This window comes from Dasypus novemcinctus, chromosome 18, assembly GCF_030445035.2.
Source record: "Dasypus novemcinctus isolate mDasNov1 chromosome 18, mDasNov1.1.hap2, whole genome shotgun sequence".
Lineage (NCBI taxonomy): Eukaryota > Metazoa > Chordata > Mammalia > Cingulata > Dasypodidae > Dasypus > Dasypus novemcinctus.
This window is the reverse complement of record NC_080690.1, coordinates 73,274,065-73,346,153: the sequence shown is the minus strand read 5'-3', so window position 1 is coordinate 73,346,153 and position 72,089 is coordinate 73,274,065. Positions and strand designations below refer to the sequence as shown.

General features: G+C 44.1%; 1 pseudogene; it reads left to right on the top strand.

The window, feature by feature from the left end:
- The first annotated feature begins 17,571 nt into the window (after window positions 1-17,571).
- LOC101411808 (sialic acid-binding Ig-like lectin 13) lies at window positions 17,572-54,107 on the top strand (annotated as a pseudogene).
- Window positions 54,108-72,089: the final 17,982 nt, after the last annotated feature.

Here is a 72,089-nt window from a genome sequence, read left to right as displayed (position 1 = left end):
CCCATTCAACCCCACTGCCCCCACCCCCCACTCCCCCCACAGCAACACCCTCTCCCATCATCATGACACATCCATTGCACCTGGTAAGTTCATCTCTGAGCATCACTGCACCCCATAGTCAATGGTCCACATCATAGCCCAGACTCTCTCACGTTCCATCCAGTGGGCCCTGGGGGGATCTACAATGTCCCATAATTGTCCGTGAAGCACTATCCAGGACAACTCCACGTCCCGAAAATGCCTCCACATCTCATCTCTTCCTCCCATTCCCCACACCCAGCAGCCACCATGGCTACCGTTCACACACCCATTCCACATTTTCTCTGTGGACAATGGATTGGTTGTGTCCATTGCACATCTATGTCAAGTGAGGGCTTAGATTCCATAGGGGTACTGGACGCACTCCTCCTGCTTCCAGTTGTAGACACTCTAGGCTCCATGTTGTGGTGGTTGACCTTCTTCAACTCCATGTTAGCTGAGTGGAGTAAGTCCAATAAATCAAAGTGTAGGAGCTGAAGTCTGTTAAGGCTCTGGGCCTGGGTGTCATATTATCAGTCCAGAGATTCAAATCCCCTACATATATCTTAAACCCAGCACCAACTACAATTCCAATAAAGTAGCATGCAAGTCTTGTGAAAAGAGATCCCCTCTGAGTCCAATTCCATCACACAGAAACACCAGCTCCAAAGAAGGGTTATCTGTCATGGCAGTGAACCCCTTCTGCCATGACCATAGAACCCGTGGGTCTCTTTATCCCTCAAAAGAACCAATACCTGGGGTTGTATCTACCTTATCTGTCTCTTAGACTCTGTTCAGTTGTACATAGGGGTATTCCTTCTGACAACCTCCAGACTCTTTTTTAGAGACTCACAGCCTTATAATCTCATTTCTCCTTTCCATTTCCCCCTTACATTAGGTCAAACAGCTTCCCGAAGTCATGTTATTATATGTAGACAGGTATATTCTGCTGTTCCGCATTGAATCTTTAATTCAAGGTCATTTTCTAGTTGCTTCTTCAGCTGGTATGTGGTAGTGATCCCTCGGTGCCAGAGAGGCTCATCCCCAGGTGTCGTGTCCCACGCTGGGGGGAATGCATCGCATCTACACGCTGAGTTTGGCTGTGAGAGTGGCCACATTTGAGTAACATGAAGGCTGTCAGGAGGAAACCCCCAGGCACAATGCTACTCTAGGCCTTGTTCTTATTGCAGGCGTATAGGCTCAAAAGTGTAACCATTAGTATCACGAGCCCACTGTTGGGCCCTCCTTCCTTCCTGGTTCTTGCCGTTGCACCTGGAGGATTGCCGCTGCTCTCCCAGGGCCCACAACAGTGACCCCCTGGCCAGGAGCCCAGTACCCCCCCAGCTGTTGTTTTTGTTTCCACTATGAGTATATATAGACATTACCATATACCTTGGGCATATGCCCTGTATAACTCCCTGTCAACCATATATATCCTGTCAATAACATACATTTGATATTTTTAATGTTATAAACTGAAGTAAATTTACTAAAATTTTGAAACCAAGTTTATCATCTCCAAAATAGAAGTATCGGCAAGATGGTGGCTGAGTGAGCAAAGCTGATAATATCCCCTGCAAAGAAGCAGTTGGGCAACGTTGGAGGTTCTTCGGGACCAGGCTGTTTCAGGATTTTTGCAGGGCAGGAGGTGTCTGGACATTGATTTGGTGGGAAGGTGCTGCAGGGAACACCTCACATTTGCTGGGTTTCCTCATCCTCCATTGCCTCATTTCTGTATGAATTGATTTTGGCTACCTACACTATCCCCTTTCCCCTACAACTTGATATCCCCCATCATCAACTGTCTCTCCTATACTCCACCTCCCTTTCTTTGATCCCCAAATTGTCTAAATCTTAATTTCTAATACCTTTGTTTTCTTTTCTGTCTTTTATCCACTCTTGAAACTATTGCCTGTCTTTTCTCTTTCCCTCTCTCACGAAAACAATAGTTTTTTAATTCATACCATATTCCTCCCATGTTCAGTCGAATACCTCATTATAGGTACTCTACTTACTGCTATAAATCTACACAACTTACATGAATCTAATATCCTCCTCCCAGATCTCATATTGTTGCTCTGTTAACATATATCACCTATACTACATTACACTTTTTCCTTGCTTACACAATTGCCTTTCCTCAGCCCTAATACTCTCCTTTAAAGTGAACTCAACCAGCAATAAGAAATTAGAATAAGAAGAACAAAGTGACAAAGAGAAGATATAACACTTACACAAAAACAACAGCTACTTAATCCCCAAGACTAGACAAAGAATCTAAGGAACTGATTAAACCCATCAAGATAAAATGATGACTAGACAGCAACAAAAATCTACAAACCAAACCAGTAATCAGGAAAACATGGCTGAATCCAATGAACAAACTAAAAACAGGAAGGGGAGCAGAACTTCACACAAGTAATTAAAGATCTCAGAACATTTATCACCAACAAATTTAATGAAGTAAAGGAAGAGGTTAACAACATGAAGACAACACTTGGAGGGGAAATTGCAGACATATGCAAAAACATAACAGATATGATGGGAATGAACACCACAGTTCAAGAAATCAAAAATACACTTGCAGCAAATATCAGCAGACTAGAAGAGGCAGAGCAGAGAATTAGTGATGTGGAAGACAGTACATCGGAAATCAAACAGATAGTAGAATTGGTCAATAAAAAGATAGAAAAAATCCAGCGAGGACTTAGGGACCTGGATGATAATGAAAAACGCTCAAACATATGTATTATAGGCATCCCAGAAGGAGAAGAGAAGGGAAAGGGGTCAGAAGGAGTGTTGCAGGAAATAATGGCTGACAACTTCCCAAATCTACTGAAGGAAACAGATGGACATATCTAAGAAGCACAGCACACTCCACTGGTCATGAACTCCAACAGGCCCACCTCAAGACATATACTTGTCAAATTATCCAATGCTCAAGACAAAGAGAAAATTCTAAAAGCAGCAAGAGAAAAGAAAATCATCACATACAAGGGAAGCTCCATAGGATTAAGTGCTGATTTCTCATCTGAAACCATGGAGGCAAGAAGGCAATGGTATGATATAGTCAAGGTACTAAAGGAAAAAAAATTTCCAACCAAGAATACTCTATCCAGCTAAACTAGCTTTCAAAAATGATGGAGACTTCAAAATATGCACAGATAAACAGACACTGAAAGATTTGCCAACAAGAAACCTCCCCTTCAAGAAATTCTAAAGGAGTTCTGCAGGAAGAAAGGAAAAAACAGGACAGGCAGAATTGGAGGAGAGTGTAAGAGCAAAAAAAAAAGACAGAAATAGAAGGAAAAAATGCAAACAAAATATGACAAAAACAAATCCAATCAAAATATGGCTAACACAAATAATTCCTTGAAAGTAATAACACTGAATGTCAACGGTTTAAGCTCACCTATCAAAAGATTCAGACTGGGACATTGGATAAGGAAATATGACACATCTATATTCTGTCTACAAGAGACACATCTTAGACCCAGAGACTCATGGAGGTTGAAAGTGAATTGTTGGAAAACAATCATACCAACAAACAATAACCAAAAAAAGGCAGGAGTAGCTATATTAATATCAGGCAAAATAGACTTTAAATGTGAAACAATTGTGAGAGACAAAGAAGGATACTACATTTTAGTGAAAGGGACAATCTGTCAAGAAGATTGAACAATCATAAATATTTATGATCCTAACAAGGGCACCTCTAAATACGTGAAGCAAACGCTGGAAAAACTAAGTGAAAAAATAGATGCATCTACAATTATAGTGGGGGATTTTAATACACCACTATCAACTCTGGACAGAACATCTCAAAAGAGAATCACTAAGAAACAAAATATTTGAACAATATATTAGAGGAGCTGGATCTAATAGACATATATAGATCATTACACCCAAACACAGCAGGATATACATTTTTCTCAAGCACACATGGATCATTCTCCAAGATAGACCATGTGCTAGGCCACAAAGAAAGGCTTAATGAATTCAGAAAGATTGAAATCATACAAAACAATATCTCTGGCCACAGTGGAGTGAAGCTGGAAATTTGCAAGGGACAGAGCCCCAGATTTCACACCATGATTTGGAAATTGAACAGCACACTCTTAGAAAACCAGTGTATCAAAGAGGAAATCTCAAAAGAAATCAATGACTACCTTGAAACAAATGATAATGATAACACAACATACCAAAATTTATGCAATGCAGCAAAAGCAGTACTGAGAGGGAAATTTATAGCCATAAATTCATACATCAAAAAAGAAGAAAGAGCAAAAATTGAAGAACTAACTGCACATGTGGAGGAATTACAAAAAAAACCAACAAAGTAATCCAACAGGAAGAAGAAAGAAGGAAATAACAAAGATAAGAGCAGAACTAAATGAATAGAAAATAAGAAAGCACTTGAAAAGATAAACAAGGCCAAGAGCTGGTTTTTTGAGAAGATCAACAAAATTGACAAACCTTTAGCGAGACTAACAAAGAAAAAAAGAGAGAAGATGCAAATACACAAAATAAGAAATGAGAAAGGAGATATCACCACTGACCCCACAGAAATAAAGACTATCACAAGTGGATAAGTGGAAAAACTATATTCCAACAAAAATGACAATTCAGAGGAAATAGACAAATTCCTAGAAACACATGAGCAGCCTATATTGACAAAAGAAGAAATTGATGATCTCAAGAAACCAATCACAAGTAAAGAGATAGAATCAGTCCTTAAAAACCTCCCAACTAAGAAGAGCCCTGGGCCAGACGGATTCGCAGGTGAATTCTACAAAACATTCCAGAAAAAACTAACACCAATCCTGCTGAAATTATTCCAAAATATTGAAACAGAAGGAACATTGCCTAACTCCTTCTATGATGCCAACATTACCCTAGTACCAAAGCCAAACAAAGACACCACAAGAAAGGAAAATTACAGACCAATTTCTCTAATAAACCTAGATGCAAAAATACTTAACAAAATACTTGCTAATCGTATTCAACAACACATTAAATGAATTATACACCACGACCAAGTGGGATTCATTCCAGGTATGCAAGGATGGCTCAACATAAGAAAATCAATCAATGTAATACATCATATAAAGAGATTGAAGGAAAAAATCACATGATTCTATCTATAGATGCAGAAAAAACATTTGACAAAATACAGCACCCTTTCTTGAAAGAAACACTCCAAAAGATAGGAATACAAGGAAATTTTTTGAACATGATATAGAGGATATATGAAAAACCTACAGCCAACATTGCTTACAATGGGGAAATCCTAAAATCCTTCCCTCTAAAGTGAGAAACAAGACAAGGATGCCCACTGTCTCCCCTTCTATTTAACATTGTCTTAGAAGTACTTGCTCGAGCACTGAGGCAAGAACCATATATAAAAGGCATTCAAATTGGAAAGGAAGAAGTCAAAATTTCATTATTTGCAGATGACATGATCCCATAGATAGAAAACCCTGAGAGGTCTATGACAAAGCTTGTAGAACTCATAAATGAGTTTATTAAAATTGCAAGTTATAAGATAAATGCGCAAAAATTGGTAGTATTTCTGTACACCAATAATGAGCAAGATCAGGAGGAAACCAAGAAACAAATACCATTAACAATTATAAATAAAAAAATCAAGTATTTAGGAATAAATTTCACTAAAGATGTAAAAAATGTATGCACCGAGAACTATACAAGACTGTTCAAGGAAATCAAAGAAGACCTAAATAAATGGAAAAATATTCCCTGTTCATGGATAGGAAGACTAAATATTATTAAGATGTCTATCCTACCAAAACTGATCTACACATTCAATGTAATTCCAATAAAAATCAAAACAGCCTTCTTTAAGGAACTAGAAAAACTAACTATGAAGTTTATTTGGAAAGGATACAGGCCCTGAAAGGCCAAAGACATATTGAAAGAGAAAAACAAAATTGGAGGAATCACACTACCTGACTTCAAAACATACTACAAAGCTACAAGAGTGAAAAGAGCATGGTATTGGCACAAAGAGAGACACACAGACCAATGGAACCGAATTGAAAGTCCTGATATAGAACCTCATATATATAGCCATGTAATATTTGATAAAGCCACCAAACCCTCTCAACTGGGAGAGAATGGCCTATTCAACAAATAGTGCCTGGAGAACTGTATATCCATATGTAGAAGAATGAAAGAGGATTACCATCTCACACTTTATATAAAAATCAACTCAAGGTGGATCAAAGACCTAAATATAAGAGCCAAGACCATAAAGACCTTGGAAAGCAGTGTAGGGAAACCTCTACAAGACCTTGTACTAGGAAATGGTTTCATGAACATCACACCAAAAGCACGAGCAGCAAAAGAACAAATAGATAAATGGGACTTCCTCAAAATTAAAGCCTTCTGCACCTTGAAGGAGTTTTTCAATAAAGAAAAAAGGGAGCCTACACAGTGGGAGAAAATATTTGGCAACCACATATCTGATAAGAGACTTATAACTTTCATATGAAAAGAACTCCTATATCTTGAAAATAAAAAGATAAACAACCCATTTAAAAAATGGGAAAAAGATTTAAACAGATACTTCTCCAAAGAAGAAATACAAAGGGCTAAAAAGCACATGGAAAAATGCTCCAAATCTCTAGCTATCAGGGAAATGCATATCAAAACTACAATGAGATACCGTCTTACTCCCATAAGATTGGCAGGTATGAAAAAAACAGAAGACTAAAAATGCTGGAGAGGATGTGAAGAAATGGGAACACTCATCCACTGCTGGTGGGAATGCAGAAGGATCCAACCGTTCTGGAGGACAGTTGGGCGGTTTCTCAAAAAACTAACCATAGATTTGCCATATGACCCAGCAATACCACTGTTGGGTATATACCCAGCAGAATTGAAAATAAGGACACAAACCGATATATGCACACCAATGTTCATAGCAGCATTGTTCACTATCGCCGAAAGTTGAAATCAACCCAAATGCCCATCAACAGACGAGTGGATCAATAAAATATGGTATATACATACAATGGTATACTACTTGGCTTTAAGAACAAATACACTGCAAACACACATGATAACATGGATGAATCTTGAGAACCTTATTTGAGTGAAGCAACCGGCATTGTAGGACAAATACTACATGACCTCAATGATATGAAATAAGCAAGTTGCCTCAGAGAGCTAGAGACTGGAAGATAGGCTTACAGGAAATCATGGGGTGGAGGAAGGATGTCAGCCAACGTCTGCAGGGGTGGAATCTATGATGAGCTGGAGGTAAGTATGAGCACAAAGAAGAGATAAAATGGGGGCATGGGGTTGCCTTTGGGTGGGGCTTTGCGGGTTAGAGGGGTGCTGGGGATGGGCAGATGGCTAATATTGCCCAAAAAATTGGGGGGAGAGAGGGGCAACATACGAACATAGGAGATTGTCAGGTGTTGGTTGAGAGTAAAATGCAGAGAAAACCGTATCAAAATATAATTAGGAGGGTTACCTGCTTAGGATGCTTGGAGGGGATGGTCTGACGCGGGACGGACTCCTGGGGAATGTCTGAATGCTCATTTTGCCAGGGTGGGTTGTACCATTGGGTAGAGACCCATGTAGTGAGAGTGAGGGTGGACCCACATCCTGGGGAGGACTAATGCCATCAAATAGAGAGAACTGTATCTCTCGAGAGAAAGGGTGGCTCCCAGGACATTAAGGCAGCTGAGGAAGTCAGGCCCTCAACACTGTTGCAGGTATCTTGGACGTGGCTCCTCAAGAAATGGAGATTGCCTGTTGCTGTGGGCCCCAAGGGGAGGAGGAAATGGATGTAGAATGGATGGAACCAAGGTAAATGTGGGGCAAGAGAGGAGTTTTGCGAGAGTACACAAGGATAGATATAAAAAATGTAATATTACACCAAAAACATATAGGGGATGACAGACTAATAATGTAAACCATAATGTAAAACATAGGATAACTAAAAAATTTAGAAAACTGTATAGCCTAAAGTATGGACCACAATGTAAGCACAGATGTCACCTTGTTTGAAAGCTATTGTCTCGGAGTCTGTTCATCAGTTTCAGTAAATATGATATGAATAAGTTATAAGAATATCGCTGTGGAAGGGAAAAGGTTTTATGGTGGATGTGTGGGAGTACTGTATATTGTGTATATGAATTACTGTGATCTAAGGCTCTTGTGAAGAGAAGCTCAATAATTAGGAAAAAAGAAAAGAAAAAGATAGGATGTAGAATTTTTCCAAATCAATATGTATTCTATATCTAACCTTTAAACTCATCCCTATATTCCATTTTACTAGTAAGGGAACCTGACATTATATTGGGCTTCACTTTTCAGGAAGTTTTGGATCATAGAGTGGTTCAACAATGGCAATGGAGGAATACTGGTATGGGATGTTATTGACAGGCAATATATGGTTGACAGGGAGTTACACAGGGCATGTGTCCAGGGTGCACGGAAATGTCTGGATATACTCATAGTGGAAACAGTTAAAAACAACAGCTGGGGGGGGTAGTGGGTTCCTGGCCGGGGGTGCTCTGTTGTGGTCCCTAGGGGAGCAGCAGCAGTCTCCCCCAGGTGCAATGGTAAGGACCAGGAAGGAACGAGGGTCCAACAGTGAGCCCCTAATACTAATGACTATGCTTTTGAGCCTATACACCTGAAATAAGAACAAGGCCTAGAGTAGCACTGTGCCTAAGAGCTCCCTCCTGACAGCCTCCGTGTTACTCAAATGTGGTCAGTTTCGAAGCCAAACTCAGCATGTAAATGCAATGCCTTCACCCCAGCGTGGGACATGACACCCGGGGATGAGTCTCCCTGGCACTGAGGAATCCTACCAAGTACCAGCTGATGATGTAACTAGAAAATGACCTTAAATTAAAGGTTCGACATGGACCAGCAAAATATCCCTGTCCACATACAATGACAGGAGTTAAAAATGCTGTTTGACCTAAAGTAAGGGGGAAATGAAAAGGACAAATGAGTTACACGGCTATGAGTTTCAAAAAAAAGTTCTGGCATCAAACTTATTGAATGTTCTTTGTGTCCATAGCTATAACATTGTCTCACTCAAACAGCCAAGTGAACCCTGATCCATTTGACAACTTCATGAACTAATTATATCCATTATCATTGATTAAGGACCAAAATTAATAAATTTAGCTGTCTGCCGTGATATTTTATTTTCCTTGGTTTCACATCCTTAGAATTCCTTTTCACATTTTTCTCAAGATTTCTGGCCCTATGGTGGCTGCTGGGTGCGGGGAATGGGAGGAAGAGAAGAGATGTGGAGGCATTCTCGGGACTTGGAGTTGTCCTGGGTGGTGCCCCAGGGACAACTGCCAGATGTTCTATGTCCTCCCATGGCCCACTGGATGGAACGTGGGAAAGTGTGGGCTATGGTGTGGAACATGGGACATGGGGTGCAGCAATGCCCGGATATGTACTCACCAGATGCAATGGATGTGACATGATGATGGGGGAGAGTGTTACTGTGGGGGGAGTGGTGGGGTGGGGGTGGTGGATGCGAATGGGGACCTCATATTTCTTTTAATGTAATATCTTTTTAAAAAAATGAATAAATTGAGTAGAATTTGGGAAAAAAAAGGTTTCTGGCCCTATAAATTTGCTAATATTACAATTATTTTAGAGTTTAAGATCTCCTGAGTCATCATCATTCTTATTTTGTAATGTCTTAGTCAGGGTTCTCTAGGGAAACAGAATTAACAGGGGATATCTTTTGATAGTATGAGATTTATCGGAGTCTCTCACCCAGCTGTGGGGATGCACAAGTCCAGTTTCACAGTCAGGCTGCAACCAGGAGCTCCTATGAAAGTCTAGTGAAGATTCTTGATGAGTTCTGGGACATGATGGCTGTCCCAAGTTGAGCTGGAAAAATTTCTCTCAATGCTGGAATCACTTCCCCTTTTAAGGGATTCAACTGATTGAGTTAAGTGTCACTCACTGCTTATGGTAATCTTCCTGATTGATGTAATTATAAACAGTATCTATGACTTACCACTGCAGTAAAATCATTGGTGACTATAGTCCATAAATGCCCTGGTATTAAAGTTAGCCCAGTGCTTGCTTGACCAAACAACTGGGCACAATTACCTGGCCAAGTTGACACAATAGCCTAACCATCACAGTCCACCCATTGTCAACTTGGCAACCATATATATATTTCCTTAAACCATACTTAGTCTCTAAGTAAATACAATAACACACATGCATATATCTATATTTCTGCCTAACAGTGTTCAACTGTCCTGTGTACAACCGGAAATGCATTAATTCCATACAGAATAGGGTGCAAGTTCTTGGAAAATATTCACTCTCAAACTTGACGTCATCCAATATTATGAAATGGATACAACTTGTTATAGGATAAGGGGAAAGTTTGGGGAGAAGACAAAGAAATTCATTTTGTGTACAAATACTATCATCATAATGAAACAAGGCAGAAAGGTTCATGACCATTATAGACCTCCTTTCTATAACTGGTTGTGTGGTCAAAGTTCATATTTATCACTACCTTCTTCTACTACCCATTTCATGTTTCCATTACCCTCAGAAGCACTTCAAATGGCCATGGTTCTTTGCCTGGTGGGATGATCCAAACTTTCATTCCTGAAGATTCTGGGCCATTGTTAGTCCTGCTTCAATTGTGTTGCAGCAACTTTCCATTGACTTTAATCATAGAACATGGCAGTATTAGGGGATGCCCTAGAGGATCTCCTGTAGTCCAGGCAAACACTTCTTTACCCCCATTATGAAGATGCAGTCTTATTTCCCCTAGATAGTCAGGATCCGGCACCCTAGCCAGCACAGTAATTCCCTTCTTTGATTGTTGATTCAGAGGTAAGAGGAACCCAAAATGACCAGGTGGCAGTTTTAACTTCCAGTTCAGTGGAAATACTGTTTTTCCTTGGAGACAGCACTCCTCCTTTTGGGACTAAGACCTGTAGACCAGCAGAGTTCACAGTTGCAAGGACAAAGCAAAAATTTTCCTTGTGGGTCACTAGGGATGATAGAGATTGGTGCCAATCCCATTTCCACCCCTTGATTCCTGGACCCATGAATCCTGGTTATGGGAGAAACAGCACCATAAAGTGGATGCTGATTTAAAGCACATGCAGCCCCCTGGAGAACATTGCCCCAGTCATGCAAGGTATTGCCACCTAGGTGGCACTGTAATTGAATAATCAAAAGGTCATTCTACTGTTCCATAAATTCAGCTGCTTCAGGGTGCTGAGGAACATGGTAAGACCAGTGAATTCCATAGGCATGTGCCCATTACCACACATCATTTGCTGTGAAATGGGTTCCTTGATGGGAAGCAATGCTGTGTGGAATGCCATGGTGTAGATAAGACAATCCATAAGAATATGGATGGTAGTTTTGGAAGAAGCATTGCATGCAAGAAATGTAAATCCATACACAGATTATGTGTCTATTTCAAGTAAAACAAATTGCTGCCCCTTCCATGGTGGAAGAGGTCCAATGTAGTCAACCTCCCACCGAGTACCAGGCTGTTTACCTCCAGGAATGATACGACATCAGGGGCTGAGTGTGGGTCTCTGCTGCTGGCAGATTAGGCACTCAGCAGTGGCTGTAGCCAATTCAGCCTTGGTAAGGGGAAGTCCCTGTTGCTCAGCCCATGCATAACCTCCATCCCTACCTCCATAGTCACTTTGTTCATGAGGCCACTGGGCAATAACAGCAGTGGCTAGAGAAAGAGGCTGAGATTCAGCCACAGAGCAGGACATCTTATCCACTTTATTATTAAAATCTTCCTCTGCTGAAGTTTCCTTCTGGTGAGCATTCATGTGGGACAGAAAAATTTTCACGTTTTTTGCCCACTCAAAAAGGTCAATCCGCTACTTTACTGGAATTGTAGTTGGTGCTGGGGTTTAACATATATCTAGGGGATTTGAATCTCTGGACTAACAATATGATAGCCAGGCCCTGAGCCTCAACAGACTTCAGCTCCTACACTCTGATTTATTGGACTTACTCCACTCAGCTAACATGGAGTGGAAGAATGTCAACCACCACACCATGGAGCCTAGAGTGCCTACAACTGAAAGCAGGAGGATTGCATCCAGTTTCCATGTGGAATCTAAACCCCCTCTTGACATAGATGTGGAATGGACACAACCAAGCCAAGGTCCACAGGAAGGAGGAATACAGTAAGGATCAGATTGGACTTAATGATATCCTATTCATGAACTATTGTGGTTAATAATAGAGAAAATGTGGCATTGATGTGGAAAAAGTGGCCATGGTGGCTGCTGGGTGTGGGGAATGGGAGGAAGAGAAGAGATGTGGAGGCATTCTCGGGACTTGGAGTTTGGGTGGTGCCCCAGGGACAATTGCCAGATGTTGTATGTCCTCCCATGGCCCACTGGATGGAATGTGGGAAAGTGTGGGCTATGGTGTGGAACACGGGACATGGGGTGCAGCGATGCCCTGAGATGTACTCACCAGACGCAATGGATGTGACATGATGATGGGGGAGAGTGTTACTGTGGGGGGAGTGGTGGGGTGGGGGCAGTGTGGGGGAATGGGGACCTCATATTTTTTTAATGTAATATCTTTTTTAAAAAATGAATAAATTGAGTAGAATTTGGAAAAAAAAAAAAAGGGTCAGTCCACATACCTCTTCCCCAGACCTCTTTGTCACCAATTTTCTAATTGTTCCTTCCAAGTGCCTGATCATTGAGCTAAACCATTGGCAACGACCCATGAATCAGTGTACAAATGCATTTCTGGCCATTTATTCTTCCAAGCAAAATGAACAACCAGGTACACTGGTGGTAGTTCTGCCCACTGGGAGGATTTGCCATCAGCACTATCCTTCAGGGATGTCCCAGAAAGAGGCCGCAGTTCTACAGTTGTCCACTTTTTGGTGGTACTGGCATATTGTGCAGAACCATCTGTAAGCCAGGCCTGAGTTTTCTCTTCCTCAGTCAACTGATTGTAAGGGACTCTGCAAAAGCCCAAAGCTGTGGGCTGGAAAAGAGAAGGTAACAGGGGAGGGGTGGTGGCCATGGGCTATTGGGCTACTGCTCATGTAACTTGCTTGTGCCTTTAGGACCTGCTCAAGCCCTATCTCATATATACCACTTCAACTTTACTATGGAGTGCTGCTGTGCACTCCCAACTTTATAGTTTGGTGGGTCAGACAATATCCAGCTCAAGATAATCAACTCAGGCCTCATGGTAACTTGATGGCCCATGATTAAGCATTCAGGCTCTACTAAGGCCCAGTAGCAGGCCAAAATCTGTTTCTCAAAAGGGGAGTAGTTATCTGCAGAGGATGGCAGGGCTTTGCTCCAAAATCCTAAGGTTCTGCATTGTGATTCTCCTATAGGCACCTGACAAAGGCTCCAGACAGTATCTCTATTTGCCACAGAAACTTACAGCACCAGTGTATCCACTGGATCATACAGCCTAAGGGGCATTGCAGCTTGCATAGCAGCTTGGACCTAATGCAGAACCTCTTCTTGTTCCAGTCCCCAATCCAAAGTAGCAGGTTTTCTGCTCCCTGGGCAAATGGGTCTGAGTAGCATACCCACATAGGGAAAATGTTGTCTCCAAAATACAAAGAGACCAACTAAGCATTATGCCTCTTTTTTTGGTCATAGTAGGAGACCGCTGCAACAGCTTATCCTTCACTTTAGAAGGAATATCTCGACATGCCCCACACCACTAGACACCAAGAATTACACAGAGGTGGAAGAACCTTGTATTTTGGATTTATCTCCCATCCCCCATCACACAAATGCCTTACTAATAAGTCTAGAGTCTTTGCTACTCCTTGCTCACTAAGTTCTATCAATATGACATCAATAATATAATGGACCAGTGTGATGTCTTGTGGGAGGGAGAGATGATCAAGATTCCTGCAGACAATATTATGACATAGGGCTGGAGAGCTGATATATCCCTGAGTCAGGACAATGAAAGTATACTGCTGACCTTGCTAGCTGAAAGCAAACTATTTCTGGTGGTTCTTACTAATATCAATTGAGAAAAAAGCATTTGCCTAATCAACACCTGCATACCAGGTACCAGGGATGTGTTGATTTGCTCAAGCAGTAATACCATATCTGGGACAGCAGCTGTAATTGGAGTCATCACCTGGTTAAATTTACAGTAATCTACTGTCATCCACCAAGATCCATCTGTTTCCTGTATAGGCTGAATAGGAGAATTGAATGGGGATGTGGTGGGAATCACCACCCCTGCATCCTTCAAATCCTTGATGCTGGCACTAATTTCTGCAAACCCTCCAGAAAGCCAGTATTGCTTTTGATTTATTATTTTTGCTATGTAGGGGCAGTTCTAGTGGCTTCCACTTGGCCTGTCCAACCATAATAGCCCTCACTCCACAAGTCAGGGATCCAATGTGGGGATTCTGCCTGTTACTTAGTAAGTCTATTCCAAATATGCATTCTTGAACTGGAGAAATAACTACAGAATGGGTCCAGGGACCGACTGGACCAACTGTTAGATGGACCTGAGCTAAAACTCCATTAATCAGCTAACCTCCATAAGCCCCTACTCTGACTGGTGAACCACAGTGACATGTTGGGTGTCCTGGAATTAATGTCATTTCTGAGCCAGTGTCTAATAATCCCTAAAATATCTGGTTATTTCCTTTTCCCCAGTGCACAGTAACACTGCACAGATGATGGCCTGGACAGGGCAGGCCATGGCAGGGTTATCTGGCAAAGTTTTAGCAGAATTCAAGGTTCCAATGTCTCCATCAATACCATCATCCTCCCATATGTCACCATCCTAATTCTCTGGATTCTACTCTTTTCCCATCAATGCCTTCACTTTAACTGCAGAAACCCTACAGGATTGAGATTTTAGTTTCCTTTGTAACTCCGCTACTTGAACGAGAGTCTGAGTTTGGTTCTCAGTTCTTTCAAGCCTGTGGCTACAGGAGATAAGGTTTTCTTTCAGAGCACAATTAGAAACTTCCACATCATCCATTTGGTGTTAAAGTTTCAAAATCAAAGCTTTTAAATAATCTCTTTCTTTGATAGCCTAACCATCACATGTAACAAGAGGCTGACTTTTGCTTCTTGGTTTAGAGGGAATAAGGGGTGATTAGGATGGTTTCTTTGAGAAATCTAAACACCTTCCTCTTAGGCAACTGCCCCAAGTGGAGCTATTACAGGATATTCTATCAAGAAAGACTAATCTATCAGGAAAATCAAGAATTCAAATTATATTGAAAATCCTCAACCAATACACTTAAACTTTGGATTTAACTTTCAGCAAGATTGTTACTATAGCCAAATGGGATGAACTAATTTTGGGGCCACAAGACAAAGTTTACCATCTTTCACAATGACTTGACCTGAGAGATAACACCTGACCTGGGAGCTTGCTTCTCGTCTGTTTCCCAGTGCATCTGGAAGCAAAGTGTCCAGCACCTGGTCTCTGTGGTCAATAGTGTCACCACAGCAGTGAGCAGCAGTAGCTGCTGGTCCTCAAGGCACTTGCACTGCAGGATCTTCATCAAAGTAAACCACAGGTGACAATTTCATGTATCATGACACCACAGCACGTAGGTCTAAGACCCATCTAAGGAAGAAGCAACATCAAAACTTTCCATGCTTTCTCAGGGGATGCAGACACACACACACACATTTGATGAAGCCAAATATTAGTCTGACACCATAACCTGACTAGTAAATTCCAGGAAAAGAAAATTAGAGACCAATATTCATCATGAGCATGGAAAATTATTTACGAAAAAAATGAGCAAAGGAAATGACCCAGAAATCAAAAGTATTCCTCAATAACAAAAGTCAATAAACAATTCTGCCAAATATTCAAGGTCTTACATAAACTCTTCTAAGGCAGATATGTGAAATCAGAACAAGGGACATCCTGCAATGATGTGTGAGTGTGCAATGACTTTCTCCAAGACTCTCATCCTCTCTTGACATCATTCTGTAGTGGAAGAAAGTGGGAATGGCTATTAAGGACCTCTGTTTATCTGAGGTTCTGAACATCTGTGGACTTCCCTGTTCATTCCTACAGATGGAGAGTTCACTTGTTTTCCCATCTATTTTTTAATCTAGTCTGAGGGAACCTGGGAACCCAACACCCCAGTGTATGGTACAGCATTGAAAATTCAAGAGATATTCCAGGATATTTTTCCAAAGAAGACATAAAAATGGGCAAGAAGCTTATGAAAGATCCTCAACATCATTTGCCATTTGGAACACACTAATCAAAACCACAGTGAGATACCATTTCACACTCATTCAATGCTATTATTTTAAAAAATGGGATATAGCAAGTGCTGGAGATGATGCAGAAAAATAAAAAATCCAGTGAATTGTTGTGGGAATGTAAAATGGTGCAGACACTGGAAAACAATGTGGGGGTTCCTCAGAAAGTTGAATATAAAATTCCCATATGATCCATCAATTCTCACTTCTAGGTATATATACCCCAATCTTCCACATATCCACAGCAGACTCTGCCTATCCCTCATCACAACCTTCCCAATTGACTCCAGGACAAAACCCCAGCCACAGACTCATCAGTACTGAAGCCTCCTTGGCCTCCCTCCAGTAACAGGTGCAGTTCTCCTCCCCTTCCAGTCTGGCTGAATGTCTTTGGGTGTCACTTTCCTCCACCTAAGTTGCCCTACCAACATGTGCTAAAAGGACAGCCTCCCCTCATCCTTCTAGTCCCAGCTCAGCCTTCCCTTCCTCCCTGAAGCCTTAACTTGACCTGAACCCAAGGTCATTTAGTCATTTTATCTCTTAATTGCCCACCCCTGAGCCTTGCCATATGGTCATGAGTGCCCTGTGCCTGTGGGTGGGGAAGGGAGACCTACTCCTCTCAGCTCTAGGAACCACTCTCTGCCTTTCCCCAGAACCAGAGGTCTGGAAATGGCACCTGACACCCCAGCCCAGATGACTGACCTCTGCACTTGGTTTTCTGCTGACCACAGTCCCCAAATTGTGCTTGACTCAGAGAGATTAAGTTCTGAGCCTATCTCAGCTCCTGGGTCCAAGGTCCTGGGTCAGGATGGAGGAGAATTCACCCGCCAAGCTCAGCATCAGAACATCTGGGCAGAGGCTCTTGGCGAGGGTGATGGAGCTAACCACATGAGGTGGTGCCCTTGTCCTGGGGGCCAAAGGTAGGAAGGGACACCTCCCACATCAGGTCCCTCCCACCCCTCATCCTCCCCCAGCAGGACTGACCTCACCATCTAGAACCTTTGACTCAGGGGTCTGCCCATGGGGACCCATTTTCGTTTTGAGAAAATAACCCAGAGCAGAAGGGTGCCGGGAGGGAAGGGGCCCAGGGGGTCTGGCAGGGGTGTGCATCGGGCCTCAGTAGTGGACATGGGGTGCTGATGATGGTGGCAGGCCTGAGATTCCTCTCTGATGGTCACTCTTCTCTCTGAGCCCATCTTCCTGTCGGTGCTTCCTCTATATCGTGCAGCTCTCAGTCCCTGAGACACGAGCCCTGAGACACGGACTTTCCCAGGCTGGGTCAGACATGCAGCTGCTGCTGCTGCTGCTGCAGCTCTGGGGAAGGGTGGGGGGGTGGGGGGGGAAGCAGGACTACAAGCTGCAAGTGCAGAGGATGGGGAGGTGCAGGAGGGCCTGTGCGTCCTCGTGCCCTGCAGAGTCTCCTACCCCTGAGAGGGCTGGACCGACTCCACCCAGCTCACGGCTCCTGGTTCTGTGATGAGGCCAATTTATAGGAGGACGCACCAGTGACCACGAATGATTTAAATTGAGAAGTGCAGGGGGAGACCCAGGGCCGATTCCACCTCCTCAGGGACCCCAGGACAGACAACTGCTCCCTGGACATCAGAGACGCAAGGAGGGGGTACACGGGGGCGTACATTTTTAGGGTGGAGAGAGGACCTGAGGTGAAATATAATTACAAAGAGAACCAGCTGTCGGTGCATGTGACAGGTAAGGAGTGGGCCCAGGAGAGGACACAGGGGCTGGACCCTGAGTGGCCCCGGGGCAGGGCTGACCTGGACCCCTGCTCCTCGTCCTGTGGAGGGGCTGGGGGTAAAGTAAGGCTGGGCTCAGGGGAGCAGCTGGAGCAAGCCTGAGGCTCCTCTGGGGCTCACCTCAGCACTTCCTCCTCCTGGTCCTGCGCCACCCCTCTCCTCACCAGCCCTGACCCACCCACCCAATGTCCAGATCCCAGGGACCCTCGAGATTGGCCACCCCAGCATCCTGACCTGCTCCGTGCCCTGGGCCTGTTAGCCGGGGACAGTCCCCACCTTCTCCTGGACTCCAGCCACCCTCATGGCCCTGGGCGCCAGTACCCGCCTCTCCTCCATGCTCACCCTCATCTCACGTCCCCAGGACCACGGCGCCAGCCTCACCTGCCAGGTGGCCTTCCCTGGGGCTGGGGTGACCGTGGAGAGGAACGTCTGACTCCATGTCTCCTGTGGGTGCTGGGCCAGAATGCCAGGTCCCTGTGGGTGGAGGGTCAGGGCCTGGGCACTGGGTCCTGGGATCTGAGCTGGAGGGTGAGGGGTCGCCTGCCCCCGCCCTGCTCCCCTCGCTGGACCTGGGGTGGGGTGCTGTCTCCCAGCCCTCCCACTCACGCGGGTCTGCCCTTCTCTGCCCAGACGCCCCCCAGAACCTGACCGTGGCCGTCGTCCAGGGAAACGGCACAGGTAGGACAGGCCTCCCCTCTGGGGTCTCGGGGTGGGGGCTCTGCCGGCTCAGGCCCCTCCTCTGCCTGCCCTCACCTCAGACCCACTCGTCAGGGAACCCAGGGCCCCTCCACCCGCAGACCCCACAGCGCTGGGAACCTGCCCCTCAAGCCTCCCCCGTGGATTTCCCCCTCGGCTCCAGGAAGATAGGGCAGCGCTGGCCCCCGCGGCCCCTCCTCACCCGCCTCGGGACCCCTCGGCCTCCTCTGTGACCCCTCCCCACACAGCGTTTACTCAGGAGCTTTTGGAGACCTGGATACTCCTAGGGTCACAGCTCAGATGCTCCGCGGAGTCTCGCTCCAGCCCCGCCCCCAGGATCCACGGAGGGCCCCCGATGTGGGGCACCTGCTTGGTCCCGCCAAGCATGGGTTCCAGTTCTGCTCGGGCCACTGCAGCATGTTCCTGCCAGCACAGAGGCCACCCTGTGTCCAGTGACCTGCCCACATGGGTCTGTGGGTGATCCTCCAGAAGAGGGGCACACGGTCCTTTCAGTGAGGGTGGTGGCCAAACCGGGCCCCAGGGAGCTGGACACGTTTCCATTCACAGAGGAAACTGCCGGGCTCAGGCCCCGGGGTCCTGGAGCTACCTCGAGGGCAAGTTGGGCATGGGGGGAGGATTCACCTGCTCAGCTGAGAACTCACTGCGTGCCCAGCATGCCTCCTTTTGCCTTTCCCTATAGAGTGAGTGTCAGGGGTGCACACCTGATCCCATGCCAGCAACAACCTTGAGCTTTCCTGCCCATGGGTATGTAGACCTCAGGTTCAAGGCCAGCAGCCCAGAGCCCTCTGACTAACTACTGGACAGTCAGAGGTGGGGTGGGCTGAGTCCTGGAGCATGGTTGGTTCCTTGTTGGGTTGTAAAGGTTTTTTATATATACTGGAAATTATACCTTTATATATGTGATCTGCAATTTTTTTTCCTCCCATTCTGCGGGTTTCTTTTCACTCTTGATGGAGTCTTGTTAGGAACAGAAGCTTTTAATTTTGATCAAGTTCAAGTTGCCTATCTATTCTCTGTCCCCCTGCTGGACAGGCAGGGCATGGGTAGGGTGAAGCCTGGGTGGACATGATCCCACATCCAGTAATGCAGGGAAGGAGGGTGGAAGACGAAGAACAAAGTACAGGGTCCTGTTGGGAGAAGAAGGATACGGGGCTATGGTTTAGGACATTGTCCACTCTTCATCCTACTTGTCTGCAGGGACACCAGGGCCCATGGTGGACGTGGTCGTGGTGGCCATTGGGACAGCAGCTGTGAAGACCCTGCTGCTCTGCATCTGCCTTATTGCTGGCCTGTGAGTGCAGCCACAGGGGGTGGAGGGACCCAGGGCTTGGCGGGAGGATGTCATAGCTTTGAGAGTCCACACATGCCCATCGGAGTCTGGCACAAGTAGATGGGGGATGCACCCGCTCTAATCAAGTAGGTCTGGAGTAGACCTGCCCCTCTCCCTCAGTCTCCCGTGAGTCTAATAGGAGAGAATCCAGGGGCCACTCTTCCATGGTATGTGATTTCCAGCCTCAAAAGCCCTGGTGTCTTCACTCAGAGTGATGTCCAGCAGGAGGAAAGGAGCAAGTGGAAGATACATGTGAAAGGATGAAAGGCAGCCATGGGCTAGAACCTCAGGTGAGTGATGTGGCCTCCCACCACCTAGTATCCCACCTGATCATCTCACTGATGGACCCAGGGCTGCTGAGCCAAGCACAGCCAAGGCCAGGTGCCCATTCTCCCTGCCAGCCCTCTTCTCCTCTGAGTGCCCTGTCTCACTGGTGACACAGCCACCCCCATCTTCAGGGTAGAGCTCCTCATCTGCCTTCTCCTGTCAATGCTGACCTGCTCATTCCCATGGTCTCTCCTCTTCCAGGATCAAGGAATCCACCTCCCCTCCCTGAGTCCCCCTTTCTCCCCACACTGGCCTCTGGACTGCACTTCCAGAATCAACGTGTTCATGCCCTCCAAATTTGGACATTGATGTTTCCTCTCCACTCCCAGAGGATATGGAGCCATCGCCACAGCCTGGGCTCACACCTGACAAGGTGTTCTCTTCTGGGCTCTCCAGGCTGACCACCCCTCTCCCAACCCCACCCAGCCAAGCTCTCGGTGACTCTAACTTTGCATGTGTAGTTCCCTCTCTCCAAGTGGTACTCATGCCACAAGCTCCATCCTTCATGTCACCCTGTCACATGTGTGTGTGTAATTCAATGTATGTAACTATGCCCAGCCTTTTATGCAGTCTTATTCATCAACTCTTAGGTGCTGTGAAATGTCCTAGTCCTGGATGTGCATTAGTGAACACAACTTCAAAATCTCTGTCATGTATGAACTGATATTGCAGAGGCAAGAAGGGGAAGAATAAAGATAAATTAACAATAAATAAAACTAGAGCTGGCTGTTGATGCATGTTTGGAGAAAATCCTTCAGGGAAAATAGCATAAGACATTCAGGATGGTTGTCACCACTCTGTTGTGTGAGGAGGTGGTGTTTGAATCAACCTGGGAGGAAGCAGGCTCTGTGTTGACCTCAGGGGAAATATCCTGGGAAGAGGGAATGGAGGTAATGGTGAATGTGTTTCCAGAGATGGAAATATGTCCTGTGTGATGTGAAAACAGCAAGGAGGCCAATGTCTGAGAGCAAAGGGAGGCCAAAGTAGTTTGGAGTGACTTTTTGATGGAGCAGATCGACAGTGGCCTTGGAGGCCAATAAAGAATTGGAAACTTTTGTGGTGAGGGCAGGGATTACTGGATTTTTATTTGAATAGGATCCCATTGCTTCTCTGTTAAGAAATTGCCACACAAACTGCAGGTAAAAGGACAATGAGAAGAATATTTCAGGGTATGCCACGCAGGAGGTGATGATTATGTACAGGGAGGTGGTGCTGGCAGTGAGGATGAAGTTTTGAATGTCAAGCTAAAGGATTTCCCAGTGGAAGAGGAGTGAGGGAAAGAGAAGGGCAAGGATGTGGCCAGCATGTTTCCTAAAAGTCAGCAGGTGGATGGAGTTGTCTTGCACAGAGGATGTGAAAGAGCTGGGTTTAGAGGAGGAGCACTGATTAAAGGGACTACTTGATTTCCATGCAGGATGGCAGGTGGACATTGAGTCTAAATGTCTGGAAAGCAGGAGAGCATCCAGTCTGGAGGTGTTACAATGAGGAGCTGGAGGAGAGTGGTGACAGCGGATGATGTGAAACAGGACTGACTTAGAAGGCACAAAGACAAGCCCCAGGGCAGCAGAGTGAGGAAGAGCTGGCAAGGAGGAGCTGCAAGGCGCGAAGGGCAAAGCAGATGGGCACCCTTCTGGAGGCAAGACAAGAGGACACTTCCAGGAGAAGAGTGAGATATAAGTCTATGTTGTGGATGTGAGGTCTATTGGGTAAGGGCTGAGAAGGGTTTAAACCCAGAAACACATTTGTCATTGGGAATCTTAACAGCAGCATTTGCTTTTTAGGTTTCTTTTGTTTGAAGTCTATCATTCATACATGAGCATGCGTAAACAATAAGTATATAGTAAAATTTGTGAATTTTCAAAACAAACATACATTATCATCATACAAGGCTACCATACATCTCCCCTCCATTGAAAACTTCCATTCTTGTGAAACATTTGTTCCAAGCCATGAAAGAGCATCATTATAATATTTCTACTAACTGTAGCACATATCTTACATTTGGTGTATTTTCCCCCAACCCACTCAGTAATATTAATATTTTTAGTATTATGTATTTGTTATCATTCAGGAGAAAACATCCTCAGATTTGTCATGTTAACTACAGTCCATCTTCCACCACTGGGTTTCCTGTGATATACAATCCTGTGCTGTGTACAGTCCATTCAAAGTGTATGCTCAGTGGCTCTCATTTTTATCACAGAGTTGTGTTGTCATCACCTCAGTCAATTTTAGAATGTTTTCAATACTCCAAAAGGAAAAATCCCATACAAACTTAGGCAACAGCAGTTTAAAAGGTAAACCAATAATGGGAAAGGGGGTGAAGATGTGATTGGAGCATTTCAGAAGAGAATTGGAGGAGAGGAAATGGGAGAGTGAGTGGACACCAAAATTTGATGTGTTTTGCTCTGAAGGAGAACTGGGAAACAGGGTCAGTGCAGGGTGAACTGTGAAGCTTCACTGCCCCCTTAATCCTGTTGGGTACCTGCACTGTGGCTCAGTGCCCAATTCCCCAAAACACTGGGACCTCTTGGACCATGATATTCTCTTACATTCGGTTTCTGTCCATCACATAATAATTTACCATCACATATGTACTTGTTTGCATGTCGTCTGCCTTCTATACCAGAAAGTGAGTTGGATAAGGTCTGGGCTTGTGTTTGCTTTTGTGCACTGACCCCAGGGCCTGCCCTTAAGGAGGGCTTCAATCAGATATCATAATTTTTCACTCCTTTTTTGGATCCTGAATCCATCATTTCTATATGGAAAAATGGCCTGACTCTTTCAGTCTTACTTCTCTCTGAAATGAAGAAAATAATGGTGATTTTATACTTGGATTATCTGGAGGAGTCAATGAGATTAGTTACCACCCACATTAGTTTTCTGTTGCAGCCCTAACAAATTACCATATATTTTGTGGTTACAAAACAGACAAATTATTATTTTAGAGTTCTGGAGGTCAGAAGCCTGAAATGGGTCTTACTGGGCTTAAGTCAAACTATTCATTTACTCGATTATGTGGATGCATGTGATATGCATCATGCTAAGTGGATGAAGCCAAACTTTAAAAGCTATATTTTATCTGATATTATTTTTATGACATTCTGTGAAAGGCATTACAATAGGGATGGACATCAGATCAGTGTTTTCCAGGGATTCAAATTGGGAAGGTTTGACTCACAGGAACAGGCAGGAGGGAATGTTTTGGATAATGGAAGTCTTCAGTAGCTTGATGGTGGTTGCAGTTGTACAAGTCTATGCACTTGTCAAAGCTCAGAGAATTGTACACCAAAAAAAAAAAAAAAACACAACAAAAACAACAACAAAACAAAACCCTTACTATATGTAAACTTAAAAATAAATGTAAAAAGAGAAATACACAATGACATTCCAATCTACTCCCACTGGAATTGTTAAAATTTAAGAGACTGGCAGTATTTAATTGACAGATGGGTGGAGTAAGTGAAACTCAGCTGATGGGGCTGGTAAAGACGACAAGCTGTTTGGACAAGAGTTTAGCAATTTCTGTTTAAGACAAACATGAATTCATTCTTTGATATATCAATTTCACTTAGTAGTATACACTCATAACTATGGAAATGTGTCCATGAAAAGACTTGTACCAAAATACCATGGCAGCTTTCTTCATAAGAGCAAAACACTGAAAATTTCAAATGCCCACCAACAGATAAATAGATCAAAGATTGTGGTATACACATATGGTGGAATACTATTTAGTAATTAAATATTTTGAACCACATGTATGTAAAATAACTTGGATTGATTTCAAGACTATTATGCTGAGTGAGAGAAGACAGACACAAAAGAGTACATGTATAGGAAATTCCCCAGTAGGCAAAAGTAGTCCAAATAACAAGTAGGTCATAGTGAATGGGGCAGCAGTCAGGAGTGATTAGATGTAAAGGGGAATGGAATTAAGAGGTAACACTTGGTGAAAATATTTTCTATCTTGATTGCGGAGGTTATAACCTCCTTGTACACATTTGTCCGTATTCTTAGACATGTTTACTTCAAGTATTTTATTTTATGTAAATTACATCTAATAATGTTCATTAAAAAACACAATGACATCTCTCTTCATAATATTGCCTAGTCCATGAACATGGTATAACTGTTTTGTTGTAAACTCAAATGTATTGTTTTTTCCATTACATGCCACCAAACACATTCTTACTTTTTAAACCTAGAACAAGGTAATATTTTACTGATCAAGCACTCAATTTCCTCATACATCTTATAAGGATGCAAAATTCTGCCTACATTAGTAAGGTTGAATGAATATATATCTAGATACTTGGAGTAAAGATTGTACAAATATATAAATGTGTATATTCTTATGTCATAAGTTTCAAGGACTTACCACATACATGCTACATAGATCAGGAGGGAAAGCATGTGAACTGAGCCTAAAATTTTAATTTTAGCCATATAGACATGTTTTCTGGGAATATTATGTCTTTGAATCCCATTTAGCTCTGAAAAAGTTATTTTGCATAAACATCAATGCTGACATATATGATGAAGAACCTACACTGCACTGAACTTCAGACATCACTTATGGTGAAGAAGTTCCTTCTCCACTGATTCATATCTTATTCATATTCTCCACTGTGTGTGCCATTGTTTTACATGAAAAGATGCTGCAAGGTTCTTATTCTGAAGATATCTTTGAAGCTTTGCAAATCAGCATCCTGGATGCCAGGAAAACATTTGAACCTCACATTTTAAAAAACCCACAGTGTACTACTATACAGCCTTAAAGCATGACAGTCCTGTGCATTTGCTGAGGACGTAATGTGGCTGAAGAGGGAAAATCTCAATGTCATGGACTAGGCAGGTCATAATCCTTCTTTACTCCAGTCCCCAAAACACTTAAATGTTCATATGAATGGATGGATCAATGGATGGATTGAAGGATGGATGGAAGGATGCTGAAGGAGCAGGCTGGTAAGGAAATGGAGGGAGGAAGAGTCAAACAATAGGATGAGAGATTTTCAACCAATAGGCTCCATTACCCTACTTAATAATTAGCCAAGCAATGCCTCCCAGTTGGCATACCTCATTAACATAAATGCTAATCTAGCCTCCAAACTGTAAACATGTTCTTGCTCAGACCCAGTGATTAACCAAACAGAGCCTCACAACTTGAGGGTCCACACCCAGGGTGGTGACACAATGAATCTATATCTAGTGCAGCCCCAAAACCCTGTGGGTGCTTCCATCTACCCCAGGCCAGAATGACACCAGGAGCTGCAGCACAGACCTGTGCTTCTCCACCTCACCTTGGTGGTGCTTTCACCAAAACCTAGGCTAGGTTGGAGCAACAACACTTAGCAGTAATCAAATGAATGTTTGACTGTAGTAAGGTTTTGGTTCTTCATTCTGAAGCCTGTCCAAACTGAAGAATAAGAGTGGGGAGCGGGGGGCAAGATGGCATCTGAGTGAGTGCACCTCATAATCTCTCCTGCAAAGAAGTGGCTGAGTAGGGTTGGAGTCCTGCTGGACCAGGCTGTTTTGGGTGCTTGAAGGGCAGGAGCTGTCTGGATGTCAATTTAGTGGGACAGTGACAGAGGAGATTCTTGCAAGAGGTAGAATTTTGGGTCTCTTTCAAGGAGGTCAGGGTAGTGGGTGGGACACTTCCCCCTGGGACTGATGGCCTGGCAGCAGGGATTCCTGAAGGCTTTGCTGTGCTGGGGAGTTCCCAAACCCTGAGCAGGCTGTTTCGGGGGCTTGCAGGGCAGGAGGTGTCTGGATGTCAATTTGGTGAGATAGTGACAGAAGATATTCTTGCAAGAGGTGGAACTTTTGGTTTCTGACACAAAGGTCAGAAGTTGTAGGTGGAATTCCTCCCCCTAGGGCTGATGGCCTGTCTGAGGCAGTCCCTGAAATCTTTGTTGTGCAGCAATGCTCCCAAACCCTGAGCAGGCTGTTTCGGGAGCTTGCAGGGCAGGAGGAGTCTGGATGTCAATTTCGTGAGACAGTGACAGAACAGATTCTTGTGAGAGGTGGAATTTTGGGTTTCTGACATGGAGGTCAGAGGGTGTGGGTGGGACCCCTCTCCCTAGGGCTGGCACCCAGCTGCAGGGATCCCTGAAGGCTGTGTTGTGCTGTGCTGCTCCCAGGCCCCCTGTTAACTGGATGCATGGTTCCCAGGTCTGTGTCCCCTAAATCCTGGAGGCCCATGCTCCAGAGACTCACACACATTGATTCTGCAATATCACAGACTTCCCATCCCTGAATCCACCACACCCTAGCCTTCAGTGTTCATATTTGCTTTTGTTGCTGTTGTTTTTTTTTTTTTTTTTTTTGTCTTGATTGTTAATATTGCATTGTCTCCAGGTCTTTTCTCCCATTTTATCCCCCAAGGTCCTTTTCCATTTATTTAGTTTTTTCTCTTTTTCTTTTTCTTGCTAGTTCCCCACTCCCCTTTCTTTGCCCACCCCCATTTTCTCTTCTCTTTTTTTTCTTTACTCTCTTTTTCTTCTTATTTTATTTTATTTTATTTTATTTATATAATAGGTGCTGCAGGGAGCGCTTCACATTTGCTGTATTTCCTCATTCTCCATTTCCTCTTTTCTGTGTGTATTGATTTTGGCCACCTACACTATCCCCTTTCCCCCACATCTTTCTAACCTCCATCATCTACTGTTTCTCTTACATTCCACCTCCCTTTCTTTGGTCCCCAAATTGTCTGACTTTTAATTTCTAATACCTTTGTTGTGTTTCCTGTCTTTTATCCACTCTTGATAGTACTGTCTTTCTTTTCTCTTTCTCTCTCTCATGAAAACACTTGCTTTTTAATTCATACTATATTCCTCCCCATATTCAGTTGACTATCTCATTATAGGTACTCTACTTACTGCTATAACTCTGCAAAACTTACATGAGACTTAATATCCATTCTCCCAGATCTCACATTGTTGCTCTGTTAACATTTATTACCAATACTACTTTACACATTTTCTTTTCTTACTCATTTTGCTTTCCCTGGCCCTAATAATTTCCTTCAAAGTGAACTTAGCCAGCAACAAAAAAATAGATTAAGAAGAACAAAGTGGCAAAGAGAAGACATAACACTTACGAACAACAACTAATTAATCCCCAAGACTAGACAAAGAAGCTAAGGAACTGATTAAGCCCGTCAAGATAAAATGATGACCAGACAGCAAAAAAAAAAAACTACAAACCAAACCAATAATCAAGAAAACATGACTGAATCCAATGAACAAACTAAAAACCAGGAAGGGGAACAGCGAACAAATAATTAAAAATCACAAAACATATATTAGAGACCAACTTAATGAAGTAAAGGAAGAGTTTAACAATATGAAGAAAACACTTGAAGAGGAAATTGCAGACATACACAAAAAGATAACAGATATGATGGTGATGAACACCAGAGTTCAAGAAATCAAAAATACACTCTCACCAAATAGCAGCAGATTAGAAGAGGCAGAGGAGAGAATTAGCGACATGGAAGACAGTACATCTGAAATCAAACAGACAGTAGAACTGATCAATAAAAGGATAGAAAAAATCCACCTAGGACTTAGGGACCTGAATGACAATGCAAAATGCACAAACATACGGCTTCACAGGTGAATTCTACAAAACATTCTGGAAAAACTAACACAAATCCTGCTGGAACTCTTCCAAAAAATTGAAACAGAAGGAACATTGCCTAACTCCTTCTATGATGCCAACATTACCCTAGTACTAAAGCCAAACAAAGACTCCACAAGAAAGGAAAATTACAGACCAATCTCTCTAATGAACCTAGACGCAAAAATCCTCAACAAAATACTTGCTAACTGTATTCAACAACACATTAAATGAATTATACACCATGACCAGGTGGGATTCATTCCAAGTATGGAAGGATGGTTGAACATAAGAAAATCAATCAATGTAATACACCATATAAACAGGTTGAAGGAAAAAAATCACATGATTATATCTATAGATGCAGAAAAAGCCTTTGCCAAAATACAGCACACTTTCTTGATAAAAACCCTGCAAAAGATTGGAATACAATGAAATGTTCTGAACATGATAAAGAGTGTGTATGAAAAACTCACAGCTAACATAATTTACAGTGGTGAAATCCTAAAACCCTTCCCTCTAAGATCAGAAACAAGACAAGGATGCACACTATCACCTCTTCTATTTAACAATGTCTTAGAAGTACTTACTTGAGCACTGAAGCAAGAACCAGATATAAAAGGCATTCAAATTGGGAAGGAAGAAGTCAAAATGTTATTATTTGCAGATGGCATGATCCTATACATAGAAAACGCTGAGGTCTACAACAAAGCTTCTAGAACTCATAAATGAGTTTAGTAAAGTCGCAGGTTATATGATCAATGTGCAAAAATCAGTAGCATTTCTGTACACCAATAATGAGCAAGATCAGGAGGAAACCAAGAAACAAATATCATTTACAAATGTGAATAAAAAAATCAAATACCTAGGAATAAATTTAACTAAAGATGTAAAAAACTTATACACAGAGAACTACACAAGACTGTTCAAGGAAATAAAAGAAGACTTAAATAAATGGAAGAATATTCCCTGTTCATGGATAGAAAGCCTAAATATTATTAAGATGTCTATCCTACCAAACTGATCTACACATTCAATGGAATCCCAATAAAAAACAACACAGCATTCTTTAAGAAACTAGAAAAACTAGCTATGAAATTTATTTGGAAAGGAAAAAGGCCCTGAATAGCCAAAGACATATTGAAAAGGAAAAACGAAATTGGAGGAATCACACTACCTGACTTCAAAATATACTACAAAGCTACAGTAGTGAAAACAGCGTGGTATTGGCACAAGGAGAGACATATAGACCAATGGAACTGAACTGAGAGTTCTGATATAGATCCTCATATATATAGTCATACAGTATTCGATAAAGCCACCAAACCCTCTCAACTGGGAGAGAATGGCCTATTCAACAAATGGTGCCTGGAGAACTGAATATTCATATGTAAAAGAATGAAAGAGGATTACCCCAGGCCCAGAGCCTCAACAGACTTCAGCTCCTACACTTTGATTTATTGGACTTACCCCACTCAGCTAACATGGAGTTGAAGAAGGTCAACCATCACACCATGGAGCCTAGAGTGTCTACAACTGAAAGCAGGAGGAGTGCATCCAGTATCCATATGGAATCTAAGCCCCCACTTGACATAGATGTGCAATGGACACAACTAATCCAATGTCCACAGAGAAAATGTGGAATGGGTGTGGGAAGGGTAGCCATGGTGGCTGCTGGGTTTGGGGAAAGGGAGGAAGAGATGAGAGGTGGAGCCGGTTACGGGACGTCGAGTTGTCCTGGGTGGTGTTTCACGGACAATTGTGGGACATTGTAGATCCCCCCAGGGCCCACTGGATGGAACGTGGGAGAGTGTGGGCTATGATGTGGATCATTGACTATGGGGTGCAGTGATGCTCAGAGATATTCTTACCAGATGCAATGGATGTGTCACGATGATGGGAGCAAGTGTTGCTGTGGGGGGAGTGGGGGGTGGGGGCGTGGGGTTAAATGGGACCTCATATTTCTTGAATGTAATTTTTAAAAATAAATAAATAATTTAAAAATAAAATAAAATAAAAGTACATAGATCACAACTTTCACTATGCACTTAATTGTTTATGTATGTTCATATATAAATGATACAAGGACAATAATAGGATTGGCTAGGGGAAAAATACTTTGTTTAGTAGTAATATTTTGACAATGCTCTTTAATTATTAGTTAAAAAGGTTTAAAAATAATGCAAGTTATTGGTGGTAGGGTGAGATGTTTTATATGTTTGTTTGATATTATATATGTTTTGGAAGTTCACAACTATTATACACTTATTGCTTATGTATGTTTATGTATGAATGATATATTTCAATAAATTTTTTAAAAAGCAAAAATAAAATAAAATAAAATAAAATGTAAAAAAAGAAAAAAAAAAAGAAAGAGGATTACCATATCACACCTTATATAAAAATCAACTCAAGATGGATCAAAGACCTAAATATAAGAGCCAAGACCATAAAGACTTTGGAAAGCAGTGTAGGGAAGCATATACAAGACCTTGTAATAGGAAATGGTTTCATGAACTTCACACCAAAAGCACGAGCAGCAAAAGAACAAATAGATAAATGGGACTTCCTCAAAATTAAAGCCTTCTGCACCTCAAATGAGTTTGTCAAGAAAGTAAAAAGGGAGCCTACACAATGGGAGAAAATATTTGTTAACCATATATCTGATAGGAGACTTATAACTTGCATATATAAAGAACTCCTATATCTTGAAAATAAAAAATAAACAACCCATTTAAAAAATGGGAAAAAGATTTAAACAGACTTCTCCAAAGTGGAAATACAAATGGCTAAAAAGCACATAAAAAAATGTTCCAAATCTCTAGCTATTAGGGAAATGCAAATCAAAACTACAATGAGATTCCATCTTACTCCCATAAGATTGGCAGCTATGAAAAAAAAAAGAAGACTACAAATGCTGGAGAGAATGTGGAGGAATGGGAACACTCATCCACTGCTAGTGGGAATGCAGAAGGATCCAGCCATTCTGGAGGACAGTTTGGCGGTTTCTCAAAAAACTAACCATAGATTTGCCATATGACCCAGCAATATCACTGCTGGGTATATACCCAGCAGAACTGAAAACAGGGACACAAACCGATATATTCACACCAATGTTCATAGCAGCATTGTTCACTATCGCCAAAAGTTGGAATCAACCCAAATGTCCATCAACAAATGAATGGATACATAAAATGTGGTATATACATACAATGGAATACTACTCGGCTTTAAGAACAAATACACTACAAAGACACCTGATAACATGGATGAATCTTGAGAATCTTATGTTGAGTGAAGCAACCTAGGCATTGAAGGACAAATACTACATGACCTCAAGGATATGAAATAATTAAACCAGGCTGCCGCAGAGAGCTAGAGACTGGATGATAGGCTTAAAGGAAATTGGGGTTTAAAGGAATAGAGGAAGGATGTAAGCTGACACCTACATGGGTGAAATATATAATAAGATGGAGGCAAGTATTTGTACAAGGAAGGGATAAAATGGGGACATAGTGTTACCTTTGGGTGGGGCTTTGTGGGCTTGAGGGGTGCTATGGATGGGAGGATAGGTAATATTGCCCAAGAAATTGGAGGGTGCGTGGGGCACCATATGAACATAGGAGATTGTCAGGGATTTGTTTGAGAGTATAATGCTGAAAAAACTTTTTCAAAAACATAACAAAGAAGGTTACCTGTTTAAGATGCTTAAAGGGGATAATCTGACACAGGACAGGCTCCTAGGGAATATGTGAATGCTCATTTTGCCAGAGTGGGTTATATCATTGGATAGAGACCCATATAATGAGAGTGAAGGTATACCCACATCCTGGCAAGGACTGATGCCTGAAATAGAGGGAGTTGTATCTCTCAAGAGAAATGGTGGCTCCTAGTGCATTAGGGCAGTTGAGCATGTCAACCCCTCAACACTTTTGCAAGTATCTCTGAACATGGCCCTTCAAGCAATGAAGATTGATTGTCACTCTGGGCCCTAAGGGGAGAGGGAAAGAGGTATGAATAGATGGAACCAATGTAACTGTGTGGGCAATAGAAGAGTTCCACAAGAGTATGCAAGGATGGATATAAGACATGTAAAATTACACCAAAAATATATAGGGTCTGATAGGCTAAAATGTAAATCATAATGTAAAACATAAGATAACTAAAAATTTAGAAAATTGTATAGTCTAAAATATAAACCACAATGTAAACACAAACGATACCTTGTTTGAAAGCTGTTGTCTCAATATCTGTACATCAGGTTCAGTAAATATGGTATGAATAGGTAAAAAGATTATTGCTGTGGTAGGGAAAAGGTTTTATGTTGGATATGTGGGAGTACTGTATATTGTATATATGAATTACTCTGATCTAAAACTTTTGTGAAGATAAGCTTAATGATTAGAAAAAAGAAAGAAAAAGTTAGGATGTGGACAATGAGGAAAAGACGGAAGAGTTGCCTTGCCAATTATTTGCATACAGGGCAACACTTATTGCAGTGATGGAAGGCAAAACATCAAAAACAAAGCTTTTTTAAATTTTTTGATACCCCAATTTATTTTTACCTTAATTTTTCTAAATTAATATGTATTCTATATCTAATCTTTAAACTCATCACTATATTCCATTTTACTATTAATGGAATCTGGCAATATTTTGGGCTTCACTTTTGAAGAAGTTTGGATCACAGAGAGGTTTAACAATGGCAGGGGAGGAATACTGGTGTGGAATGTTATTGACAGGGGACACACGGTTGGCAGGGAGTTCTATAGGGCATATATCCAGGGCACATAAAAATGTTTGGATATTTTCATATCAATTTAATTGGATACAATTAAAAACAACAACTGAGGGAGTGCTGAGTTCCCAACCAGGGGAGCTCCATCACAGTCCCTAAAGGAACAGCAACAATCCTGCAAGTGCAATGGCAAAGACCAAAAAAGAATGAAAGCCCAACAATGAGCCCCTGATACTAATGACTATGCTTGTGAGCCTGTGCACCTGAAATAAGAACAAGACCTACAGCTACAGGGTGCCTAAGAGTTACCTCCTGAGAGCCTCTGTGTTGCTCAAATGTGGCCAGTCCTGAAGCCAAACTCAGCATGCAAATGCATTGCCTTCCCCCCAGCATGGGACATGATTCCCAGGAATGAGCCTCCCTGGTGTCGAGGGATTATTACCAAGTACCAACTGATGATGTAACTAGAAGATGACCTTGAATAAAAGGGTCAACTCAGACCAGCAGAATATCTCAATCTACATATAATACCAGGAGTATTTTTGACCTGAATCAAAAGGGGAAATGGAAAGGACAAATGAGTTTACATGGCTATGAGTCTCCAAAAAGAGCCGGGAGGTTATCAGAGGGGTTGCCCTTATGCACACCTCAGCAGAGTCCCAGAGACAGATAAAGTCAATACAACCCCAGGTATTGGTTCTTCTGAGGGCTACAGAGACCCACAGGTTCTATGGTCATGGCAGATGGAGTTCACTGCCATGTCAGTTGGCCCAACTTTGGAGTATCTGTTTCTGTGTGATGTAGCTGGACTCAGATGTGATCTTTGTCCACAAGCCTCTCCTGTTACTTTTACCGGAACTGTAGTCGGTGCTGGGGTTTAACGTATACCCTGGGGTTCTGAATCTCTGGACTGACCATGTGATAGCCAGGTCTTGGGCCTCAACAGACTTCAGCTCCTACACTCTGGTTTATTGGACTGACCCCACTCAGCTAACATGAAGGTGAAGGTCAAGCACCACACCAGGGAGCCAAGAATGCCTACAACTGAAAGCAAGACGATTGCATCTAGCATCCATGTGGAATCTAAGCCCCCTCTTGATATAGATGTAGAGTGGACACAACCATTCCAAGGTCCAAAGGATGGAGGAATAGAGTATGGATTAGTATGGACTTACTGATATTCTATTCATGAACTATTGTGATTATTAATCAAAGAAAATATGGCATTGGTGTGGAGAAAGTGGCCATGGTGGCTGCTGAGGGTAAGGAGTGGGAGGAAAAGATGAGATGTGGGCATTTTCAGGACTTGGAGTTGTCCTGGGTGGTGCTACAGGGACAGTTACCGGACATTGTATGTCCTCCCATGGCCCACTGGGTGGAATATGGGAGAGTGTGGGCTATGATATGGACCATTGACCATGAGGTGCAGTGGTGCTCAGAGATATATTCACCAAATGCTGTGAATGTCTCATGATGATGGAGGAGATTGTTGTTAAAGGGGGAGGAGTGGGATGAGGTGCTTGGGGGGTATATGGGGACATCATATTTTTTGAATGTAATATTAAAAAAATAAATAAAGACAAAAAAATAAAAATAAAAATAAATTTTAAAAAAGAGTGGGGAGCGCATTTGCTGCTGTGAATCTCATTATATTGTCCAGCAATGTAATAACTTTGTTGAAGTCCCTCTAAAGTGAAGAATAAAGGTGGCGGGAATAGAGGCCTCCCTATTTAGAATCCTTTCCTTTTTCTTTGTCCAAGACACTCACAAGACCCTAAAGAATCCCACCCCTGGCAGGACTGTCCATCCCATGGCTCTAGATGAGGCTGGGGCTCTCTGGGCCCAGGTGAGGAATGGCCAAGCTCCCTGGTGGAAAATGGTGAACAGAAGAGCCTCTTGACTGAGAGGACACGTGCAGCACCCACCCCGCTCCCACATTCCGGATGTCCTCGAGATCCCTGTGCACCATGACTAGAGACTGGGAGGCAGGATGTGTGGCTCTGTCCTTCCTGTCTTCCCCCTTGGTCAGGTCTCTGGGGTCTCTGGTCTTGGGGCATCCATCCCCTGTGAGCAGGGGGGACAAGCTCTGGTCACTTGAGCGCTGAAGTTCCTTTTCTGTGAATGCATTGGTTTTGTGCTCCTCAAGCTTCCGGAGTGTCCCCCGCCATCCCTCCCCTTTCACTTGCCTTCCTCTGCTCATCTCAAACAGCGGCAGCCCTGGGTCCCACTCCTCAGAGATGCTGCTGCTTCTGCCTCTGCTGTGGGCAGGTGAGTGCCCCTGGGGAGGGGGTCAGGGCCTGTTGGGCTGGAGCTGCGGCTGACCTGGTTTCCTCAGGGTTCCTGGCTCATGGTTCGAGATTCCAGCTGCAAGTGCAGAGGCTGGTGGAGGTGCAGGAGGTCCTGTGTGTCTTTGTGCCCTGCAAATGTCCCTCACCCTGAGATGGCTGGGCTGACTTCTACCCTGCCCCTGTTTCCAGATTGGACTGATACAGACCAGGATGCTCCATTGGCCACAAATGATCCACATCGAAAAATCCAGGGGGAGACCCAGTGCCAATTCTGCCTCCTCGGGGACCTCAGGACTGTCAACTGCTCCCTGGACATCAGAAACACACAGAGGGTGACACACGGGGACATACATCTTTAGGCTGGAGACAGGCAGACTGAAATGGGCCAAGGAGGGAACATGGGGGGAAGACTCTGGGACCCCTGCCCCTCTTCCTGTGAGGGCCCCAGGGGACAGGAGAGAGGGGCTGGCTGGGAGCAGACAGCTTGTCAGAGGCAGAGGCTGTGCCCAGGGGCACACTCAGGGTCCCCACCTCTAAGTCCCAGGCCTCTCTCTCTCCTCTCTAGCCCTGACAAAGACACCCGACATCCACATCCAGGGGACCCTAGAATCTGATCACCCCAGGAACATAACCTGCTCCGTGCCCTGGGCCTGTGAGTGGGGGATGCCCCCCACCTTCTCCTGGACTCCAGCCACCCTCACCGCCCTGGGCAGCACCTGTCTCTCTTCCATGCTCACCCTCACCCCACGGCCCCAGGACCATGGGGCCAGCCTCACCTCCCAGGTGGCCTTCCCTGGAGCTGGGGTGACAATGGAGAGGACTGTCCAGCTCAACATCTCCTGTGAGTGCTGGGCCAGGATGTCAGGTCCCTGCAGGTGGAGGGGCTGGGAAGACGCTGGGCCAGGGTTTGCCCAAGAGGAAGGGGCACCCTTTCCCCTTTTCGATGGCTCCCGGAAGACAGGCCCAAGGTCCAACTCACTTTCTGTCCCAGATGCTCCCCAGAAGTAGCACAGGTAGGAAAGGCTTCTCCGCTCCCAGGTGGACAGAGGTGGGGTTGCTTCCACCAGGCAAGGCCTTCGGGTGCAGAGCTGCAGCGAGAGGCCAGCGTGGAGTCAGATTGTGGGGGCCACCGGGGTCACCCACCCACCTCTCTGCCTGCAGTCAGTCTTCACTCACCACAAATTCCTTTTGCCAAGTCCAAAGGAAGATCCTTTTGCTTCTTTTCTGATGTATTACTTTGTCCTGCTTCCAGATATTTTTATTTCTATAATAGACTTTGTTTTCTAGAGCACATGTAGGATTACAGAAAATTACCCGTAACGTATTAAATACCCATTTTACTTCTGTCCCAGCTTTTCCCTATTTACAACATGTCTTATTAGTGCAGAATATTTGTTACATTGATGAACCAATTTTAGTACAGTGATATTATTAACTGAAATCTAGGGTTTAAATTAGGTTCACGCTGTTGTGCAGTTCTGTGGTGTTTCATTTTTAATTATGGTCACATCTGTACAACCTGAAGGTTCCATCTGAGCCCCTTCAAGTGTGTGACTTAGTGCTGTCCCTGCACTCACAGTACTGTGTTGCCCTCACTACCCTCCACTTAGCAAAGCTCTACCCTCACTCCAACTCTCTTAGGTTTCCCTCAGCCTCGAACTGCATTTACTCACCACACTCCAACCAGGTAAACTACCTGCACCTCTCCTGAAGGCCCAGGACACTAGCGGCCCCCTTGCAGGCTGGCACTGCCCAGGAAAAGAAGAGAGAGCTGCCCAGAGCCTGGCCAGGAGGAGGGCAGGAGCTCAGCCTCCCTTGACCTGCTCACTCTCCTTCTGTCTCTGTTTCTCTCTCCTAAAGCCCTCAAAGTCCTGAGAAATGTCGCATTCCTTCCTGTCCTGGAGGGCCAGGCTCTCCAGCTGCTTTGTGATGCTGACAGCAACCCTCCTGCACAGCAGAGTTGGTTCAGGGGACAGACCTACATGGCTTCCCTGTCTCCAAATCGGGTGTCCTGGAGCTGCCCCGAGTAGGGAGTGGTGAAGCAGGAGAGCTCACCTGCCGAGCTCAGCACCCACTGATCTCTTTGCACTTCTCTCGATCAACCTCTCTGTGCTCTGTGAGTGGGGAGCTCTGAGGTCAGGACTCCATGGTATTAGAAAAACAACAGCCTCCTTGCTGAGTCCTCTCTTAACTTCCTATAGACCCTCCTGCTCCCAGAAGGATGGAGCTCTGCACTGCAGCTGCTCTGCCCCACCTCAGCAGCCCCTTCCCTACATTAGGGGGAAACACCTTTTCCAGTTCAGTCAAGCAGGCCCTGAGCCAACAGCCCCTGAGCCTCAGTGGAGGTGGTAGGAAACAGTTGGAAAGTGTTCCACTACGGCCCCAGACTCAGTTCTGAGGCCTAAATGTCCATGGAGCTGACAGTTTCACTGTCATGTTTCAGTCAGGTCAGGGGTCTGCTGGGGGTGATGCTTAGTCCCTGGAGAGATGGAGCCCAGAGATGGGTCCCAGGGCTGGGGCCCTGTGATTGGGGCTGTGGTGGTCAGGTTCAGGGCTACAGGGAAAAGGGAGCCACGTGAGCTCATCTTGGAAGGGATTTGGGCCCACAAAGGCAGGGCGGGAATGGGCAGCTGGTGGCAGGTGCCCATGCATTTGGACTGGGGTTTACTGGAATGCCCACTGTCCCCAGTGGAACAAGGGCCCAGGGCAGTAGGTGTTGTGGATGCTGTCTGGGGTGCTCGTGTGATGGTCTTGCTCTCCATCTACCTTTGCCTCTTGTTGAGGTGAGAGTGGGTCCTGGGTGGAGGGAGGGCATGGGGCAGGTTGGGGCACAGGTTCCAGCATGTCACAGCCTCTGACCTGGAGGAAACTGGAAAGCCTGGGGAAGAAGATGGGAAGGAGGTTCAGTGCTAGCACAATCAGTGCCAGGTGGACCAGCCATGGTGTCTGGGGCTAGGGGGATCCCTGGAACCTGGACTCACCCCTGCCATGCTCAGGCCAACTGGTCAACCTTGTCACCTCAAGCTGATGACCTGCAGGAGGAAAGCAGCTCAGATGGCAGGAGGTATGAAGGATGGGAACCCAGTCAATGGTTCCAGCTCCCAGGTGAGTGGTGGGGACGCCTCCCCTTCATCACGGTCACTCACAGGGGCTTTTGATTTCCCTGGTCATGCCCAGTACTTGGCATTCTCCACCCATGAGTCCCACATCTGGAGGACTTGGAGTCCTTCTCAGACTGGGCCCTGCTTGAACCTCCTGGGCACCTTGTCGTCCCTCTCCTGGATGCTTGACCCACCTCACTTTCTTGCCCTATCATTCAGATGTAGTTATATTCTTGTCTCTCCATGGCATGGACAGCTCTCCTTGAACCCGTTGTTGGAGGAGAGTCAAATGCTTTGTCAGGTGTGTCATGTCCTGGATGACAGTCCTGCTCCTCTCCAGCCCATTCCTCCCCTCCATGTTCAGGATCTGCTCTGGACTCCTTGTTCTCATTTGTCCCTAAAAGACCTGGTTCTGCTCTGTGTAACTCTCTTCTGGATTTGCCACTGAGTACCCTGGTCCACTGGTAAAAAACATGCCCATCCTTTAAGACATTAAGTAAATGCTACCCATTCCCTGTGACACCCCCAAAGGGTGGTTGTCACTCCCCTCTCTGTGTCCCTCTAAGCCCAGTGTCTGTCCCCATCCTCTGTGTTCACCAGATCAGAACTGCAGATCCAGGCCTGAATCTCATGCTATGGTCTCACAAGAGCAAGGGCCAGGTTGATACAGGACACAGCTCTCTTCCCTCACTGACCCTGTCCCTGTCCTCTCCTAGGAACATGTGGCCATTTAATTCACCTCAGGTCCATTAAATGAGCACCAGTGTTTGCTCTCTTCATGGCCCTATTCTGTTTTATTTCTCCATTTATTTATTTATAATGGAGTATAAAACCATGAATACTGACAATAACGTCCATGAACGTTGTGCTTATTTCTGATCTCTCTATGTTCATCCAAAATAACTTCCATATTTATATTCTCTTTATCACTCCTTGGCTTTTTGGGCTGTAGCTCATATCATTCTGCCTAAACAATATATTCATTGCATTAGCTAATTTAGTGACTTTCTAACAAGGATGTTAGGCCAAATGTACTCTTAGGAGTCTTGCTTTTCCACTGAAACTTACCTGATGATTCATCCCTGTTGTCATGTGTAGCTGTAGTTTATTAATTTCTACTGCCATTAATAATATAGCAGTTGGATATTACAAACTGCTTGCTTTGTAATTCATGTTAACGTTATTTAGATTGATTCCAGGAGAGCTGTCCTGAGCATTCTTATTTATCTCTCATTGTGTTCATTGCAGAGGTTTCTCTGGGGCATATACCTAAGAGGAAATTATGAGCCACAGTGTGTGAATGTCTTTACAGGTGTCTTGGTTTACAGGCTGACAAATACCACAGAATGGGCTGGCTTAAATGATTGAAATTGATTGGCTCGTGGTTTTGAGGCTAGGAGAAGTAGAAAACTGAGGCACCAACAAGGTGATGCTTTCTACTCAGTCTGTGGTGTTCTGGGGCTGGCTTGCCCCTTGGCTTATGTCCCTGCCTCATGGTACATGGTGATGTCCTCTCCTTCCTCCTGAGGTTCCATTGATTTCCAGCTTTGGCTTTTCCCTGTGGTTTTCTCTGTCTGTTTCTGAATTTCTTCTGCCTCTAAAGGACCCCAGTCAGCTGGATAAAGACCCAACCTCATCCAAATGGTTCAAATCTTAACTAAAAAGAACCGCTAAAGGTCCTATTTGCAGTGGGTTCATCAAATAAGATTGTGGAGTAAGATTACGAACATGTCTAAATTGGGTTGCGAAGTTAAACCTACCACAGAAGGTAAAGCCCAGTGGTTTTTCAAAACGGTGTACCAATGTACCTGCCTGCCAGCCTTGTCACAGAGATTCTGATGATTCATATCCTCTTCAGCACTTGGCTTTTTAACACTTCTGAATTTTTACCAGTACAATCATGATAGCACAGTCTTATTTCAGCCTTGATTTACTTTTTCTTGACTACTAGTTGCCATGCATACATTGATGCTTTCATTGACTATGTGCATCCCTCTTGTATGAATCATGTCCTCCCCATTGACCAATTTTTTCTATTGGGAATTTGTCCTTTCCTATCTGATCTGTAGGAGAACATTATATACATTCAATACCAAATTATGTTAGTTATATATATTGTAAATAACTTCTTTCAATGCGTAGTTTGTTATTTCATGTTTCTTAAGTAGGCTTTTGCTGAACATGTCTTTAATTTTTATATAGTCACATTAATTAAGCTTTTTTAGACAGTGATTTTTGTACCTTGTTAAAGAAAATATATCCTGCTCCAGGAGCAGAAATATATACAGCTATATTTTCTATGGAAAGCTTAAAATTTTTGCTTTTGACATGCAGGTCATTTACATCTTAATCATTCAAGAGCTGAGACTTGTGTATTGTGTGAGTAGGGAATCTGTTCCCATGATTTCTGTGTGGAAGACCATTTTTCCCTCCACCCTTTACAGGATAATCCCTATTATAAGTTTGGGGAAAAATGGATTGTGGCTTAGGACCATGATTTTCAAATCATTATACCTAGACTCAAATGCATCTTTATTAATCAAAATAGGAACCATTACAATCAACACATTTTTGACAATGAAAAGTAAGTTTGCTTATTCCTGTGGCATAAAAAGACCCATGCTTTCGGATTCAACAAACTCTTGGAAATCATTTTCTGCATTCTGCTGGTTGTAGAGGTATTTTCCCTGCAAAAATTGTTGAAATGCTTGAAGAAGTGGTAGTTGGTTGGTGAGAGCTCAGGTGAATATGGTGGATGTGGCTAAACTTAGCAGTTCTCTTCATTAAACTTTTGAAGCATTGGTTGGGCAATGGGTGGCCAGATGTTGTAGTGGAGAAGAATTGGGCCCTTTCTGTTGACTATTGGCATCAGCAGGTGTTGCAGTATATGGTGAATGTCATCGTTTTGCTGAGCATACTTTTCAGATGTACTGGTTGCTCTGGATTCAGAAAGCTGTAGTGGATTAGACTGGAAGCAGACCACCAAACAGTGACCAGGACTTTTTTTTGGTGCAAGTTTGGCTTGTGAAGTGCTTTGGATCTTCTTTTTGGTCCAACCACTGAGCAGCTCATCACCAGTTATAGTATAAAATCCACATTTTTTCACACATCATAGGATGATGGAGAAATGATCCATTGTTGCGCAGAATATGAGAAGCTGACACTTAAAAATGAGGTTTTATTTATATATTTTAGTCAGCTCATGGGGCACCCACTTATGGAGCTTTTTCACCTTTCCAATTTTCTTCGAAAGCTGAATGACTGTAGAAAGGTCAACATTGAGTTCCTTAGCAACTTAGCAACTTTCGTGTAGTTTAGGAGGATCAGCTTCAAGGATTGGTCTCATTTGGTCATTGTCACATCTAATGGATGGTCAATATCTTCCTCATCTTCAGGGCTCTCATCTCTTTTGCATAACTTCTTGAAGCACCACTGCACTGCACGTTCGTTAGCAGTGCCTGCCAAAATGGTTACTGATGCTGCGAGTTGTCTCTGCTACTTTATGACCAAATTTGAACTCAAGAAAGAAAATTGCTCAAATTTACCTTTAGTCTAACAATATTTCCACAGTCTAAAATAAATATAAAATAAGAGCAAGTATTAAGTCTTTAGCAAAAACACTTAAGGTGAGAAATACACATTAAAATGATGTATAACATGTCCACATTTATTTAAGAATGTATGCCAACATCAAATGGCAAATTTCAAGAATGCAAAATCACAACTACTTTTGCAACAACCTAATACTTACACAGATTGGCCATGACAATATTTTTTGGATAATATTTCCTCAGCATACTATTTTAGCTCTAGCCACAAATTATAATGTACATTTTCATCACCATATTGTTCTAACATTTAAAAATTCATAGTAATATTTCTTCAATTTACCAGTTATCTGGTATACTTCTTTAAATTTCCAAGTGTAGGGTTTTTTTTTGTCTTTTTGTCATTAATTTTAACTGAACTGAATATTTCTCAGAGGAAGTGAATTATGTGATACTTATTATTTGACATTCTGTGGCCTAATATGTGATCAATTTGTGTAACTGTTTCATGGAGCTTGAGAGGAATGTTTTTAATTTATGGCTGAATGATTAAGAATGCAGAGCTTAAATCTTCCACATCTCTGCTGGTTTTTGCCTAGTTAACCTAAGGATAATTGAAAGATATGTGCTGAAATCTTCTATCATGTTGACATAGTTATCAATTTCTTCCCCCAGCTCTCTTAATTTCACTTTATTCATCCCATCTCTCCCTTATGCTTCCATTTGACTTAAAGTGTATTTAGTGGGGTTTTGGGATGGCTCTACCAGCTTGCTTTTGGGTAGGAATAGCCTGAGGTACCTTTCCCCCATCCTTTTACTTTCTACTTTTCCTTATACTTCTTTCTCTGCTTATTTCTCATACAGATCCACAAGTTGATCTTACAACTCTTTAATTTCTTTTTCAGTTTTATGTTCTGCCATTTCCCTCAACTACTATGTTCTGTACTTCAGCTATTATTATTTCTCGTGTATCACATCATTCATATAAGGGTCATAATTTCTTATTCTTCTCTCACTTTCCTAGTATCATTATTTATCTTTAGCCTTTTCTCATCTGTCCCAGGTTATAGGCTCCACTGCATCCTTGAATACACACACACACCAGTTTAAAACACTTTCATTTGCCAGAGATTTCCCACATATTTTTATTTATTTATTTTATTTTCCTCATACCATAATTCCCTATATGGTTTCCCCTTGGTTGATCTTTGGGAATGTGACCATTTGTGTACACTGAGCCCTACCTTGTCAGGAATCGTGATAGATCTTTTCCATTATTTTACTTCAGATTTCCAGCACACATGTTGTGTTTTGTGAATGTCTCTTTTAGTCATTTTAGTATAGTATCATGGTAAAGCATGGACTTTGGAGGGAGAAGGCTGCTTTCCACTCCTGCATTTCCCTTCTGACAAGCTTTGTGTCCTTGGCCTAAGGAGGAACTCACTGTAACCTGTATTTCTCTTCTCTACTATGGGATGTTTGTACCTTGGTGTTTTTAAAACAGTGCCTGGCATGGATGAGCACAGAAGTCATTATTGCTAATTAGTATCATTCTCCCTCTAGCAAGTAAGTCCCAAGGACAGTTTATTGCTACGTTGTTTCAATTTCTGTTGTGTTCCAGAGCTTAGAGGAATGCCTATCTCATAACTCATAGTACATGGTCAATAAATATTCCTGGAGTGAATAAATGAATAACCTAACTGATGGATCCCACAATCTAATAAAATCAATGTCTCTAGTTTGATTGGTGAGGATAATCCATGGGCAAAACTTTCTCATGATTATTACAGGTACTTTTCCTTCTTTTCCATGTCTTGGCTGCAGCAGATTTGCACAGTTGATTTATTTTCATGTTACTTTGGCTTAGCATGTCCAGCCTCCTTCCTGTCTTCTATGTGCTCTGCTACAGTGGAGCCCTTTCCTCCCAATCTGAAAACTCTATGTTATTGCTCTGAGCTCCCATTAGAGGCATTCTATTCCATATTTTATAGCTGGGGGTGCCGTGAGTTGGGCAGAGGAGAAGCACATCTGGCTGCCTTCTCTGCTGAGGGCCTGTTCTCTGCTCTGTCTTCTAGCACCTGTCCAGGAACCAGCTGTGCCACCCCTGCCCCTCCTTTATATTTCAAAATATCTTCTTCCACGAATGTAGAACTTTTAGTAGATTCATTTTCTATGTGTTTAGGAAATGCCATAAGCTTCAGGACATCAGGCACGGTATCCACCCTCTTCATTGCTCTGCAGCCAGACCCAGCACTCTGCCTGGACATTGATAAGAGGGAGGCTCCAAAGTCAGGTTCTGGGTCTTGGCTCCAGGGGCCTTTATATAGATGTGCATTTTCACACAATATACACAGCCTTTCTTAGTCTCAGTTTCCTATTTGTAAGATGAATGTGGTAATACTGTTCCCCTCCCAGGGTTAGTTAAGAACCAACTGTGATTAGTATAAGCATTCATCGAGGCTGCCTCCTCATGCCACTGAATCACCAGTCAGAGAAGTGATTTACTGTCCTGGCTGGGGTGGTTGATCCTGCTGTGGAGGGGAAAGAGGACTGCAGCCTGGCAATGAGGTAAGAAGAGCTTGCCTGAAGTACAGGAGCTCCCTGAGAGTGACTCCTAGTGCCGCCCTGGCCTGGGACTAAAGTCAGTGGAAACTGCAACCCCCCTGCCTCCCAGCAAGGGCTAACAATGGCCCAGAAACTTCAGCAATGAAGGCCTGACTCACCCACCAGGGAAAGAACCATAGCCAGGTGAGATGCTTGCTCAAGGGAGAGGGCACCTGGAATGGGTCATTGAAGAAGGTAGTGAAAACCATGAACTATGTGGCTAGCTTCAGAAACTAGGACTGTCATGGTTATGAGTATTTCTTCCTTGTTTTTTATGAATATGTTTGTATATGTACATAAAGCAACTATCTTTTTTCTTCCCTATCTTTTCCCCTTATATGACATAAATGATGTTAGTTTATGTATTTATTTTGAGGTACCAGGCCTGGCAATTAAACTTGGGACCTCATATGTGGGAAGCTGGCCCTCAATCACTGAGCCACATCCACTCCCCTGTATTGGATTTGTTTTTTCTGCTTTTGTTTTTTGTTTTTGGGTTTCTTTGCTTGTTTGTTTTTGCTTATAGGAGGCACCAGGATGGGAAACGGTCTTGGCCCAGTGGTTAGGGCGTCCGACTACCACATGGGAGGTCCGTGGTTCAAACCCCGGGCCTCCTTGACCTGTGTGGAGCTGGCCCATGCGCAGTGCTGATGCACGCAAGGAGTGCCGCGCCACGCAGGGGTGTCCCCCGCGTAGGGGAGCCCCACGTGCAAGGAGTGCACTGGTAAGGAGAGCTGCCCAGCGCAAAAGAAAGTGCAGCCTGCCCAGGAATGGCACCGCCCACACTTCCTGAGCTGCTGACGACAACAGAAGAGGACAAAGAAACAAGACGCAGCAAATAGACACAGAGAACAGACAACCGCGGGAGGGGGGGAGTTAAATAAATAAATAAATCTTTAAAAAAAAAAAAAAAAGGAGGCACCAGGAGTCAAACTCAGGATCTCCCATGTATTAAGCAGGGGCTCAACTGCTGGAGCCACATCCAGACTTGTGTGTTAATTTTTTGTTGAAGTATTTAAGTTATAGGATATCAAGTTAAAGAGTAAATGTTACCCAAGGACTTGCACCCTATTCTGGAGAGAGTCAGTGCATTTTCAGTTGTACACGGGTCAGTTCAGTATTGTTAGGTGAAAAATATGAGTATTATCAAATATTTTTGAATGAACAAGTGGGTAAGTGATAAAAGTCCCATCAGTCCTAACCCCTCTCTGTCCTTGGCTGCCTTCTCCAAGTTCTCTTTACCTTGCTCTAAATCCTTCTCTTTCTTCCACTCAGAGGCACCAGCACCAGCTCTGCAGAAGCAGCCCTTCTGACCACACAGCCCCTGTTGAGGCTGAACCCACCCCAGGAGAAGGACAGGAGCTCCATTATTCTGTCATCAGATTTCACAAGCTGAAGCCTGAGGAACTGATGTCAACAACCCTGAGTATGCAGAGACCAGACCCACGTGAAAAATCATCGAAAGTCACAGCCTTGCCTGGAGAGAACAATGTGTTCTCTGGCTCAAAGTCTTTAAAAATCAATGCCTTCACCTTTCTATTCAAGGCTCTACATGACTGTGGTCCATGCAAGTATCTCCAACTTCATTTCTCACCCATCACCTGTATTCCACATCTATTCAACAATTTCCTCTTAGGTGCCCTTGCCTCCATTTTCTTCAGTGAAACTCCCTAAAACCTGTGAAAATCAATGGCCAAGGGAATTACTTGAGATGTGCCCAGAAAATGACAGTTTATATTTATAGAGCACAGTTAGACTGATGACTGATTTTATCAGGAGCAGTGTTAGAAGCCTGAGTGCAATGGAATGATATTTTTGATATCTGTAAAGAGGCAAGTTAGTTTAGAAATCATTCTCAGTGAAAACAGGTTTTATATCAGAGGATAAAGAAAGATATTTTAAGACAAAAAATGTGAAAATTGGGAAGTGGATATGCCTCAAGCATTTGGACACATGTCTCACACGTGGGAGATCTTGGGTTTTATTTCCAGTGCCTCTTAGAAAAGATGAGCAGACATTGAGTAGATTCAAGAAGCAGAGACAATGAGTAGTCATCTCATGAGCAGGGGGAAATGTGGGAGTTCATAACCAAGACTCTTCAAAAGAAATTCTAAAGGATATAATTCAGGCATTAGGAACATGATTCCATCCGGAAGCCTTCAGAGGCAAAAAGGAATGAAAACCTTAAGAAATCAGCAAATATGTGAGCAAAAAACACAAACATTTCTGGTAAACAATAACGATAGTTGTAGATGGTGTATATAAATTATAACGTTGAATTACCAGACTGCAATCAGATATAATTCAGGAGGGAGCAAATAGAATTTATATTGTTCATAAACAATAGTGCACTGCACCTCCAGGAGTAGGTGTTGAAGGGGTCTGCTCCACCTGTCCCCGTGCCTTACTGGTACTTTCTGGACCAGCTGAAGCCAAGGTCATGGACACAATTTAATTGATGATGGGCAGCTGCTCCACATTCCCAACTCCAGCTTGGTGGGTCATCTGGCACCTCATTCCTAATGTGTGGTCCATATCATATATTCATTTGATAGCCTATGGTCATTCATTCAGTCTCTGCCAGGGCCCAGTAATATGTCAGAAATTTTTTTTCAAAAGGTTTGCCATGTTCTAAAAAAGAGAGCATAGCTTTGCAACAAAAACCCCAGAGGCTCACTAGACAATGCACGCAGCATTTCTAATGTCACAGATACCTCAAGTAGAATTTGATCTTCTGAGGTCTAACCCCAAAGTTGTAAAGCTTCTTGCTTTAAAGGCTGGACTTGCTGCATGACCTTCCCTTGCTCTGCAACCAACACAAACAGGAAGCCTTGAGGGTTACCTGATAAAGGGTTTCGAGCCACATATCAAGTAGAGTATCTCTTGCTTCTAAAATACCAAGATGCCTACCAAACAAGGGCCTCTTGATAGGATTAGGTGATTGTCACTTCATCCTTGCATCTCTTTACAGTCAATGTGTCCGCCTTGTCTCTAGGGCTTCAGTGTTGCCTTCAGCATTTGCCACTCTAGCATCCCATCATCCCTGTTAAAATCAGAGCTCCATGGCAATTGCACTATTTCAATCTGTCTTCCCCAGCCTGAACACGACAGCCCCCATGGAGCTTTATACAGATACTAGTGAACTCTTTACTAATGTATCACTCCAGGGAAAGTAGCAGTGGGAATGGATGTGCAGGTTACACACAATAGATCCATTCCAACATTTTTATCTCCCATAAACTTTGGTATAATTTTCTCTGTGTTATACCAAGAATGTTCTGGTATCAACCTCATTACTGAGTTCATGTTCTTTGTGTCCATGTGTATCATACTGTGTCAATCAAACACATCAGTGAATGCTGATACATTTGAGGGCTTCATTAACTCAATTATATCCATCTTCATTCATTAAGAACCCAAATTAATACATTTGGCTCATTCCAGTGTGATATTTGATATTCCTTGGTTTCACATCCTCAGATTTCATTTTCACATATAATCCAGATTTTTGCCCATATAAATCAACAAATCTTACAATTCTTTTAGAGTTTAGAATCTCTTCAGGGTTGATATAATTGTTTATCCTGGTAGAAGAGGCTGACATTTGCTTCTTGGTTTAGAGGGAATAAGGAGTGATTGGGATGGTTTCCATGAGGGATCAAATCACCTTCCTCTTAGGCAATGGCCTCAAGTGGAATTATTATAGGACCTTCAAGCAAGAAAAACTAATCTATTTAGACCTAGGAAAGCAGGCTAGCTTCTCTGACAGAGAAGCTCAAAAGTACTTGGGAGTGCCAAAGAAGGAACACAAATAGCAAAAAATAAATAATATATATATTTGTATATACATACACACACACACTCACACACACATGAAGAAATGCTCAACATCACTAATGATTAGAGAAATGTAAATCAAAACTATGAGATGTCATTTCACAAGTATCAGAATGGCCACTATGAAAAAGACAAAGAACTACAAGTGTTGGAGAGGATGTGGAGAGACAGGAACACAAGTTCACTGTTGGTGGGAATGCAGAATGGTACTGCCTGGTTGGCAGTTCCTAAAGAAGTTGAATATATACATTGCCACCTGACCCTGCAATACCACTAGTGGGTATATACCCAGAAAAATTGAGAGCAGTGTCAGTGTGCACACTGATGTTCATAGTAGTGTTATTCACTATTGCCAAAAGTTGGAAACAATTCAGTTTTAATCAACCGATGAATGGATAAACAAACCTTGGTCTATTACATGATGGCATATTAAGCCGCTGTAAGGAGAAATGAAGTCATAAAACATATGACAACCTGAACCAGAAAGACATATGTTGAGCAAAGCAAAAGCAAGCCAGACACAAAAGAACAAATACTGTATGATTTAGTTAGTATGACCAAAGATATTGTTTAAAATATTGTATGATTCTAAAGAATTTTTATATATATCCAGTACATTTAACTGAGAAATGTATGTATTTATTTAACAGTGTTTTGTACTTATTTTTAAATTGTTTGTATTTTCAATTATTAAATGTACAAAATAAAATTTAAAATAAAATACTTGGGGTTGGTGGGTGGAGTTCAAGATTCTCAGCTTAATGCAAAACCAGCCATTCATTTCCTTTCCAAGTCTCAGCCTCTTCAGCTTTTCCAATCACTCCTACATGTCATATACAGGACGCAGGAAAATCAAGGTTTCAAGTTATACCAAAATTCCTCAACCAATGCAATTAAATTTTGGGTCTGACTTTCTGAATTTTCACCTACAGTCAAATGGGAAGGGATAATTTTGGAGCCACAGTACAGTTTGTCATCTCTGACAATGATCTGACCTAAGAGGTAAGCCCTGACTGGGAGCTGGCTTCTGGTCAGTTTCCCAGTGCATCAAGAAGCAAAGCGTCCAGTACCCGGTCTTTGTGGTCAATAGTGTCACCACAGCAGCGAGCAGCAGTAGCCGCTGGTCCTGCAAGGCACGAACTCTGGAGGCTCTTCATCACAATCAACCACAAGAGATGATTTTATGACCATGATGCCATTGCATATAGACTTTGACCCATCTAAGGAAGAAACAACAAGAAAGTTTTCCAAGCTTTTTCAGTGGATAGGGACACACACTCCCATTTGGTGGAGCCAAATATGAAACTGATACCATAACCTGACCAGAACATTCCAGGAAAATAAAATTGAAGACCAATATTCATCATGAACATGGAAAAATACTTACCAAAAATTTAAGCATAGGAAATGACCCAGAAAAAAATTATTCCTCAATAAGAGAACTCATGGAACAAGACTGAAAAATGTTCAAGCTTTAAGTAATTCCAATTTTACATGGACTCTTCAGATATGTGAAATCAGGAGAAAAGACATCCTGCAATGATGCATGGGCGTGCAGTGATTTTCCGCAAGTCACTGTCCTCTCTGAAGCTTGTTGCATCTTTCTGCAAAGGAAGGAAGTGGGAATGGCTAGTCACCAAGGACCTCTCTGTTAATCTGTGGGTCTGAACTTCTGTGGCTCTCCCTGTCCACTCCCCCTGTAGCTTGTTGGAGCATCCACATTTTTTTCCCATGTATTTTTTTCTTTAGCCTGAGGGGTCCTGGGAACCAAACATCCCCAGTGTGTGGTGCAGCACTTTCAATTCAAGAGATGTTCCTGACATTTTTCCAAAGCAGACATACAAATGATCAATAAGCTTAAGAAAAGATGCTCAATGCCATTTAACATTTGGGACATGAATATCAAAACCACAATGAGACACCATTTCATACCCACTCGATACTACTATCTAAAAAACGGGAAATAGCAAGTGCTGGAGTGGATGCTGAAAAATCGAAACTCTAGAGAGTTGTTGTGGCAATGTAAAGTGGAGCAGACACCATGGAAAGCAATGTGTGAGTTCCTCAGAAAGTTTAATATAAAAATCCAACATGATCCAGCAATTCTGACTTCTAGGTACATAGGCCAATCTTCCGTACATCCAAGCAGATGGTCTCTCCCTGATCACAGTCTTCCCCGTTGACCCCAAACAAAGCCCCAGCCCCATAGCTCATCAGTAGTGATGCCTCCTTGGCCTCCCTCCGGTAGCAGGTGCAGTTCTCGTCCACTGACAGGCTGCCTCAGTATCTTTGCACCTCGCTTACCCCCACTTGAGACGCCCTCCCATCATGTGCTGATAGCACCATCTCCCCTAATCCTTCTAGTCTCAGTTCAGCCTCCCCTTCCATCCTAAAGCCTAAGCCTGACCTGGATCCAAGGTCATTTAGACATTTCATTCCATATTCACCTACCCGTGAGCCTTGCCATAAGGTCGTGAGTACTCTGTGTCTGTTGATGTGGGGAAGGGAGAGTACAGGGATGTACTTCTCTAGGATGGAGGGGGGACCTAAGGTAAAATATAGTTGCATAAATAACCAGCTGTTGGTGCATGTGACAGGTAAAGAGTGGGCCCAGGAGAGGACACAGGGGCTGGACCCTGAGTGGCCCCGGGGCAGGGCTGACCTGGACCCCTGCTCTTCCTCCTGGGGAGGGGCTGGGGGTAAAGCGAGGCTGGACTCAGGGGAGCAGCTGCAGCAAGCCTGAGGCTCCTCGGGGCTCACCTCGGCACCCCCTCCTCCTGGTCCTGCGTCTCCCCCTCTCCTCACCAGCCCTGACCCTCAAGCCCAACGTCTAGAATCCGCAGACCCTGGAGGCCGGCCGCCCCAGCACCCTGACCTGTTCCGTGCCCTGGGCCTGTTAGCGGCGGATGCCCCACACCTTCTCCTGGACTCCAGCCGCCCTCACTGCCCTGGGTCCCAGCACCCACATATCCTCCGTGCTCACCCTCACCCCATGGCTCCAGGACCACGGCATCAGCCTTACCTGCCAAGTGGCCTTCCCTGGGGCTGGGGTGACCGTGGGGAGAACCGTCCAGCTCAACGTCTCCTGTGAGAGCTGGGCCAGGACGCCGAGTCCCTGTGGGGCAGAGGGGGCAGAGGGTCAGGGCCTGGACACTGAGTGCTGGTGCCGGGATCTGGGCTGTGAGGGTGAGGGGTCGCCTGCCCCCCCCCCCCTCCCCTCGCTGGCCCTGGGGTGGGGGCGCTGTCTCCCAGCCCTCCCACTGACGCGGGTCTGCCCGACTCTGCCCCGGACGCCCCCCAAAACCTGACCGTGGCCGTCGTCCAGGGAAATGGCACAGGAAGGACAGGCCTCCCCTCTGGGGGCTCGGGGTGGGGGCTCTGCCGGCTCAGGCCCCTCCTCAGCCTGCCCTCACCTCAGACCCACTCGTCGGGGAGCCCGGGGCCCTCCACCCGCAGACCCCACGGCGCTGGGAACCTGCACCTCGAGCCTCCCCCGTGGATCCCCCCTCGCTCCAGGAGCACAGGGCAGCGCTGGCTCCCGCGGCCCCTCGTCACCCGCCTCGGGACCCCTCGGCCTCCTCTGTGACCCCCCTCCCCACACAGCATTTACTCAGGAGCTTTTGGAGACCTGGATGCTCCCAGGGTCACAGCTCAGATGCTCCGCGGAGTCTCGCTCCAGCCCCGCCCCCAGGAGCCCCGAGGTCCCCGGGTCCCCTGAGGCCCCGCCGAGAGGCTCCTGCTCGGCCCTGCCACGCACGGGCTCCAGCTCCGCTCGGGCCGAGGCAGCACGTTCCCGCCGGCACAGAGGCCGAGTCCCCGTGACCTGCCCGCGCGGGTCTGTGGGGTCCTGCCTGAGGAGGGGTCAGGTCCTTGCAGTGAGGGCGGCGGCCAAGCTGGGCCCAGCGAGCTGCGCACGTGTCCACCAGCAGGGGGCGCCGCGGGGCTGCCTGGGCCTCAGCGCAGCAGGAGCAGAGGCTTCCCCCTGCTGGTCTGGGCGCAAGGTCCCTGAGCAGGAAGAGACGAGCTCCTTCCCGTCGTCCAGAGCCCGCGTGTCCTTCACCCGGGAACTCTGTCCCTCCAGGGCCTGGTTTTCTGCTCAGTGACTTTCATCATTCCCGTCGGGAGCTCCTCCCAAGTTAGAGGAATTGGTCTGTGGTGGGAGGAGCAGGGGCTTTTCCCAGCAGCCCACGCGGCTTCCTTCTTGGATAACATGGTTTTTATGGCCATGGGGAGGGATTTCTTTCTGTAGTCAGTTACTAAGCTTCTTTTATGGCTCCTGATTTCTTCTGCTCTGAATTTATAAAATGAGCTCTCGCCATCCCCTCCAATGGCCACTTCTCTGACCACATACCACCCCTCTCCAACCCTCCCAATCCCCTTTGTTCCAGGCCTGCAGGGCAGTTCACTTTCCCATGGTCATTTATGGGCCTTGGGCCTCCCTTCCTGTTCTCTTCCTCCCCCGCACCCTAGCCCCCACCAGCGGTCCCTGCTTGCCCTTCTACCCCCTACTTCATACTGTGGCTCTCCAGGAAGCCCTCCTACATCCGCCGGTAGCTCCCACATTTCACCTCCAGGGCTTGCCCAGTCCAAGCAACTGTTTGTGCAACCCTATTCCCACCAGACTGGGATTTTCTCGCACTGGAGTCCCCTCTCAGAGGCACCTCGTTAACTCAGGAAAATAAGGTAGGTTGAAGACATGAAGAGATGTCTAGGCCCTTCCGCATCAATCTGGTTTCTGAATCGTCAGTGCGAACACCTGGGGGTGTGTGGGGTGCAGCAGGATATGACTGGGGTGGCTCTGTCAGGGTGTTCTGGGAAGCTAGAGGTCTGTCCTCCCCCCTTGAGCATCCCTAGTGAATCCAGCCTGAGGGGCTGTGCAGAGAGGAATCCAGGTCAGGTGTGGGGAGAAGGAGCCTGATGCACTCACCCCACTCTAGTTTCCATCTTTTTGTCTCCACCTGTGTGTCTGCCTTCATGCTCCTGAACCTCCCTCTTCCTGCCCCCTTTCCCACCCTCCTTCCCTCTCCCTCTCTCTCTCTCACTCTCTCACTCCCCACCTGTCAGTCTCTCCCACGCTCCAGCATCCATGTTCCGAGGAAATGGCTTGTCACTGCCCGTCCAGGAGGGTCAGTCCCTGCGTCTCATCTGTTTTGCCCTCAGCCACCCCCTGCCAGGCTGAGCTGGGCCCAGGAGGGCTTAACCTGAGCCCCGTGCTGGCCTCAGACCCCATGGTCCTGACTTGCCTTGAGTGCACGTCAGTGATGGAGGAGGATTCACCTGCTGAGCTGAGAATATGCTGGGTGCCCCGCATGCCTCTGTGAGTGTCTCCCTGCAGAGTGAGTGTCAGGGGTGCACACTTGACTCCAAGCCACCAAAGTCCTTGAGCTCCCCTGACCATGAGTACTCAGCCCTCAGCTTCAAGGCCAGCAGCCCAGAGCCCTCTGACCAAATGCTGGACAGTTAGAGCATGGTGTGGGCTGAGGCCTGGGAGCAGGTTTGGTTTCTTGTTGGGTTGTAAAAGCTCTTTATATATGCTGGAAACTATACCTTTATCCGATACATGATTTGCAAATATTTTCTCTATTTTGTGGGTTTCTCTTCACTCTCTTGATAGAGTCCTGTGAGGAATAGAAGCTTTTAATTTTGATGAAGTCCAAGTTGTCTATCTTTTCCTGTCCCCCTGCTGGAAGGGCAGGTCATGGGTAGGGTGAAGTCTGGGCAGATGTGATCCCACATCCAGTGATGCAGGGAAGGGAGGTGGAGGATGGAGAACAAAGCACAGGGTCCTGTTAGGAAAGGAAGGACATGGGGTTATGGTTTAGGACAGTGTCCCATCTTCATCCCACTTGTCTGCAGGGAGACCAGGGCCCATGATGGATGTGGTCAAGGTGGCCATTGGGAAAGCAGCTGTGAAGATCCTTCTGCTCTGCTTCTGCCTTGTCTGTGGCCTGTGAGTGCAGCCACAGGGAGTGGAGGGACTGGGAGGTAGGTGGGGGGGGCTTGGCTTTGAGAGTCCACACATGTTCATCATAGTCCAGTCAAGCATCCAGGCTGGGGAAGCACCTGCTCTCATCAAGGAGGTCTGGGATAGACCCGCCCCCTCCCCCTCAGTCACTCTCCAGCCCCATGGGAGGGAACCCAGGGGCCAGTCTTCCATGGTACATGATGTCCAGCCTGAAAGGCCCTGGTCTCTTCACTCAGAGTGATGTCCTGTAGGAGGAAAGCAGCGGGTGGAGGATACAGGTGAGAGGACAAAACACAGCCACAGGCTAGAGCTTCAAGTGAGTAATGTGGGCATCGCACCACCCAGCATCCCACCTGGTCACCTCATGGAAGGGCCCAGGGCTGCTGAGCCCAGTACAGCCAAGGCTGAGATGCCCATCCCCCAAGCTAGCCCTCTTCTCCTCTGGGTGCCCCATCTCACTAGTGACACCACCACCCCCATCGTCACTGCAGATCCAGAGTGTGGTTTCTACTTGGCCTCCCTGCCTCCTACCAGGTCCAGTGCCTCCTGCTATTGCCCATCCTTCCTGTTTTCACAGCTCCTCATCTGCCCTTCTCTCCACTCAACCTTTCCAATTCCTGTAGCCTCATCTCTTCCCGGATCACAGAACCCACCTCCCCTTCCTGCCTCCTCCTATCTCCCAACACAGGGAGACTCTGGACTGCAGTTCCAGAATCAACATGTGCAGGTCCTCCATGTTTGGACACCGATGTTTCCTCTCCACTTCCAAAGGAAACGGAGCCATCACCATAACCTGGTCTCACATCTGGTGGGTGTCCTCTGCTGGACTATCCAGGCTGACCACTCCTCTCCCAACCCCACCCAGCCAAGCCCTCGGTGACACTGACTTTGCATGTGTAGTTCCCTCTCTTCAAGTGGTGCTAATGCCACCAGCTCTATTCTCCACGTCATACTGTCACGTGTGTGTGTGTAATTCAATGTATGTGACTATGTCCAGCCATTTATGCAGTCTTATTCATCAACTCTTAGGTGCTGTGAATTGTCCTAGACCTGGATGTACATCGGTGAAAACAACTTCAAAATCTCTGTCATATATAAGCTGACATTCTAGAGGCAAGAAGGGGAAGAAAAAAGATAAATTAACAATAAATAACATTAGAGCTGGCTGTTGATACATGTTTGGAGAAAAATCCTTCAGGGAAAATAGCATAAGACATTTGGGATGGTTGTCTCCACTCTGTCATGTGAGGAGGTGGTGTTTGAATCAACCTGGGAGGAAGCAGGCTCTGTGTTGACCTCAGTGGAAGTATCCTGGGAAGAGGGAATGGAGGTAATGGTGAGTGTGATTCCAGAGATGGGAACAGGTCCTGTGTGATGTGGGAACAACAAGGAGGCCAATTTCTGAGAGCAAAGGGAGACCAAAGGAGTTTGGAGCCACTTTTTGATGGTGCAGACCAACAATGGCATTGGAGGTCATTACAAGGACATTGAATACTTTTGGGGAGATGGCCTGGGGAAGTGGGGTCAGGGTGCCATACTCTTTGCTTGACTGTTTGCTCGAACCCCCCCCTTTAACCACTCCCCAATACTGCAAGTGGTAGCCAGACTCAAACTGTACCCCATCTCCCATAAAAGAAAAAAGGGAGAATGAGGGAGTGGGCTGGTAAGAGAAGTGTGACCACTTGGCAGAGGTAGGAAGCCAACCAATAGGGTAAGAGATGTTCAACCAATAAGATTCCTTACCCTATTTAATAATCAGCCAGTCAATGCTTCCTAGTTAGCATACCTCATTAATATAAAATGCTAATCTAGTCTCTAAACCCTAAACAAAGCTCTTGCATGGACTCAATGGTTAACCAATCAGAGCATTGCAAGTTGGGGGTCCACCCTCAGGGCGGCAAAACATTGAACCTATATCTACTGCAGCCCCAAAGCCCTGTGAGTGCTTCAGTCTCCCACAGGTCAGAATGACAAAAGGAGCTGTAATACCGAGCTGTGTGCCTCAGGTTGATGACCTGCAGGAGGAAAGCAGCATGGATGGCAGGAGGCACAAAGAATGAGAACCCAGTCAGGGGTTCCAGCTCTCAGGTGAGTTCTCGGGATGCCTCCCCTTCATGATGGTCCCTCACAGGGGCTGTTGATTTCCCTGGTAGCACCCAAATCTCCAAGTCCTGCACCCACGAGTCCCACATCTGGAGGACTTGGAGTCATTCTCAGACCAGGCTCCTTCCCTGGCCCTGCCCGACCCTCCTCATCACCTTGTTGTCCCTCTCCTGGATGCCTGACCCACCTCATTTTCTCGCTACATCATTCAGACATAGTTATAGTATCAACTCTCCATGGCATGGTCAGCTCTGCTTGAACCGATTGCTTGGAGCTGAGTCAAGTTCTTTGGCAGGTGTGTCAGATCCTGGGTGGCAGTCTTGCTCCTCTCCAGTCTCTTCCTCCCCTCCATGTTCAGGATCTGCTCTGGGCTCCTTGTTCTCATTTGTCCCCAACAGACCTTGCCTTCCTCTGTGTAACTCTTTTCTGGATATGCCACTTGGTGCCCGGGTCCACTGGAAAAAATCATGCCCATCCTTTAAGATACTGAGTAAATGCTATCCATTCCCTGTGATGTATCCAAGTGGAAGTTGTCACTCCCTGCTCTCTATCCCTATAAGGCCACTGTGTGTCCCATCTTGTGGGTTCACCAGATCAGAACTGCAGATCAAGGCCTAGATCTCACACTATGGACTCACAAGAGCAAGAAGGGCCAGGTTAACACAGGGCCCTGCTCACCCTCCTAACTGCCCCTGTCCCTGTCCTCTCCTGGGAATGGGTGGCCATTTAATTCACCTTCGGTCTGTTAAATCAGCACCGTTGCTTGCTCTCTTCATGGCCCTCTTCTCTTTCATTTCTCCATTTACTTATTTATAGTATACCATAAAACCATGAATTCTGATATTAACTTCCATGAACCTGTTCCTATTTCTAATCTCTCTATCATGTCCATCCCCAGTAACTTCTATTTTTGAATTCTGTTTATCAGTCCTTGGTTTTTTTGGCTGCAACCCATATCATTCTACCTAAACAATATATTGATTGCATTAGCTTATTTAGTGACTTTCTAACAAGAATGTTATGCCCAATGCACTCTTAGGCTTCTTGCTTTTTCCACAGAAACTTCCTGGAAGATTCATGTCTATGATTATATGTAGCTGTAGTTCATTAATTTCTACTGCCATTTAATAACAAATCAGTTTGTGGTTACAGCTCACTTCATTTGACTTTCCAGTTACTGTGCATTTATTTATTTTTATTGATTTTGTAAAAATATTACATTAAAAAAATATATATATGAGGTCCCATTCAACTCCACCACCCCCACCCCAGTACTCCCCCCCCCAGCAACATTCACTCCCATCATCATGACACATTCATTGCATTTGGTAAGTACATCTCTGGGCATCTCTGCACCTCATGGTCAATGGTCCACATCATGGCCCATACTCTCCCCCATTCAATCCCGTGGGCCCTGGGAGGATTTACAATATCTGGTGATTGCCCCTGAAGCACGATCTAGGGCAACTACAAGTCCTGAAGGTGCCTCCACATCTCATCTCTTCCTGCCATTCCCCATACCCATCAGCCACCATGTCCACTTTTCCCATTCCAATGCCACCTTTTCTCTGTGGACCTTGGATTGGTTGTGTCCGTTGCACCTCTATGTCAAGAGGAGGCCCAGATTCCACATGGATGCTGGATGCAATCCTCCTGCTTTCAGTTGTAGGCACTCTAGGCTCCATGGTGTGGTGGTTGTCCTTCAACTCCATCTTAGCTGAGTGAAGTGAGTCCAATAAATCAGATTGTAGAAGCTGGAGTCTGTTGAGGCTCAGGGCCTGGCTATCATATTGTCAGTCCAGAGATTCAAATCCCCTAAATATATCTTAAACCCCAACACCAACTACAATTCCAGTAAAGTAGCATGAAAGTCTTATGAAAAGAGATCCCATCTGAGTCCAGTTTCATCACACAGAAACACCAGCTCCAAAGAAGGGCCATCTGACATGGCAGTGAACCCCATCTGCCATGACCATAGAACCCGTGGGTCTCTTTAGCCCTCCAAGGAACCAATACCTGGGGATTGTATCTACTTTATCTGTCTCTTAGACTCTGCTCAGGTGTGCATAAGGGCAATCCTTCTGACAGCCTCCAGACTCTTTTTTAGAGACTCATAGCCATATAAATTCATTTCTCCTTTCCTTTTCCCCCTTACCTTAGGTCAAACAGCATTTTAAAGTCATGTTATTGTATGTAGACAGGGATATTCTGCTGCTCCGCATGGCACCTTCAATTGAAGGTTATTTTCCAGTTGCATCATCAGTTGGTAGTTGATAGTGATCCCTCGGTGCCAGCGAGGCTCATCCCCGGGTGTCATGTCCCACGCTGGGGGGAAGGCATTGCATTTACATGCTGAGTTTGGCTTCGAGACTGGCCACATTTGAGTAACATGAAGGCTGTCAGGAGGAAATTCCCAGGCACAGTGCTGCTCTAGGCCTTGTTCTTATTTCAGGCATATAGGCTCACAAGCATAGTCATTAGTATCAGGGGCTCACTGTTGGACCCTCATTCCTTCCCGGTCCTTGCCGCTGCACCTGGGGGACTGCCGCTGCTCCCCCAGGGACCACGACAGAGCACCCCTGGCCAGGAACCCAGTACCCCCCCCAGCTGTAGTTTTTAATTGTTTCCACTATGAGTATATCCAAACATTACCATGCACCCTGGACATATGCCCTGTATAGCTCCCTGTCATCCATATATTACCTGTCAATAGTATCCTATACCAGTATTCCTCCGCTGCCATTGTTGAACCACTCTGTGATCCAGAACTTCCTGAAAATTGAAGCCCAATATAATGTCAGGATCCCTTACTAGCAAAATGGCATATAGCAATGGGTTTAAGGGTTAGATTTAGGATACGTGTTGACTTGGAAAAATTCTACATGCTATCCTTTTTTTTTTCCCCTAATTATTGAACTTCTCTTCACAAGAGCCCTAGACCACAGCAATTCATATCTACAATATACAACACTCCCACACATCCACCACAAAACCTTTTCCCTTCCACAGCGATACTCTTACAACCTATTCACATAATATTTACTTAAAGTGATGTACAGAGTCTGAGACAATAGCTTTCAAACAAGGTGACATCTGTGCTTACATTGTGATGCATACTTTAGGATATACAGTTTTCTAAATTGTTAGTTATCCTATGTTTTACATTATGGTTTACATTACCAGTCTGTCGTCCCCTATATGTTTATGATGTAATATTACATGTTTTATATCCATCCTTGTGTACTCTCGCGAAACTCCTCTCTTACCCCAGATTTACCTTGGTTCCACACATTTAACATCCATTTTCCCATCCCCTTGGTGCCCACAGTGACAGCCAACCTCCGTTTCCCGAGGAGCCACGTCCAGAGATACTTGCAACAGTGTTCAGGGCCTAACTTGCTCAACTGCCCAATGCCCTGGGAGCCACCCTTTCTCTCAAGAGATACAGTTCCCTCTATTTGATGGCATTAGTCCTCCCCAGGATGTGGGTCCACTCCCACTCTTACTACTTGGGTCTCTACCCAATGGTACCACCCACTCTGGCAAAATGAGCATTCAGACATTCCTCAGGAGCCCGTCCCGCATCAGACCATCCCCTCCGAGCATCCTAAACAGGTAACCCTCTTAATTATATTTGACTGCAGGTGAGCAGTCCTGAGCATTCTCATTTACAACTCATTGTGTTCCTATGCAGAGGTTTCTCTTGGGCATATACATAATAATTAAATTACGAGTGATAGTGTGTGAATGTCTTTACCGTTTTCTTGGTTTTCCAGGCTGACAAATATCACAGTATGCATCGGCTTAAATGATAGAAATTTACTGCCTCAAGGCTTTGAGGCTAGGAGAAGTAGAAAACTGAGGCATCAACAAAGCAATGCTTTCTTCCTAATGTCTGTGGCGTTCTGGGGTTGGCCTGCTCCTTGGCTTGTGTCTGCTTTGTGATACATGGCGATGTCCTCTCCTTCCTCCTCTGGGTTCCATTCATTTCCAGCTTCAGCTTCTCCCCATGGCTTTCTCCAACCATGTCAGAATTTTTTCTGCCTCTAAAGGTCCCCAGTCAGCTGGATAAAGATACAACCTCATCCAGGCCATCCACATCTTCACTAAAAAGAACTTCAAAAGTTGAAGGAGATGGCAAAGGGGCTCTAGCAGTTTTGGAGCTAAGTTTGTAAGTGGTGTTGTTGCAGCAAAGCCAGAAGACTGGAGTGGTAGAGAAACCCAAATGGTACTTGGAGAGGCAAAGGAACAATTTTATTATGTGTGGGCCAAGAGGAGAATCAGTCTCTCAATTCTGAGCCCTGTCTTACAGTTTTCACAGGTTTGTATAGGGTTTTATGTACAATTAGCATGGTTCTCACTTGTTGGCTAATGTGTTGCTGGGCTGGCAGGAAAATTTTCTTCTGTAATGTTCAAGCAGGGTTGCAGAAGCAGAAAGCAAGAGTGATCAATTAGATAGTTTCTTGTAAGGTCATGTTCTTGCAAGGGAGTTACTGAAGCAGAAGGCAGGACTGGTCTGTTAGATAATCTCTTGCAAGGTCATGCTTTTTGTGGATATTTACAGAAGTGGGAGTCAGGAGTGGTCTGTTAGCTAGTCTCCTGCAAGGTCATGCTATCTATTTCTCAACAGTGCTAGGCCTTGAGGCAGGGCCTTTATGGATAACCAGAGATGGCATGAAGAAAACTTTAACATGAGAGATAGGCTAACTCCCATATATTATGTCTGCAGAGTTAAGGAGCCTAGGTCAATCTAAAGTGACTAGACCCAACTCCCAGTGCTGCAGTTTTACTCTTGCTTAAATACCTGAGTTACTATTTAACACTTGCTTTGATTATGCATTAATTTTTATGCACATACCCTGCTTGCACATTACAGTAGAAAATATGGATGAACACATATACCTGGTTATATAATTGTATGAAAAATATGTCTAGGCAATTACATTTAAATATAAATTGCATAATCAAAAAAGAGACAGATAACTCCACCCCTGGGTAGGAATTTTACTATGTTAATTAAGCAAGTTGAAGTGAGGACAGCAAGGGACTTCTTCTGTACTGGTCCAGTCAACTGGTTGAAGCCAGTTTCCATACTTCATTGCTTCAAAAAGGATGTTCTTAACTACCAAAAATGCACTTGGCATGAAGAGAGGGTTGAATCTCATTACTTTCTAATTTATATACTATTCTTTCTTTCATATCTGAGCAACAGGAACAGAAAGAAGTTACTTTCAGGTTTTCTGTCATCCTATATCCATCAGTTACATGGAAGTGAAAGTGTCACCAAAGTGAAAGTGGCACCAAATGTGAGAGGCAGCACCAGGTTTGAAAGTGGCACCAAGCTGCCAGAATGTAGGGTATGGGAGTGGAAGTTGAGAGTGGGAACCCATGTTAGTTAGTTAGACCCCCCAGATAGGTGGTAACCCCTGAAGTACCCAGTCAGTGGGAAATAAGGGAGGGACCGCTGTGTTAGTCTTAGGGTATAGACATTGTTGTTTCTTGTAGGTTGGCATGCCAGCCATTTATCTAGGTCATGTGTGCATTCTTGTAAGATCATTAATAAAATTCTTTTCTTCTCCACAATTGGGTTAGCTTTAGTTCTCGTACAGGTACAGCCTTCTTTCTAACAATTTTGGGGGCTCTTTCAGGATCTGAAGCTTCAAGAGAGTGACCCCTGGGGTGGATGAGGGGAAGGCATATCCTGCTGATTGAGTGGTCTTGGACTCCATCATTTGGGGTCCACCTTTGACAACTGGAAGGATCCAAGATCAGACATTTAGATCTGCTGATGCTGGACAAGAACAGGGGAAGAAAAACCTGCCTCTCAGTGACCAGGCAACTCTGTGCATGGACTAAGGTATAAAAGGGACTATTAAGTATTGCCTTGGAGGTTGGGAAATTCTGATGAGTCTGGGCTTGAAAGAAACCAAGACAAGAATAGGGGCAGTCAGCCAGTCAGGAAAAGGGAAAGGGGGTATCTATAGGATCCCCTGGGGACATTCCTCCTCATAGACCATTATGGAGGATGTTCAAACATTGGACCAATAGTGATCGGATCAAGGGAAAGGGACAAAAAAAATGACCTTCCAATGTATTCTGGACAAAAGAGAGGGCAGATGAGGATTGGCTATATGCTGAACTTGCTTTCATGATTCTTTTTGCATTTGACTGTTTATTCAGTGTATGTTTTAATACCTTTGGGTGGTAATATTGAAAATGACAAGGGAAGATTCTTAAAAGAGCTCTTTTCCAATGGCTAGAAATTAAATAAGCACTTATATTGATAAATAAAGCATGGAAATCTTTGAAATGCCTAAATTGAGATGAGCAGGTTATGTTTTTCACAGAACATGAGGGATATGTGATTTGGGTACATATGGCATGGGGGGGGGGGTCTTTAGGAGTGCTGACTGGGATTTGATGGGCTTGTTTGAGGAACTGTGATTTGTTCCTGAGATGGGAAGCCTGGTTTTCACAAGACTGGAGTGAAAGTGTGTGGGAAAAAGCTTGGGTGCATGTGGCATGTTGTGGAAGGTGGCATTGATTGGGGGAGTGTGTTTTGTTAGGTTGGGGTCTGTTCTGAGATGGAGTGGCTGTTGTCTTGTGGTTATGAATGGTTAAGGGGAGTTTGTAGAAGCAAAGTTTAAGCCAAGATATTTGAATGGCTAATTTCAGAAAGGTGTTGTTGAACAGAAACTGAATAGATTTTGGTGACAAAGAGTGACTTCCTGGCAGGAGGGGTTGTCAGGGACCGCTTCAGTCTACATGTTCAAGTGGTGGTAAGGGAATATAATTTTGTTTCCATTTGGCATCTGTATTGCTGCAATAAATATGTTGGTTGATGTCATGGTAGAAATGTAAAAGTAAAAAGCTCCATGGTGCTGGGGGGCAAGTTGCACCAGCCTACTTTCCAAGTTTCTCTCTGGGGTTGGTGGTGCTGCAGCATGCTGGCTGTATGGGGGGTGTGCTAGGTGGAGCAGTGATTGCCAGGGAGCTGTGAGTGGAGCTTGAGCACAGTTGGAATTGTGGCCTGCTCCCACACAGGGGCAGATTGTGTGGGGTTGTAAATCTGGAGCTTGGATTTATTAACTACAAGTCACAAAGAAACTTATGCATCAGTTAGTGCATTGATTACTATTAAGTTCTGTTCCTATATTTCCTTTATTCTGGATACATTCTTGATGATTATGGATTATCTTTTATAGACCATATGCAGAGGATGTTGAACATGCTAGAAGGGACCTGATAATATCCATTTGGCTGGATTTGCAAGTAAGGGAGGGACAGATAGAAGTTGTTTTAGCTCTACTCACTGAGGAAGATGAAAAGGACATCAAGGAGAAAGTATGGGTGCAAGAAAGGAATAAGGGGGTGTTGCAGGTTTCTCTTATTAAAATCAAATTGAAAAAGGGAGGTGAAAATGCTTGTCAGAAACAATATCCCATTCCCCTAAATGGGAGGCATGGACTCCAACCCATAATTGAAGGTCTTCTTTGAGATGGACTCTTAGAAACATGTATGTCCCCCTTCAATTCCCCTATCTTTCCCACCAGAAATTGGACAGAAGTTGGAGAATGGTAAAGGACCTAAGGGCCATCAACCTAATTGTCCAGGTGGGGCACCCAGTAGTCCCTGACACTTACATCCTCCTCAGTAAGATTCTCTATCATCATAAATGGCTTAGTATAGTAGATCTGAAAAATGACTTTTGGGCCTGTGCCCATGACCCAGAAAGTAGGGACCTGTTTGCATTCAAATGTGAGGATTCTTTTACTGTAAGGTGGCAGCTAGAGTTAAAGGTACCAAAAAGTAAGCTACAACTTGTAGAAAGTGAAGTCAAGTTTCTGAGCCATCTCATCAGTGAGGGAAGGAGGAAGAAAAATCCAGAGAGAATTCAGCCATAATTGAATTACCTCTTCCTTGGACAAAAAGAGAACTAAGGAAATTCTTGGGATTGGTAAGGTATTGTAGATTGTGCATAGACTCTTCTGTGACCCTAAGTTTATATAAAAAACTGTTGGAGGAAGAGCCTGACAAATTAGAATGGAAAGAAAGGAAATAGAGACCTTAGAGGGGCTCAGATAAGCACTGGTGCAGGCCTGTGTTCTAGCCCTCCCTTCTCTTGAGAAACCTTTCTACCTGTTTGTTACAGTAGATAAAGGGGCAGCTTTGGGGGTTATGACCCAAATCTAGGGTCAGGGGACATCTGTAGCCTTCCTTTCCAAAATCCTGGATCCTATCTCCAGGGGATGGCACACCTGCATTCAAGGTGTGGTGGCAACTGCTTTCCTAGTAGAAGAGAGTAGGAAGCTGACTTTCAGAGGAGGCTGAGTAATTAGGAGCCTTCATCAAGTCAGGAATAGTTTGTCTCAGAAAGTGGGAAGGTGACTGACTACTCCCAAATTCTGAAGTATGAGGTGATCCTAAGGGGGAAAAAAAATGACTTGGTAATGACAACTGACCATAGCCTAAACCTGGCCTCCTACCTTTGGATGGGACCTGATCAAATGGAGGCTCTTGAGCATGGCCTTTTAGACATGATGGAGTAGCAGACTCAATTCTGGTCTGACCTAAAGGAACTTCCCCGGCAATCAGGGGGAAATTTATTCATAGATGGGGCACCCAGGGTCCTAGGAGGAAGGAGGCACAATGACTATGCAATTCTAGATGAACTAACTTGTGAGGTTGCCCAATGACTGGTGAGCTCAAACTTGTGAATTTATGCATAAATCAAGCCCTCAAATTATTAGGGAAAAGGGTGGTACAGTCTACAGTGACCTTAAATATGGGGTAGTCCACACCTTTGGTAACATTTGGGAAGAGAGGGGACTGATTAACAACAAAGGAAAAGAGCTAGTCCATGGGAATTAATTAAACAAGAATGGCCAAACTACTGTTACCCAGGAAATATCAGCGGTGCATGTAAACAGACACCAGAAAGGTCATATGTTTGAGGCAAAGGGCAATAGGTTAGCAGATGAAGAGGCTAGGGAAGACTCCCTTAACCCCCTTTGAAGTTGATGGTCCTGATACTCTCCATTCCCAAAGAGTTTGGAGTCCCCACATTCTCTGAAAAGGAGGTGAAATAGCTGGAGCAGTTAGGAGTGACCCTAGACGATCAAAGGAGGTGTCTCTTCCTGGAGGGCAGGCAAATGTTGAGCAAGCAAATAATGAAAGAGTATTATCAGTTTTACCCCCAGGGGGTTACTTGTGGGATACAGGCCATGTTTGATCTGGTTCTTAAGTATTTTGAATATGTGTGCCTTTATACTGTAGCTAAACAAATAATTGAATTATGTATAATTTGCCAAAAGGTCAATAAGAAAGTGTCAAGGAAGAAAGAACAAGGGGTAAGGGAGCTGGACCTCAGACCATTCCAGAGTATCCAGGTTGATTAAACTGAAATGTCCCCAATGGGTCAGTTAAGGTATGTTCTGCTTATTGTAGATCATCTCATAGGATAGGTGGGAGCACATCCTCTGGCCTCAGCTACAGCACAATGAATTCTGAAATAATTACTGAACACATCCTTCCTCATTTCAGGTTAGAGGAAAATACAGACTCAGACAGTGGTAGCCACTTACCTCCTATGAACCCCAGAATATTATGTGAAGCCTTGGTGTTATGTGGTACTTCCATACACCTCGGCACCCACCATCTTCAGGGAGAGTGGAGAGGATGAATCAGACTTTAAAGAAGCATCTTTTTAAGTTGGTCTCAGAAACAAAGTTACCCTTGATTAAGTGCTTATCCATAGCCCTATTGAGGAATAGAAATGTCCTTAGGAAAGAACTGGGAATTTCTCCTTATGAAATGCTTTTGGCTTGCCTTTTCCTAGGAGGACTGGAGTACTCCCTTGCTTAGAGATGAAGGATTGCTTCCTTAAGAATTACATGCTGGCTTTGACCTATACTTTGTCATCTGTCAGGCATCATGGTTTGGTGGACCAGACACCGATTCTTTTTTTTTTTTTTTTTTTTTTTATTATTTTTATTGACTTTGTAATAATATTACATTAAAAATATATATGTGAGGTCCCATTCAACCCCACCCCCCCACCCCACCTCTCCCCCCCCCCCCCCAGCAACACTCGTTCCCATCATCATGACACATCCATTGGATTTGGTAAGTACATCTTTGGGCACCTCTGCACCTCATAGTCAATGGTCCACATCATGGCCCATACTCTCCTCCATTCCATCCAGTGGGCCCTGTGAGGATTTACAATGTCCGGTGATTGCCTCTGAAGCACCATCCAGGGCAGCTCCATGTCCCAAAGACGCCTCCACCTCTCATCTCTTCCTGCCTTTCCCCATACCCATCAGCCACCATGTCCACTTTTCCCAATCCAATGCCACCTCTTCTATGTGGACATTGGATTGGTTGTGTCCATTGCACCTCTATGTCAAGAGGAGGCTCAGATTCCACATGGATGCTGGACGCAATCCTCCCACTTTCAGTTGTAATCACTCTAGGCTCCATGGTGTGGTGGTTGTCCTTCTTCAACTCCATCTTAGCTGAGTGTGGTAAGTCCAATAAATCAGATTGTAGGTGCTTGAGTCTGTTGAGGCTCAGGACCTGGCTATCACATTGTCAGTCCAGAGATTCAAATCCCCTAAATATATCTTAAACCCCAACATTAACTGCACCTCCAGCACATTAGCATGAAAGTCTTATGAAGGAAGATCCCATCTGAGTCCAGATTCATCACACATAAACACCATTTCCAAAGAGGGGCCATCTGACCTGGTAGTTAACCCCATCGGCCATGACCCAGACACCGATTCTTGAATTCACTGTCCATGAACACCAACCCAGTAGCTGTTTCCTAATCAAGTCATGGGAGGAGTCCAAACATCAGCCAATGTGGGAAGGACCCTATCAAGTTTGGTTGAGAAATAAAACTGTAGTCTGAACATCAGAAAGAGGCTGGACCCAAAAAAAAGGACCAGTGCCCAAACCAGATGATAAGTATCCAACAACACTTTCCAGTCCTGGAAAGAAACTCCAAAGCCAGATCCCTTATAGATCACTCTGAAAATATAAATTCTTGGGAAGGCATTTAGGAAAAAGGTGAGGGACTGGTCAGACTCTATCAGTGGACTTTGCAGAAAGATGCCCCTCCACTTAGAGGGCAGGCTATTACCTGTACCTACCTGTCCTACTGCTTTTGGAGACTGACAGATGAACGGATTATGGCTCAGTCTGAGAGTGAGAATAATTATACTGGCTATAATGTTCCAGATTTGGGACATGACAAGCCCTGCTAAATTGGTGGTAAATGTCACCAAAAGACTGGAGTCCCAAACTGTGGAGTTTGATGCTTGCCAGGTGATCAATTGTGAGAATTTAGAATACCATTGTTCGTTGAGTAGGCAAAGCAAATATCTATGCCCGGAGATGCCGAAAGGTTATCTCGACATTCTACTCTGTGTCACTTGGTACTGTGTCACGTGGACTATTGAAAACAAGGGATGAACTACTGGAAAACTCACTGGACATCACTGGAAGAAAAAATAGCCCTTTATAAGGGTAATACCCCACCAGAATGTGAAAATCTCCAGTGCAACCTGATGGTAATAACCATTAGAAAGGCAGACAGATTCAGCAACAACAGTTATTCTTCCCCCAAAAGAGATTATGAAATGGGAGTAGATGTTATAGCTAAAGACCATCTGGGGAGGTTCCATATCCGAGTCCTTCCACCCCCTGCAGATATGATGTCAACAACACACCCTCCAGCTAACCCCTCAGAGACACCAAGGGAAAACCAACCAAAGGCCATTTTCCCAATTCAGAATGATTCCAAAGCAGTCCTGATACAAAAGGCATAAGATTTAAAGCAAACCATAGAAATAGAGATAGGATATGGGGATGCAAATGCCTGGGTAGAATGGTTCAAGTATACAGTCCAGAGTCTGAACAAAGCAACTGTTAGGTTTGTGCAACAGGCCCGCCCACTGCTCATATCCAGCCCTTTCTATTAGGTATGGAAGAGCATGAAAGGTAGGTTGAGTGCATGGTGCTCCTCTTCCAGAATGCTACTCCTGGTGAATATTGTAGTGCATTGTCCTCTCTCTTGCTTCCTTTCAAAAGGGGAAACATCAAAGCCATACGTGCTCTCAGCCTTGGTCCAGGAAGTCACTCTGCTTGTCTCTCCAGATGGGGAAAAGAGCTCCAGAACCTTAGGACTATGGCCTTGTGTCCAGAAGTATGGAATGTGAGTGAGGATAGTACTGGCAATTTCTCCAGTTTGACCATACCCTAAGCAGACCTTTGGAGGTATTGCAGAAAACACATCCTCCAACCAGTGTTACCTGAGAAGTGGGGAGGAACCTGTGCTCTGGTTCAATAGGCCATTCCATTTGCCCTGGCATTTGAGAAAAAGGAAGATCACAAAAACCATGGAAAGGAAAGAATGTCAACTGGTTCTTTTGATGACCAAATTTATCTAGATAGTATAGGACTTCCCCAGGGAGTCCCAAATGGATTTAATGCTAGAAATCCGGTGGCTGCAGGATTTGAGTCCTTCTTGTTCTGGTGGGTTACTGTTAACAAAAATGTGGATTGGATTAATTATATATGTTAAAATCAACAAAGATTTGTCAATTACACCAGGGATGCAATTAAGGGAATACCAGAACATTGGATGCTACTAGCTGAATGACATCAGAAAATAGGATAGCCCTAGACGTGATGCTAGTAGAAAAAGGAGGTGTCTGTATTATGATTGAATGTAATTGCTGTATGTTCATCCCCAGTAATACAGCCCCAAATGGGACTATCTCCAAAGCCTTGGAAGTTTTAGCACCCTTATCCAAAGAGTTGGCAGAAAACTTTGGCATTGACAACCACTCATGAGATGGTTAGAGAGCCGGTTTGGAAAATGGAAAGGAGTGGTATTGTCCTACTTTCCTTATCATCATAACTGGGGCACCCACAGCAATTAGATGTTGCATCATCCCATGTGCCCGAGGGTTACCTCGAAAATTCATTGAAACAGCTCTAATCAAACAGATGCCCATACAGTACTAGCAAAACAATTTGTACTCCATTAAAGAGGAAGATTTCTATGATGAGAAAGGTGAGGAGGCTCTTAGCAGATTTGAGAAACTAAATTGTGAAAATTATAAAGAGTCTAAAAGAAAGGGGAGGATTTATAAGGAAAGAGCTAAGTTTAGCTTTCACATAAAGGTGAAGCTAAAGCCAGCTGTGCAGTTGAAGGAGGGAAGGAAAGGGGTTCTAGTGGCTTTGGCAACAAAGCTTGAAAGTGGCGCTAAAGTGAAGGTGTCACCAAAGTGAAGGTGGTGCCAAATGTGAGGGGCAGCACCAAATTCAAAAGTTGCACCAGGTTTGAAAGCAGCACCAAGACACCAGAATGTAAGGAATGAGAGTAGCAATTGAGAGTGGGCACCCACATAAGTTAATTAGACATCTTGGATAGGCTGTAACACCAGTAGTACCCAAATCAACAGAAAACAGGGGAGGGACCTCCGTGTTAGCCTTAGAGTTTAAACATTATTGTTTCTTGTTTTGCACAGTGGCCACTTTATCCAGGTTGCATACCCATTCTTGCAATATTGTTAATAAAATTCTTTTCTTCTCTACAAATGGGTGAGCTTTTGTTCTCTTACAGGTACAGCTTTCTTTCCAACAGAACCACTAAGATACACACACATATTGAGATTTATTGCAAGGCACTGGCAGACACACTGTGGGGCTGTCTTGGCTCATTGAAAGCCAACAAGAAGGGAAGGCTGGGATGCTACAGCATGAGATACCACTGAAATCCTTAAGCTCTTAAGTCTTTCAATGGTTGAATCAAGTCTACCCAGATTACAAGGATAATCATCCTTACTTAAAGTAAACTGACTGTAGACTTTAATCGCATTTACAAAATTCCTTCACAGCAACACCTAGATTAATTAATGTTTGAATTACACATAAATCTGACCATCAAACTCAGTATAAAAGATATGTACAATTTACAACCAATACTCATAAGTGGGAGCATTTCAAATGATCAGATGTTAAATCTATCAAGAAGATATAACAATTGACACATGTATGACTGTGATTGCAGATCCTCAAAATACATGAGGCAAAAACTGGCCAGAAAAATCTAGACATATATACATTCATAGAGGATAATTTTACTACATATTTTATGGTAACCAATATAATGTACCAGAAAACCATTAAGGCTATATAAAATATGTTAAAAAAAAAAAAAGGTAAAAATATTGCCCTAACACCACATATAGAACACTGCCTCCAAGAATACAATTTCTATTTGAGTTCATATAGAGCATGTGAAGTATTTTTACCATATACTGCGCCATAAAGGAAAGTGCAATATATGTCAAAGGACTGAAATCAAATAGAATATATTCTATGATCCCAATGTTATTAAGTGAAAAATCAATAATAAAAATGTAATTATATATATTTCCACATTACTGGAAAGGTAAAAAACTCTTATAAATAAGTAATTGATTAAATAATCATAATGTCAATTAGAAATTATTTGAATTTGAATGATAATGCAAATACTAAGTATGAAACTTTCATGGTACAACTGAAAGAGTTATTAGAGGAAATATATATAATCTTTGATGTGGATATGAGAGATGAAGAAATGTTAAGATTTGTTAAGCTAAGCTTTTATCTCAAGAGCTTAGAAAAGGTCCTTAAGATTCATATAGGACATGTTAAATTTCACCAAAAATGTATAAAAGTTTATAGGCTAAAATGTAAACCATAATGTAACTAAAAATTTAGAAAATTGTACGGTCTAAAACATAAACCATAATGTAAACCAAAATGGAACCATGTTTGTTAACTTTGTTTCAATATCAGCTGAAGCAAATATAACATGAACATGTAAAAAGAACATTGCTGGGGAAGGGGGAAAAGGCTTTGATGTTGGATATATGGGAGTCCCCTATATTGTATATGTAACTTTATTGTGATCTAAAACTTTTTTGAAGACAGAATTAAAAATTAGGGGAAAAAATGTAGACACTGAGGAAGAAATGAAAGAAATTGCCTTGCCACTGTATATACAGGGCAACACCTATTACAGTGATGAAATTCAAAACATCAAAAACAAAGTTTTATGATATTTTTCATTTTTTAATACCCTGGTTTATTTTTATTTTACTTTTTCTAAGTTAGTATGTATTCTATTTCTAAACTTTAAACCTATCATTACTATTTCATTTTCATATTAATTGAATTTGGCAATATTTTAGGCTTCATTTTGGAAGAAGTTTTGGGCCACAGAGGGATTCAGCTATGTCAGGGGAGGAACACTAGTGTGGGGTGTTATTGATGGGGGACACATGGTTGTGTGGGAGTTCTCCAGGGCATGTATATAGGGTATATAAAAATGTTCAGATATTCATAGTGTATTTTCATAGTAGTTACAGTTACAAATGACAACTGACAGATTGCTGAGTTTCTAACCAGGGGAGCTCTGTCATATACTCCAGTGGAACAGCAAGAATCCCCCAAGTGCAAGAGCAAAGACCAGTGAAGAAGGATGGTCCAATGATGAGCCCTTGATACTGGTGACTATACTTATGAGCCTATGTGCCTGAAATTTCAACTAGGTCTAGAGCTACAGGGTGCCTAAGAGTTACCTCCTGTAAGCCTCCATGTTGCTCAAATGTGGTCACTCTCTAAGCCAAACTCAGCATGTAAATGCATTACCTTCCCCACAGCATGGGACATGACTCCCAGGGATGAGCCTCCCTGGCACTGAGGAATTGCTACTGATCACAAACTGGTGATGCAACTAGAAAATAACCTTGAATAAAAGGGGGAAATGGTAAAGACAAATGAGTTTGTATGGCTATGAGTCTTC